We start from the raw sequence: 72089 nt of genomic DNA, 5'->3' as shown, positions 1-72089 counted from the left end.
CCATGAATCTTTCTTTTTATCCCCTCCTCTCCTCACCAATGATTAGCTCCTCTTACTTGAAATGCCTTGGCAATCCACCAATAACAAAAGCGCAGCGATCGTAATGAACCAAGTGACTGTAGATGAACGTCCCTTTAAATAGTTCTTCCAGTCATGTCTGTCAGTTTCTAAGGCCAATCCCGCAAGTTTTACTGTGCAGGTTGGTCCAGTTGAAATAGGTCTCGTGGGTTCTCAACGACATCATGGGACCCTGATTTGAATATATTCATCAGGCATCCATTGGTTTCCGACCTCAGTCAATGGCACCGTTAAAATTGCGATCAGGGAGTTTCTGGAGGGAACGGGGCGATAATTGGATTTCCGCAATTTTAATTGCTCACCTGGCTTGTTCTGACTGGGCGAGTAGGGTTAAAATCGGGGCCACGGTATCTGCTCTAATTACAGAACTTAATAAATTGCAGCGTATTGTACAAACTTTACCTTTAAGAAAATGCAAAGAGAAACTGAATGTGCATCAGCTTCATTGATCGAACAAACGGATTTCGAATCTTGAAAAGTTCTGCCTGCTGTGTTGGGGAAATCCTTGCCACCTTGCTTAATAAATCAGTTAAATAATACGAAATGCGTTTCATCTCCAGTGCTGGCTCTGCCCATCATTGTGGACCACTCTGTGTGTGTGTGTGTGTGTTAGCAATTATTCACAGAAGGGCTAAGAGAAGAATCGGGCAAAGAACAATCCCCATAAGAGCTTAATTTACCAGGAATTCCAAAGGCAAATATTTCAGCAAATGGAAGTGGAGAGGACTGAAATCTGTACTTTATTGGAGAGAGTTGGCCAAAACAAGATTTAAAAACACAACTCTGTCTCATAAAATTTATTCTCTCCACAGAACCTTGTGATTCATTAAACACTGCACCAGATATTGATCAGGAACAGAAGCCATCGAACCTGGCTCCCAGTATTGTGATAATCAGCATATTTTCAGAATATTTGATTTCCAGTGCTGGCACTGTGGCCTCATCTCAGTTTAGAAGGTTTCATTTTAGGAGAATGCCAACCAGGGCCCAGCTCAATTTGGAAAGATGACATCCAGGGCTTGATGCAGTTAGGAATAATGTCAGCCACTCTCCAGCTCAGTGCAATCATCTAGTGAGAGTCAGGCTTAGTCTGGGAATTTACCACCTGGGCTTGGCTTAATTTGCGAGTTGTCTATTTTTTGTTCAGTGATGCCTAGACTCTGAGGGGCTAATTTTAACCTAACTCACTGGGTGGGAAACCCATGGGATCAGGTGGAAAGCCAGTATTTATATCTTGCACAATAAAACCGCACTGGCTGTAAAACCAGCGTTACACCCGGTCTCGTCAATTTTCCGACGGGCGGGTTAAGTTAAAATTGCCCCCTAGTCTCTGTCCTTGGGGAACAGCTTTTAATTTTTCTCTGTAGCAAATCATCACAAGGATGAGCTGCGCAAACCAGGCCTGGCATCACTAAATATATTTTTGTTTCCCCGGTAGTTGGGTTGGATGGCAGATTTTCCACCAGCACTAATGACATTGGAAGGAGAGCATTGTGGGAGCCTCTACAGGCTCAGCGATAGGAGTACACAGGTTTTACAGGGACAAATCGCTCCATATACACAACAGACACATTGTCCACTCATGCAAAGAACACGGTGATTTTAATAAATCATCATCTTTGCCTCTGGCTCCTTTGTTACCAGGACTCCAGATTAGGGGCGTTCTGGTTATGGGAAGGGTGGTTGGTGTAACAATAAGAGACAGACGAGCTGTCCTATGGCAGCTGATTTATAGTATCTTCCAGTTGTTACATATAAGAGTGTGTAATGTTTCACGTCGAGTATAAGGTTGATATGATGGATCTGTATGTGTGTCTGTGGTGTTAATCCGATTGAGGCTCACCTTGGCATTGGAGATTGCCCTATCCAAAATGGTTGCCAATTATAATGTCCCTATACTCCTACACCAAAGCTACCACATCCTTTCATAGCTCAAGCAATTGGAGTCATTCGCTTCCGTTGCCTTCCTCATTCAATTGCACCCTTGACTAAAACACATTGACATCACCTGAAGGAGCTTGGAAAGCACAAAAAGTCTGCGATTTTAGATGTTCCCTTTCTCCTGCCCTTTCCCCCCTCCTCACCTGAAGGTGTTAATTCATGTGGGGAAACAGTTCCACAGGTGGAGGGCACCCTTTGGTGTCTTGTCCAAGTGTCTACTCCTCATGTGTGGATCTAGACCATGAATGACAACAAGATACTCAACCTTGGGCATGTCACAGCTGAGCCCATTCTATCTTCACCAAATGCTGACACACACTCACTTACCAGTAGGGGATTCACAAGGTAAGGAGCAGAAGTGGGAAATATAGAAGCTTAGAAGTTTACAGTAGAGATGGTGGCCATTCAGCCCATCATACCTGTGATGGCTTTTTGCTAGACCCAGCACAAACATACTGACTGATATTCCCCCTCCTTAGCCAAGGGCAAGCATGGCACACTACTGCTGCCCTGACTGAAATCAGCTAACTCAAAACAGATAGGATCAAACCTGGGACCTACCTGCAATGTGGCTTATATACAATACCACTCGGTGCATTGACCTATTGAGTCAACTGATGTTTGACTGTTGAGTTTTAGAAATGAAAGAAGGGTTTGAAAAGAGTGAGGTCAGTTTCCAAAGGGTTAATCTGTAAGTATTCATTTTTGCCCCCGTTAATCTCTTCAAAAAATCCAGGAAATGAGTCATTAGGGGGAGTTTGGATCCCTGTCTCTGTGTACTTGCTGTAGGAGCTGCCTGGAATTTAGCCTAATAATATTTCATCCTACTGTTGCAGAAACTACAGCCAGAAGCAACTGGTTGCCAATCGGATACGGGCACATCCTGCATCCAACAAAATGTCCCCAAGCTTCAGACGCCCCCTGAATTAAAGAATCAGGCCTGAATTTTCCTTGGCATAACAAAAACATGGCAGGGTGGGACATCCACCTGCTCACATGATCCCACAGGCACCCAACTGCAATTTCCTGGGCTGGGGGTGTGGGTGGTGGGAGGTGGGAGTTGTACATTTGAAATGCAAGGCAGATTAAAGCTAGGAACCCCACTGCTGAATGCTTCTCTGCTGCTCAGAGCAAGGAAACCTGATTTAGCCGCAGCAGTTAAATGGTTGCTGCAGCTTAAAGGGCCAGAAGGCAATCCTATTGTTAAGGAGGTAGAGACAGAGCAAGAACACAGTAAGAGGAGAATGGCAGAAGATGAACAGGAATAGTATAGCCATTAGCAAGGCTATGCTCATGGTAGAAACAAGCTGAAGGGCTGGTGCCAACACTTGTTTCTGAAGGAAACTGCGACCTTCTAACATACTGCCTTTGGGAGAAATCCATGTACAACCCCATTGGTCTGTGGGGCCTGCGCATGGGTACATACATGCCAGGTGATGCCTACCTACATGATGTTGGATTCTTTGTGTTTCCCTTCTCTCTTCCTCCCTGTCTTCATCATCCTCTTCTTCAAAGTATGGATGATGTGGAGATGCCGGTGATGGACTGGGGTTGACAATTGTAAACAATTTTACAACACCAAGTTATAGTCCAGCAATTTTATTTTAAATTCACAAGCTTTCGGAGATTTTCTCCTTCCTCAGGCAAATGTTTCAGGATCTCCTTGAAGCCTACGCATTTATACATATTGAACAATACAGTATGGAAGCAACGGATTTCCAAGAGAGAAATCCATTATTTATTTACAGTGCTATAGTCCCTTTAAATCCATGGAAATAGCAGCAACTACCTTTAAATCCTGATAACTCACCTAGTCTTCACAGTCCTGTGGGAACTCAGTGTCTTCTGGTCTTCACCCTGCTTTCCCACCTCTGGGACACTGCATTGGGCTCAGCACTGCCACTTCCTGGGGGCAGAAATTTGGTGCAAATGCAGGAATATTGTGGACTACCAAGCCACGTTCCTAATCCGTACCTTCATCTGCATGCAACAGGGTGGGCTCAGGGCTGGTCAATCCAAGTTACGATGGGGTCAGCAGAGAAAAATCGAAACATTTTATCAGTGGAAAGCTTTTGTCCTTCATATTCCTTGCTAGACTACCACTGTACCACCCAAATTCAGGCTAGTTTATCCAGGAAATTCCAGGCTGGAATCTCTAAAAATGTGATTCTGCAGGCCGGAAGGTATGTGCTTTATTTGACATATCCCAAATCCTTTCAAAAATGGCCCTATGGTCAGTAGCGGAGTAGCCAGTCCTGTTATAGACATATTTCTGACTGGGTCAGTAATGGGATAGTCAGTCCTGTTATTGACACTTTTCTATCTGGTTTAATACTGAGTTAGTCAGACCTGTTACTGACTTGTTCCTTACAGGGCCAGTTCAGAGGTAGCCAGTCTCGCGATAGACATGTTCCCACCAGGTCAATACTGGGATATCTAGTTCTGTTATAGACTTGTCCTAACTGGGTAATGCCTGGAGATGACATGGTTGTGTGTGTGCAGTTCACCCCTGAATGCTGTGCCAGGTGAGGGGGTGTTATGAATTTTGTTTTCTTATTCAAATTCTCACCACTGCCCACGGCCTGAAATTAACTAATATTAACAGTGAGGGCGTGGGTATATCAGAGAGTGTTCATAGAATCCTGGAATCATACAGCACAGGAGGAGGCCATTCAGCCCAACGTACCTGTGGCAGCTCTTTGAAAAAACTATCCAATTAGTCCCACTCCCATGCTCTTTCCACACAGCCCTGTAAGTTTTTCCTTTTCAAGTATATATCCAATTCCCTTTTGAAAGTTACTATTAGATCTGCCTCCACTACCCTTTCAGGCAGTGCATTCCAGATCATAACAACTCACTGAATAAAAAAATTGCTCCCCATCTCCCCCTGTTTCTCTTGCTAATTATCTTAAATCTGTATCCTCTGATTACCGACCCTCCTGCCAGTCGAAACGGTTTTTCCCTATCTCCTCTATCAAAACCCTTCTTAATCTTGAACAACTCTAATAAATCTTCTCTTAACCTTCTCTGCTCTAAGGAGAACAATCCCAGCTTCTCTAGTCTCTCCACATATCTGAAGTCCCTCATCCTTGGTACCATTCTAGTAGATCTCTTCTGTACCCTCTCCAAGGCTTTGATATCCTTCCTAAAGTGTGCTGCCCAGAGTTGGACACAATACACCAGCTGAGGCCTAACCAGCGTCCTTGCTTTTATACTCTATGGGGTAGGAGTTAAGGGAGGTTTCTCCAACTGGCAGGATGTGGGAAGTGGTGTTCCGCAGGGATCTGCACTGGGACCATTGTTGGATTCAGGAATTGGAGGTATGGTGTCAAACTTTGCAGACGATATCAAATTGGAGTTAGAACTAATAATGTGTAAGACTGCACCAAAATACTGGAAGACAGAAACAGAGGTGCAGAGAGGGCGGATGAATGGCAAATGAAATTCAATATAGCAAAGTGTGAGGTAGTTCATTTTGGTAGGAGGAAAAAGGAAGTCACTTATTCCTTGGAAGGTATAAAATGAAATGGGAAAAAAAGCAAAGGGATCTGGGAATACAGATACATAAATCACTAAAAGTTGCAACACAAGTTGGTGAGGTCATAGAGAGTGTGGGGTTCATTTTTAGAGGAATAAAATACAAAAGCAGGGTGATAATGTTAAATTCATATAGAACCTTAGTCCACACTTGGAGTACTGTGTGCAGTTCTGGTCTCCGTGCGACAAAAAGGATATTGAAGCACTGGAGAAGCTGCAGAAAATATTTACAAGGAGAATTGAGAGGATGCAACTATCAGGAAAGATTAAGCAGGCTGGGGATCTTTTCTCTAGAAAAGGGAAGACTAAGAGGAGACCTGATAAGAGGTCTTTAAAAATTATGAAGGGGTTCGATAGGGTTAATGTTGCCAAATTGTTTCTACTGGTGAGTGAGTTCAGAACAAGGAGGCATCTCAGAGGAGGCTTTATGTATACAAGAGGGAGAAGGGAATAAAGAGTTAGAGGGGCAGAGTGGGATGAGGTAATTAGAATAGGGGGAGGCTCGTGTGGAGTATAAACAATAGCATCGACTATTTGGGCCGAATGCCCTGTTCTTGTGCTGTAGGTAATATATATCAAAGTGTGCTACATTGAGGATATGGGCATATCAGTGTGCATATGAGCTATAGCAGAGACTGTTACTGGGAGGGGTGTGAGGCATAATCAGAAAGCTTTAAGGGAGAGTGTGGGGAGTAACAGAGAGTGTTACAGGGAAAGGTGTGGGGTATATTAGAGTTACGGGGAGGGGTGTGGGGTATATCAGAGAGACTTATAGGGAGGGGTGTGCGGCATTTTTTAAAATTCATTTGTGGGATGTGGGCATCATGGCAAGGCCAGCATTTATTGCCCATCCCTAATTGCCCTTGAGAAGGTGGTGGTGAGCCGCCTTCTTGAACTGCTGTGGTGAATGTACTCCCACAACTTTCCAGTGGCTGGAGTCATACCCAGCACAAAGGAAGATGGTAGTGGTTGTTGGATGCCAATCTTCTCAGCCCCAGGACATCGCTGCAGGAGTTCCTCAGGGCAGTGTCCTAGGCCCAGCCATCGTGTGGTGAATGTACTCCCACAGTGCTGTTAGGAAGGGAGATCCAGGATTTTGACCCAGCGATGATGAAGGAACGGCGATATATTTCCAAGTCAGGATGGTGTGTGACTTGGACGGGAACATGCAGGTGGTGGTGTTCCCATGCGCCTGTTGCCCTTGTCTTTCTAGGTGGTAGAGGTCGCAGGTTTGGGAGGTGCTGTTGAAGAAGCCTTGGCAAGTTGTTGCAGTGCATCTTGTGGATGGTACACACTGCAGCCGCAGTGTGCCGGTGGTGGAGGGAATGAATGTTTAAGACGGTGGATGGGGTGCTAATCAAGTGGGCTGCTTTGTCCTGGATGGTGTCGAGCTTCTTGAGTGTTATTGGAACTGCACTTATCCAAGCAAGTGGAGAGTATTCCATCACACTCCTGACTTATGCCTTGTAGATGGTGGAAAGGCTTTGGGGAGTCAGGAGGTGAGTCACTCGCTGCAGAATAACCAGCCTCTGACCTGCTCTTGTAGCCACAGTATTTATGTGGCTGGTCCAGTTAAGTTTCTGGTCAATGGTGACCCCCAGAATGTTGATGGTGGGGGATTCAGCGACGGTAATGCTGTTGAATATCAAGGGGAGGTGGTTAGACTCTCTCTTGTTGGAGATGGTCATTGCCTGACACTTGTCTGGCGCGAATGTTATTTGCCACTTATCAGCCCAAGCCTGGATGTTGTCCAGGTCTTGCTGCACGTGGGCACGGACTGCTTCCTTATCTGAGGGGTTGCAAATGGAACTGAACACTATGCAATCATCAGCGAACATCCCCATTTCTGATCTTATGGTGGATGGAAGGTCATTGATGAAGCAGCTGAAGATGGCTGGGCCTAGGACACTGCCCTGAGGAACTCCTGCAGCAATGTCCTGGAGCTGAGAAGATTGGCATCCAACAACCACTACCATCTTCCTTTGTGCTGGGTATGACTCCAGCCACTGGAAAGTTTTCCCACGAATCACATTGACTTCAATTTTACTAGGGCTCCTTGGTGCCACACTCGGTCAAATGCTGCCTTGATCTCAAGGGCAGTCACTCTCATCTCACCTCTGGAATGCAGCTCTTTTGTCCATGTTTGGACCAAGGCTGTAATGAGGTCTGGAGGCCTGGCGGAACCCAAACTGAGCATCGGTGAGCAGATTAGTGGTGAGTAAGTGGCGCTTGATAGCACTATTGACGACACCTTCCATCAATTTGCTGATGATTGAGAGTAGACTGATGGGGCGGTAATTGGTCGGATTGGATTTGTCCTGCTTTTTGTGGACAGGACATACCTGGCAATTTTCCACTTTGTTGGGTAGATGCCCGTGTTGTAGCTGTACTGGAACAGCTTGGCTAGTTCTGGAGCACAAGTTCTTCAGCACTACAGTTGGGATGTTGTCGGGGCCGATAGCCTTTGCTGTATCCAGTGCACTCAGCCGTTTCTTGATATCACGTGGAGTGAATCAAATTGGCTGAAGATTGGCATATCGGGAGGAGGCTGAGATGGATCATCCACTCGGCACTTCTGGTTGAAGAAGGTTGACGAACGCTTCAGCCTTGTCTTTTGCACTCACGTGCTGGACTCCGCCATCATTGCTGATGGGGATGTTCACCGAGCCTCCTCCTCCCGTTAGTTGTTTAATTGTCCACCACCATTCACGACTCGAAGTTGCAGGACTGCAGAGCTTTGATCTGATCCGTTGGTTGTGGGATTGATTAGCTTTGTCTATAGCATGCTGGTTCCACTGTTTAGCATGCATGTCGTCCTGTGTTGTAGTTTCACCAGGTTTGCACCTCATTTTAGGTATGCCTTGTGCTGCTCCTGGCATGCTCTTCTACAATCCTCATTGAACCAGGGTTGATCCCCTGGCTTGTTGGTAATGGTAGATTGAGGTTACTGATTGTGCTGGAATATAATTCTGCTGCTGGCCCACAGCACCTCATGGATGCCGAGTTTGAGCTGCTAGATCTGTTCTGAATCTATCCCATTTCAGCGCGGTGGTCGTGCCACAACAACACGATGAACGGTGTCGGTGTCCTCAGTGTGAGAGCAAGGGACTGTGCGGTGGTCGCTCCATACTTATACTGTTATGGACAGATGCATCTGCAGCAGGTAGATTGGAGAGGACAAGGTCAAGTAGGTTTTTCCCTCATGCTGGTTCTCTCGCCACCTGCACACAGGCCCAGTCTGGCAGCTATGTCCTTCAGAACTTGGCCAGCTCAGTCAGTAGTGGTGCTACCGAGCCACTTCTGGTGATGGACATTGAAGGCCCCCACCCAGAGTATATTCTGTGCCCTTGCTACCCTCAGTGCTTCTCAACATGGAGGAGTATGGATTCACCAGCTGAGGAAGGGTAGTAGGTGGTAATCAGCAGGAAGTTTCCTTGCCCACGTTTGGTGCGCCCTGTACCCTCTGGTGGGACAGGACGTATAGTTCTGTGGTGGTGAAGGAGGAGTCTGGGACATTGCCTGAAAGGTATGATCCTTTGAGTACGGCTATATCAGGCTGTTGCTTGACCAGTCTGTGGGACAGCTCTCCCAATTTTGGCCACAAGTTCCCAAATGTTAGTGAGGAGAACATTGGAGGGTCAACTGGGCTTGGTTTGCCTATGGCACATCCAGTGCCTAGTGGTCTGTCCAGTTTTATTCTTATTATGAATTGCTAGGCCATTTAAGAATCACCCACATTGCTGTGGGTCTGGAGTCACATATAGGCCAGACCAGGTTCCTTCCCTAAAGGGCATTAGTGAACCAGATGGGTTTTTATATCAATCTGGTAGTTTTGTGGTCACTATTACTGATACTAGCTTTTTATTTCAGATTTCATTTAATAAACTGAATTTATATTCCCCAGCTTATATTTTTATAGGGAGCTGCAGGATTTGAACGCATGTCTTCGGATTACTAGTCCAGTAACATAACCACTATGCTACCATATCTGAGCATATCAGGGAATGTTAGTGGGAAGGGTGTGGGGTATATTGGACAGAGTTACAGGGAGGGGTATGGTGTACATCAGAGAGTGTTAAAGGGAGGTGTGGGGTATATTAGAGAATGTTACAGTGAGGGGTGTGGGGTATATCAGAGTGTTACAGGGAGGGATATGGGGTATATCAGATAAAGTTACAAGGAGAGGTGTGGGGTATATCAGAAAAAGTTACAGGGAGGAGTGTGGAGTATAGCAGAGAATGTTACAGGGAGGGATGAATATATCGGAGATTGTCGTAGTGAGGGGAGATATCAGAAAGTGTTACAGGGAGGGGTTTGGGGTATATCAGAGTTACAGAGAGGATTGTGGAATATATTAGAGAGTGTTACAGGGACAGTGTAGGGCGTATCTATGAGTCTTACAATGAGGGATCTAGGGTATATCAGAGAGTTTTACAGGGAGAAATGTGGAGTATATCAGAGTGGGTTACAGGAAGGGGTGTGGGGTATATCAGAGAGTGTTGGGGGTGTGAGTATATCAGAGAGGTACAGTGAGGGGTGTGGTGTATATCAGAAAGTGTTACGGGGAGAGGTGTGCGGTCGATCAGAAAGAGTTAAAGGGATGAGTGTGGGGTATATCAAAGGGAGTTGCAGGTTGAAGTTTGGATTGTAGCAGAGAGTGTTTCAGGGAGGGATGAGTATATCGGAGAGTGTTACAGGGAGGGATGAGTATATCGGAGAGTGTTACAGGGAGGGATGAGTATATCAGAGAGTGTTACAGGGAGGGATGAGTGTATCGGAGAGTGTTACAGGGAGGGATGAGTATATCAGAGAGTGTTACAGGGAGGGATGAGTATATCGGAGAGTGTTACAGGGAGGGATGAGTATATCGGAGAGTGTTACAGGGAGGGATGAGTATATCGGAGAGTGTTTCAGGGAGGGATGAGTATATCGGAGAGTGTTACAGGGAGGGATGAGTATATCGGAGAGTGTTACAGGGAGGGATGAGTATATCGGAGAGTGTTACAGGGAGGGATGAGTATATCGGAGAGTGTTACAGGGAGGGATGAGTATATCGGAGAGTGTTACAGGGAGGGATGAGTATATCGGAGAATGTTACAGGGAGGGATGAGTATATCGGAGAGTGTTACAGGGAGGGATGAGTATGTCGGAGAGTATTACAGGGAGGGATGAGTATGTCGGAGAGTGTTACTGGGAGGGATGGGTATATCAGAGAGTATTTCAGGGAGGGATGAGTATATCGGAGCGCGTTACAGGGGGAGATGAGTATATCAGAGAGTATTACAGGGAGGGATGAGTATGTTGGAGAGCGTTACAGGGAGAGATGAGTATATCAGAGAGTATTACAGGGAGGGATGAGTATATCGGAGAGTGTTACAGGGAGGGATGAGTATATCGGAGAGTGTTACAGGGAGGGATGAGTATATCGGAGAGTGTTACAGGGAGGGATGAGTATATCGGAGAGTGTTTCAGGGAGGGATGAGTTTATCGGAGAGTGTTACAGGGAGGGATGAGTATATCGGAGAGTGTTTCAGGGAGGGATGAGTATATCGGAGAGTGTTTCAGGGAGGGATGAGTTTATCGGAGAGTGTTACAGGGAGGGGTGAGTATATCGGAGAGTGTTACAGGGAGGGATGAGTATATCGGAGAGTGTTACAGGGAGGGATGAGTATATCGGAGAGTGTTACAGGGAGGGATGAGTATATCGGAGAGTGTTACAGGGAGGGATGAGTATATCGGAGAGTGTTACAGGGAGGGATGAGTATATCGGAGAGTGTTACAGGGAGGGATGAGTATATCGGAGAGTGTTACAGGGAGGGATGAGTATATCGGAGAGTGTTACAGGGAGGGATGAGTATATCGGAGAGTGTTACAGGGAGGGATGAGTATATCGGAGAGTGTTACAGGGAGGGATGAGTATATCGGAGAGTGTTACAGGGAGGGATGAGTATATCGGAGAATGTTACAGGGAGGGATGAGTATATCGGAGAGTGTTACAGGGAGGGATGAGTATGTCGGAGAGTATTACAGGGAGGGATGAGTATGTCGGAGAGTGTTACTGGGAGGGATGGGTATATCAGAGAGTATTTCAGGGAGGGATGAGTATATCGGAGCGCGTTACAGGGGGAGATGAGTATATCAGAGAGTATTACAGGGAGGGATGAGTATGTTGGAGAGCGTTACAGGGAGAGATGAGTATATCAGAGAGTATTACAGGGAGGGATGAGTATGTCGGAGAGTGTTACAGGGAATAGTGTGTGGTTTATCCAATTATCAGAGTGATTGGAGTGGTGTATATAGGAGAGAGTTACAGGGAGAGGTGTGGGGTATATCAAAGAGAGTTACAGGGAGGAGTGTAGAGTATAGCAGAGAGTTACAGGGAGGGGTGTGGTGTATATCAGAGAGTGTTACAGGGAGGAGCAAGAGTTACAGGGAGGGATGTGGGGTATATCAGTTGCAGGGGGCAGTATGGGGTATATCAGAGAGAGTTACAGGTAGCGGCGTGGGGTATATCAAAGAGAGTTACAGGGAGCGGTGTGGGGTATATCAGAGAGAGTTACGGGGAGCGGTGTGGGGTATATCAGAGAGAGTTACGGGGAGCGGTGTGGGGTATATCAGAGAGAGTTACGGGGAGCGGTGTGGGGTATATCAGAGAGAGTTAAGGGGAGCGGTGTGGGGTATATCAGAGAGAGTTACGGGGAGCGGTGTGGGATATATCAGAGTGTTACAGTGAGGGTGTGGTGTATACCAGAGAGTGGTACATGGAGGGGTGTGGGGTATATCAGCTATCGTTACAGAGAGGGGTGTGGGATATATCGGAGAGTATTTCAGGGAGGCGTGTGGGTTATATCAGAGAGGGTTTGAGGGAGAGGTGTGAATATATCAGCTATTGTTACAGGGCGGGGTGTGGAGTATATCGGAGATTGTTACAGGGAGGGATGTAGGATAGATCAGAGATTGTTACAGGGAGGGGTGTGGGATATATCAGAGATTGTTACAGGGAGGGGTGTGATGTATATCAGAGAGTGGCACAGGGAGGGGTGTGGGGTATATCAGATATTGTTACAGAGAAGGGTGTGGGGTATATCAAAGAGTGTTATGGGGAGGGATGTGTGGCATTTCAGAGTGCGTTAAGGGGAGGGGTATGGGATATATCAAAGAGCATTACAATGAGGGGTGTGGTGTATATCAGAGAGAGTTACAGGGAGGGTTGTGAGTATATAGTTAATAAAGGAAGGTCTTCGGAGTTTGGTTGTTGTGGGGCCCACAATACTGTTCATTAATGAAATGTGGAGGAACAGTTCCATTTGAAGTGCTGACTGCAACTACCTTCCCTGTGCTGAGCATTCCTGTACTATTCACCACTTCCCCTCCTCATAAATTTCCTGTTTCTCGATAACTACCAGATGTGGGTGACGTGTGCTGCTCAGCTCCCTGGGAAGCTCATGATCCAGTGTGTTGTCATGGGCCCCGCTCCTGGCTCAGTGACAATTTTATGTAAACGCTGCTTTTATTTGAGGCCTGGCACTGGGCTGGGAGCAGAGGCTTCTGAACTGTTTCGCTTGGCAGGGTTGAGGCAATTATCATTTTTTCTTTTTTTTTACTGTTTCTATAAGACTCTCCTCTCTTGTTTTTTTTGTAATATTTCATTTTATAAGTGGCATCAGATGAACTTCACCCCAACTACAACCTCACCTGCCACACAAAAGAATAGAAAGGAAATTTATCCATTAAGGGAAATCTGAAACCAGAGCCTAAAGTATGTCATGGCCAGAATCTAATTGAGGGGGTTTGGATGGTTGATATATAGAATAACAGAACGTAGAATATATACAATAGCCAGGAATGAGTTACAGACTGGAATTTAATTGAAAAATTTATATGAAGAATAACAGACACCTCGAAGTGAGTTACAGGCTGCAATGTACTTGAGGGGTTTGGATGGTTTTTATACAGAATGAATGATACCTAGTCATGAGTTACACGCTGGAATTTAATTGAAAGGTTTGGATGGTTTATATGTAGAATCACCACCTTCGACTGTTGCTGTGCTGCTCGACTAACATTAAATTGTGGATAAGCCCAAACCTTTTCCTGCTTAACACTGGCAAGACCAAAGACATCCTGTTCAGCTCCAAACAAATACTCCACACTTTAGCCCCTGATTCTATTCCCCTCCCCTGACATTGTAAAGTGAATTTGAGTGAATCTCCTATTATTTACCATCAGCTGAAGCTCTCCATTAGAACGCAGTCTGATAGTGCACAGTATCAGTTACAGTGCATACATACTGGATGGATGCAGTCACACTACCAGCCTGGAAAAAACAGTCCGCTTGATTGACACCCCTGCCACTGAATGCAACATTCATCCCCTCCATTGCCAATACAATGTGCAGTATGTACTATTTGCGGCATGCACTACAGCAACTCAAGAAACTTACTTCAACTTCATCTCCCAACACCACGACCTCTATCATCGAGAAAGGCAAGAGCAGCAATGTCATGGGAACACCATCACTTACAAGTTCCAATCCAAGTCACACAGTATCGTAACTTGGACATTATCATTCCTTTATCGTTGCTGGGTCAAAATCCTGAAACTCCATGGCTGACCCCATCATAGGCGCACCATCACCACAAGGCCTACACCAGTTCAAGGAGAAGCCCCACCACCACCATCTCAGGGCAACTAGGGATAAGCAATAAGCATGGACTTTCCTGATCCATCCACATCCTGAGGTCAAATATTTTTTTAAAACATACTCCAGCTGAATTTACTGTTGTTAAGTAAAAGCCATTTAACCCGAGCTGGTTGAGGGAGGCTGAAGAGAAACGGGTGATGGGCATCTTTCCCTTTTCCCCTCAGTCCTGTACGATTTGTATGATTGAACTGAGGTAAATATTTATTCCAGATTTTGATGAAGAGTCCAATTGTCTATATTTCAAATCTAAATTTTGTATTTTTTCTTTTTAACCTCTACAAACACATTTTCCTTTGCCCTTCTTTCTTGAAAGCAAGCACCTAATTTCCTGTCAGTCCTCTGTCGACACCTAGCACCTTAACACTGCCGACCACTTCTCCTGTGGTCCCGGTTTTTTGATGTCCACCTAAAGGGCCTGGCACAGAAAATTGTCAGTCTGAATGACAGACAGCTCTGGGGTTGACCTTGTGAATTCTATCCCGTTGTTGTCAAGCGTTGCCCCATCAGGCTGGCATCCCCAGCGGGTCAGTCCCACAGATTCTGTGCATTTTATTTCCTAATTGTCAGGAGTGCAGAGCAGTCACCTTAACTTGCCAACACTGAGAAAAACTCTTCACAGTTTTACAGCAGCCATGAACTCCGTCGATACCCCTGTGTATTTTTACACGCTCCAGAGCAGTGCTGGGCATGTCATGCTGGCTCTTTATCCAAACACTGACTCTAACCAGCAGAGAAATTGGAGTTGAAGACGCAATACTGCTGTCAGACCGAGACAAGAGGCTCATTCAAGGCCTAACAGTCAGGGCTCTGTGAGTGGGGCCTCAGGAAAATACATCAGCAGAGAGAAAGGAAGCTGAGAATGGGGATCATGTGGTTTATAATTGATACCATGCGTGCTGAAAACATGCCTGCATTGCATAGCTACCACTGGGAGCCAGAGCAGGCACCTTGATGCTGCTGTAACCACAGCTGATTGATAGCCCTGTGGGCTGGGTGTACACACACACATATAAAATATATCAGAGGATGCAGTGTGAGCAAGAGTCTACACTGAAGCTGTTGTGCAGGCTGCTGGGGTCCGAACTTTCACTTTCTCCCTATAGCCAATGTCAGTCTGCACAATAATGGGACTGTCTGAATTTCGTGCTCATCAGGTGCGGGGTGCTGATATTGGAAATAGGATAGAATGTTCTTCCACACTTTGCCCACCCTGTGTTTACCTCGAGCACACTGAGGTCACATACAGCACAGGTAAGATGCAGAGTTAGCTCGCTATATTTCCCTATCATGCAAACTCAGATCAGGTACAGCATCATCTAGAGGCAGAGTGTGGCTCCCTCTGCATAGCCCCATCAACATGTCTTACCCCCAGCTTTAGAAGATCACCCCTTATTACACCAGTGTAAATTCTTCTACTTCCCAACATTAGCCATCCTCGTGACCTCTCTGAGTGACGACTCAATGTCAAATAAAGAGCAGGTTTGTGCTGAGGGCGTGCACTCGGATCTGGGATGCGATTGCCCAAAGTCATTTCATGTAAGATCTGAACAGCCACCTGAGAGTAGGAGCTGTTTTCATATCAGTCTGGTGTGGATTCAATCCCTCTGGGGTAGATTTCTCTCCCCCCACCCCACACCGTCCGAATTTTGGGCGGTTGACCAGCGGAGCGCGCCCACTGGCTGCCCGATAGTCCCAGTGCGAGGGGCCAGTCCATTTTCAGGGCCGATCCTCATTAGCATTGAGCCGGTGCATTGCCGACTGTAAATGAGCTCCAGGCTGGCCTCCAGACCAGAATATGTGGCGATAGGTCCGATCTCTGTGGAGTGGACCTGGGACCAGGAGCAGCCCGGCCCAGGTTTGTTTTGTGCGGCCTGGAGGAGCATATCTGCTCCTCCCAACCCTATTAAAATACAGTAAAACTTACCTTTGGGTTTCTCTTTGGCTGGACTGCCAGCTGATACAGGGTGAAGCATGCATGACCGCTATGGGTGGTTAAAATGGGAAGGTGTTCATTTCCCAGTGCTAATATCCCTCACATTCAGCGCAACATTGGTTAAGGTGAAGCTCGATAAGTACATGAGGGAGAGAGGAATAGGAGGGTATGCTGATAGGGTGAGATGAAGTAGGGTGGAAGGACGCTCGTGTGGAGCATAAACATCGGCACGGACCACTTGAGCCAAATGTTCTGTTTCTGTGTTGTACATTCTATGTAATTCCATGCAACCCCCCATCAAAAAAAATTGTTGCTTTTTCACTGTTTTGCCACTAAATATCAGATTATACACATCAGAAAGCATACAAGGACATCTGTGGTGAAACAGCAATGCTACAGCAACTATAACAACTTTGGAGGTGACACCACATTGTGTGATATTAGCAAAGTGTAATATCAGTTTATGAGAATCCAATATTGCATTTCTGAAAACTGCGGTGAGAGTCTGACTGACTCCAGGTGCTCAGGACCTGAGCAGAAGCTGAGACCAGCCTGGAGGAATTGGTGAGTTCCTGTGGAAAATAAGCCTTTCTAAATGCTGCTTATTTTAAACTGCGGTGATGTCACGAAATGACATTTCCATTGATTTTTGTAGCCCTCCTGAGTGCTGTAAACTGGCAGATTAAAAGAGCAACACATTTCCCTCATCCTGAGCCCACTCCAACAGTAAAGCATTTATCAGCCGATGTTCAGCTAAAGATGTTTATATCATGAGAGAGGAAGAGCACATAACGTAAGTGCTTCGCAGTAATGATGAGTGTGACAAATTTGATGCCAGGCCCAAATTTTCCGAATCCCTCATCATCAGTTCAAACCCTTTCAAGCTCTCTGAGTAAACTCCTGACTTAAAAAATAGCACCTTACTTAAGTGGCTTAATACAGCAGAATTGGAGCCAGTGCAACGGACAGTGATGTACCGGGGGTCATTCCTCACCTCCACTCGCTGAGGAGATGCCATTACTGTTCCTTTCCCCCCCTACCCCCTTCCAAATCCCTCACATTCCTGGACCCTTTCAGTCCTGCCGTTGACATTTCCACACTGAGTAGAATAACTTCCACCCGACAACTAGTCAAGAGAGAGGGGAAAAAAAACAACCAGGAGATATCTGAAGAAAGAAAACTTTTTATTCTTTTTGCTTGAAATTTTTAATAAAACTTGAAATAAAAAAATATTTTTAAAAAAACGATTGTATACGGAAAGCAGCTGGGACACATTGCGTCAGGAGTCCCAGTGTGCTGGCAGCAGCACAGTAATCCGAGCCAGTTAAAGCTCTTCCCTGACCGTTATTGAAATATGGCGAAATGGCAGCATGTTACTGAGTGTCGCGCACACTCACACATAGTATGCAACACTGTAAAATACATGAAAAAAGTATTTCAGAGACTAAAACTATGTTTGCAAGCTGCCACAGAATGCTAATACACTTGTACTGTGGCTGCTGACTATCTCACTGTAGACTCCGGTCTCTGTGCTCCAGTGTTACAATTAACTCTATAAACTAAACTGACCCCTTCTGCGACAACCAACTCTGCTCCCTGGGCTTTGCTATCCGGGGCTTTTTTGCCCACTCCAAATTAGTTCAAACATCACATCCCGCCAAAATTGGGTCCTTCCCCTGCCACGATAGTTTATTGTTAAGAACCCTTCTCCTCCTGCTGCTGCTGCTCTCTTGCCACGTTTCACAGGCAGAGTTGCCTGAGTAGGAATTACTGCAGTGACTGCAGCACTCAACTAGTTACACACATTTAATGAGGCATGAAGGCAGCCTTCAGCTCTCATCTTTGGTCTTTGAGCATTTTTCTTTTGGTCATGAAGTCTTCAAGAGAACTGAAAAAGAATAATAAAATACAAAAGCCAGCAGTCCATTACTGAATAAGATAACAGAAAACGACAAGGAATTGATGTTTTCTTTTTAGAGAAAGCTTTGCTTATGCAAGTTTTACAGAAATACAATAAAATGTCACAAAAATTCGGATTCTTCTGTCCATAGAAAGAAGCCTATCTCTAAAAATAGCGGAAATGCCAGAGGCTCTCTGTACCATTACTGATCATCAGTCACAGGCAGTCGCAGGGTCAAGGGAAAGAAGGCATCGCCTTTGGTCATCTATCAAGGCGGTACCAATCCAACATTTAATTCACTTAGGCACTTTTGGTCAGGTCGAACCATCAGGGAGGGATAAGTGAAGGTAAGACACATGCACGTATATATTGCATTAAAAAGTCAATCATTTTTCTTTTGCTCCATGTTTGGTGGAAGAACTGCAGCTCTGAGGCACAACAATGGCTCTGCTGCTCCTTGGTTTTAGACGCGGTTTACAAGAACCTTTCTGCCCTGCTTTTCTGTGAAGGTTATTGAGGTGAACACAAGAAGTGGAAAACATTTTTTGGTTATGACTCCTTAACGGCCATCACCTGAGGCGGCATCACAGCTGTTTTAGGATGTGATTCCAATGTTGCTTCCTTGCTGCGCTTCCTTGGTGGTTTTTTGATTGGTGTCCTTTTGGGTGTCTGGTCACCTGTTTCCTGTTTGGCCTGAGTAAAGTTCATTCCATCTTGCTCCTGGTATTTATAGCTTTGCCTGTCATCCAGGGTTGAGCTTCTGCCATTGCCTGCCGTCGTTTCCTGGTGTTCTGGAGAAGGGTTTATCATTTTTTGAAGATTGGTTGATGTTGGAATGACGGCTTTATTTAGCTTCTGGTTGTTTGCACCGAATGAGCGCTTTGCTTTCTGCGGAGGTGTGGGCTTTTCCCTCTGGTGCTGAGGTGAAATCAGCCCATTTTGCCTCATGCTAGCCTCTGACTTATTCAGGCTCTGAGTCTTTTCTTTGAGTTGTGCAGCCAACATAGTAGCTGTCTCTGAGGATAGGTGGGGGTGAACAACCTCTGGCCTACCCTTCGCATGTGGTGGACTTCTTGGTGATTCTTTTCCTTCCGCTCCCTTCTTATCGTCGGGCAGAGTCCCAATTCTTTTCAAAGCATTTTGAACGGCGCCATTAAGATTTTGCATCTGTTCAGGGCTTGCTTTATGTTTCTGCATTTTACTTCCATAACTTGTGTCATTTGGAGCTTGTTCCCTTGCCCGGTTGAGATTTTTGTCTTTGTGTCTCAGTTTTACTTCTGTGGAGCTTCTCTTCTCATCTTGTCTACCATAAAGCCCAGCAGAGGACTCACTCAGGTTCCTCCTTCTATTGTTGGCTGTCCCCTGATGGCCCTCTATTTGATTAGCTGCTTTATCCAGCGATGGTGATCTTGTAGCTGACGAAGCGTTTGATTGACTGGTGTTGAATTTGCCATGAATCCAAGATAATTTGGGCTTGGTTGAAGGGTCAGGTGGGGGAGGTTTGGTCCTCTCGGGTGAGGGGTGCTTGCCACTCGTGTACGTGTTTTTGCTGCTGTTGGTGTTTACACTGATATCACTATCTTTGGACTGCTTCGACAGTCGTGCTACTTTTGCATACACAGCTCTGCTGGTTGAGCCTGAGCCGTTACTAGAGGCTTCACTGTCTGATAATTTAAGTAAGAGAGTATCGTTGGGATCACCTTTCAGACACGTGTACTCCCCGGCATCCTCTTCACTGATTGGAGGAGCTAGCTTTTCCACCAGGTTCACCTTCTCCCGAGCACTGTGCTCCAGAATACTCTCTGTAAAATCAAAAGCTTAATGTGAGAATGTTTGAACCGCACAGTGGAATTCCGTACACTGCACACCAAAAACCCCAGAGAAGCTGTGTTAATGTCAGCAACAATCAGAGAAGGAGGATTTCTGAACAAAGACTAACAGTCCTCATACCCCCCCACCCCCCTCAAAATGTTTATATAAATTCCTCATCGTGCAAAGGACACATGAGATACTTTTACCTCCGTCTGATGAGAGAGAAGCACTGCTACTATCCAGTTAGTTGGCAATAAGGATGCCTAATTGCTACTCAGTCTGTAACAAGGACTCCTACCATGAATGCGAATGGCAGTAAGGATCCTTACTCTCCATGACTGGTAACAAGAACCCCTACTCTTCACTCAATTGTTAACAAGGATCTTTACTCTCCCATTTCGTTCAAGTGCACAACTGGTTACCTCAGAAATGGAGGAGGGTAACTATAAACTGGAGTTGTACGACGGTATGAAACCATTGACTGCTCTGTACTCACCCTCATGAGGTACGCAGTATACGGGGCCATCGTCTGCTGTATCGAAAGAGGAAAAAGAGCCGTGGGAAGACCAAGATGGAGATGGCTGATCCATCATAGATGAGGGCTCAATGAAGCTACAGTTTAAAGTGTTTTCCATGTCATGATGGGCCACTAAAAGAAAAATCACAGATTTAGTAAAGGGAGTGGTGAATCCAGCCTTAAAAACACCTGCACATCACAGTCACCCACTCACCATTCAATGACATGACAGTAACATGACAGCCTAGAGAATATAGCATTGACTCATGTAATAACACCCAAAACCAAACCCTACCCCATTGTAAACATCCCTAACATTTTAGCCTCTAATACCCCGCCTAGCAGATTATTCCAAACATTTAGCACACTTTCCGTAAAGTTCCTCCTAAGATCTGTTTTAAATTTATACTCTTTGGTCCTAATTTTCTGGCTTAGTTTCCAGGTTTACCCTATCTATCTATGTTAATTAATATTTTGCACACTTTGATGATCATCATTCCCATGGAACACTGTGCAGCCTCACAGAATATTATCCAGCATTTCAACAGACCAGTCAGTGAAACAGTGACAGACTGCATTATTATGGGGTCAGTTAGTGCAGACCTATTGCTCTGTGACTATCAGGTGGGACTTCTACCTCCTGCTCTGATTTTGCTATGTCTGTGCCTGCCATTCTTGATCCTTTCCTCCTGTGATGGATAATGGCTGTAGGCTGAGGGTAAAATATTGTCGACATGTGACCTGCCGTCAGTACCAGGTTTAATGAGCATTCCTGTTTCATATAAAAACCACTTGAAAATGATCTCTCTGACAGCATGAACATGTGATCAGGACGAAATCCACCCCACAACCGCCCCCATTTTCAGTCTTTAGTTCCTGCAGAGCCTCATGTACTTTGTGCCATCCTCATGCTGACTAACTAAAGGGCGCCTCGCATTGCGAAGTAGCGGGACGCTAACTAAACTGTTTACTAACATGGATGTAATACCATGGCGATTGCTCAGGAACATGTGAAGAATTCCTAACCTTTGGAGTTTTAGTGGAGTTCAGCTTTGATGTGGTTATTTCATTAGCTGCAGTAGCAGCTGTGGGTGATTATGGTTGATCTGTGCTAATCGTGGCCTCCACATCTACCTCTTTAATACACACCAACTGGTGCAGGAAAGAAAATAATATTTCAGGCAAGCTGCCAGGCTGCTGAGATGAAGCCAAGCACTGACTCTCAGTTAGCACAGAGACTAACAGGAGCTTCAGAGCTACTAATGATGGGGCAGACACAGCAATAAAGTTATTGGTGGGGAAACAGCTCCCTAATAGGCCTGATGATTGGTAACTAAGTTGGTGATGGCCAATTCCTGGGTTAAATTGGTGCTGGCCAATTCCTGGGTTATGTTGGTGATGACCAGTCCTGTTTGGGTTACTCTGCTACTCCATCACCCTCTTCTCCTTTAACACCATCCTGAAAACTACGTCTTTGACCAAACTTTAGGTCACCCTTCCGAGTATCTTCTTCTTTGGCCTAGCATCCATTTATTTCTGGTTACGCCTCTGAAGAGTGCCTTGAAACATTTTTCTATGTTAAAGTCACTATATAAATACAAATCTCTGTTTGTCTGTGACAAAAATGGAGTCATTTTGTCCATTGTTTATGGGTCTTCTCTGCGCACTACAATACGTGGCTTGAAAAACATGTTCTTTTAAGAGACATACCGCTCTTAAAATAGCTACTGCATTCTAGGAAATTGACTGTCTTTCTGGTCTTGCCTAAAGCATAGGAAAAGAAACCGATCGAGCTGTCGATTACAAACAGATACAGCTGTGACAAATATTACAGTATTGGTTTCTTTTCTCTCTGTCACCTTCACAGAACGTAGCCTAGCTTATTTTGATGCATAAACAGACATTATTCTCTGGCTCAAGTGTCTGAGGGAGGACCAAACCATTTAATTCAAATACAAACATCTTGTGGGTCTATTTTTATATACATGTTTGATTGACAATCCTTTTTGAGATTATGAAATACATATTTCAATTTGTTTTGTCCCAATTATCTTTTTAAAAGTATTTTTCAGCCTTTCTTGTTCAAAGTTGGGAGCAATCCATTGAAACTATCAGAGAAACAAATTGTCACATAAAAGTTAATAATCATGGAACTTGTAATTACTGCAAATTAAATGTGTCATTGCACAGTGTTTTATTGTTCCTGTTCACTTATCCATTTGCTATTAAATAGATCTATTTGGCAGTTATTGCCTAAGCCATGATGTAGTTAAGTATTTATTCTAACACAACAACCAAACAGCTTTCTTTTATATAATGCCTTTAAATGTAACACTTCCAAACACCTCACAGGGGCAAAAATGGCTGAAAGCCGATAAATGGAGGAAGAAGATTTAGAGGCAGTGATTGAAAGTGGAATCAAAGAGCTAGGTTTTCAGGAGACTTATGATGGAGGGGAGAGAGGTCACAAGGAGGGGAGGCTTTGACAGAATGTTCCAGAGTGCCAGGCCAAAGCAGCTGCCGTCTCTACAGCCAAAAGTAGAGGGTGGATTGTAAAGGACGCCAGAATCAGAAGAGTAGAGGGCACGAATAGAAACATGAAGTAAGGAAAGGGTGAGGCCATTGAAGGATTTGTAAATGAGGAAAAGGATTTTGAAACTGATGGCATAGGTGGGGAGACAATGCAGAAGGGATTGGAATTAATGTGGAATAGGACACAGGTGACAAAGTTTAGGAAATGTTGCAATCTATAAAAGACAGAACTGAGGAGCCCAGCAAGAAGAATATTGGAGTAATTTAATCTGGACGTGACAAAGGAGTAGATACGCATTTCAGCATCAGTGGTAGTGAGGCAGGAGCTAAGGTGGGTGATGTTGCCGAGGTAGCGATATGTAATCTTCATAGTGGCAAAGATATGGGGTTTGAAGGTCATCACAGAGTCAAACAGAACACTGAGCTGGAGTTAGGGTCCAATGTGCATAGTTTTAAGTGAGAGACAAACACAGTGGCTTCAGTCTTGCCGATGTTGAGTTGAAGGAAATTCCATCAGGTAGCAAGGAGTAAGAGCAAAGTCCTGCAGGGGAAATTTATAAAGGAGCAGTAAGACAGCACACCATCCCAAGGCACAGGACTGGAAGACCCACTCCGACATCTAGTGAGCAGAGTATAGTACAGGGCTGGCAGAACTTATTGGGGTAGAAATTAGTATTTTGGGCATTAAGTGGGTGCAAATCATTCCAATTGAGCAGTTGGACGGCCAACCTGCGCTGGCGTTGGTCCCACTGTTAAATTCGTGGGAGTCATATTTTAGGTGTCCCGGTTGGATGCCTAAAACAGGCATTGGGCTCCTTGAACATGTAAATGAGGAGCCTAATGCCAGTTGAGGATCCATTTTAGAAATTTGACTCTGATGAGCAGGGGAGGGGTTGAAGCCTGCCCTGCTCAGGAATCGTCAGCGGCCCGAAAAAGGGTCCGGACTCATTTCTACCCCATCATGTCTAAATGACACTGAACGATACTGTGGCAAGTGAATACTCTCTGAGAAGTGGCTTGGGATGTTTTTCAACATTAAGGGCACTATAAAAATGGACGTTGTTGTTGTTGGGAACACTCCCGGCTAATGCAAGCAGAGTTTACATGCAGGGTCAGTACTTACACCGGGATGATGCCGACAGTTATTACATTTTTCAAGGATTGATTTGATTTACATAATATGCAGTTTTGAATGTTTACAGAAAGCTGTCGGAATATTTAATTTAAATTCAGTTCCCAAGAGGGTTTAGGTTTAAAATATTTAACACGGCAGTTTCCAATAAAATAACCTTGTGTTATGTAACAGAAAGCAGGCTGCTTAGAATTGGAACAGATTCTAAGCAGCCTGAATCTGCTGCGTTTGAAAAATGTAAGGGAAGTAGAGCCAATCTCTGGTTTGTCCATTAATAGGGCAGCTCTTGGTCCAAATGCAATACCATTGGTTAAAGTGATTGCAATGGGAATAAAACTTAGAGATGGGAATAACAATACAGGTGTGGAGGTTTAGACAACACAACACCAGGCATCAGAATATGTGAGGCAAGTGAATCAGCCAAAAGAAAAAGATCTCAGGACCAGAATATTCCTTCGGAGTGATATAAGAGCCTCTGGAAAGAATGAAAGAGGAACGGCACCCCCACTGTTTGTTAAGAGAAAAATCTCACTCTTCTGAGAACTTTCTTTACTGAAATAACAAACGGAGAAGAGTTCCTGTGTGTGTGTAGTGAAATTGTAAACCTGTTCTTTATAAATGTTATGTAAAGGGAACCTTCCTCCACAATGTTTTAAGAAAACATAAACTATACAGCAGGTTAGCCAGCATCTGAAAGAGAAGACAGATGAACATTGTGGATACAGACCCTTCATCAGGCCTCAAAGAAATGTCCATCCTTTTCACTTTAATCTATTTTTTCTTCTACGTACCCCGAAGATTTTCTGTTCAACTTTCCAGAATTTCTAGTTTTTTTTGCCTCTAATAAAATATCCATTTGTGCAAATTAAACATTTTTAATTTTGCAAAGAATTTCTACTCACCCACAACCTTTGGGAATTTCTGGCGCTTGATGGGAATTCTGGGCAGCTTGGTGCTGATCTGGCTGAAGGTGCCACGCAAGCGTCTCCGTGCCTGCTTGCCTCTGACAGCGATGACTTGATTGGAACTGGCATGAGATAAAGCAAAGAATGTTAGATGGATGGCACTTCTAGTCTGCAAACCTCCTACAAGGTCCTAGTGACAGATGTCCCAAAGGTTCATCTCAAATTATACTCCGGACGACGCTTGTTTTATGAATCTGCTGCTGCTAATAACATTCAATAAAGATAACTCTTAAGTGGCATTGGAAATATTGGGCCTTCACAAACATAGAAACAGAAAATAGGAGCAGGAGTAGGCCATTCGGCCCCTCGAGCCTGCTCTGCCATTCAATATGATCATGGCTGATCCTCTATTTCAATACCATATTCCCGCTCTCTCCCTATACCTCTTGATGCCTTTTGTGTCTAGAAATCTATCCAGCTCCTTCTAAAATATATTCAGTGACTTGGCCTCCACAGCCTTCTGTGGTAGAGAATTCCACAGGTTCACCACTCTCTGAATGAAGAAATTTCTCCTCATCTCAGTCCTAAATGTCCTACCCCATATCCTGAGACTGTGACCTCTCGTTCTGTACCCCTCAGCCAGAGGAAACATCCTCCCTGCATCCAGTCTGTCAACAGAAGGAACAATAACAGACAGGAAGGCAATGGAAATAAAAATCGTGAGAGATGCAAAATGGGCTGCCAATTTGTCATCACCTGTTTTACAGGTAATGGCGAATTTGTCAAAGTCAAAATCCACCCACAGTGTCTTCACTTGGAAACTTAGCTTCTTTCTCTGAGAAATGACACAATGCCTCGCTGTTTATTTATGAGAGCAACTAGTCAAATTCACCTGTTCTAGAGAAGATGGAGTTGGATTGTTGTCAGGTATTACCGACTGAGACAGGACTGCACTATAGTGACATGGCAAAATAACATGACGGGACATTACAAATTGCATGGAGACCCTTAAATATAAGAGAGGGTGATAGTAATTGCCCATGGTGCCTGATTAGATGCTGCATGGGAGGGAATATTAGAAACTTGACATGTGTTCATTCAAAACGTGTAAACCAAACACGTGTAAACTCAACACGTTCAATAGTATGCCTGCTCTTGCTTTTTCTTGTTAAACGTCTTCTGATGCCTTGCACGAATGCGTTTGACCAGTGACTCCATACTGAAAGTCACTTCCAACATGCCACAATATATCTAATTATCAAAAATGCTCCATCGTAAACTGGACAGTATCACGTTCCTGTACGGATCTATGGACTCACTCCCTGAAGAAGTATTCATTGAGAACCATACCCACGTCTTCCGTCTCCATGCGTGGATTACCTTTTTGGTCTCCAATAGGCCCTACTCTTTCCTTAGATATCCTCTTGCTCTTTATGTATTTATAAAACATCTTTGGGTTGACATACTGGATGGGCTAAAAATTGATCAAGAGGAGGTACTAGAAAGGCTAGCTGTACTTAAAGTAGATAAGTCACCCGGTCCGGATGGAATGCAAACTAGGTTGCTGAAGAAAGTAAGGGTGGAAATTGCAGAGGTGCTGCCCATAATCTTCCAAACATCCTTAGATATGGGGGTGGTGCCAGAGGACTGGAGAATTGCAAATGTTACACCCTTGTTCATAAAGGGTTGCAAGAATAAACCCGGTAACTACAGGCCAGTCAGTTTAACCTTGGTGGTGGAGAAGCTTTTAGAAACGCTAACCCGGGACAGATGTGAAGGCCTTAGATAGGATGCAGAAGAGATTTACTGGAATGATTTCAGGGATGAGGGACTTTAGCTGCGTGGATAGACAGGAGAAGCTGGGGTTGTTCTCCTTGGAACAGAGGAGATTTGATAGAGGTATTCAAAATCATGAAGGGTCGAGACAGAGTAGATAAAGAGAAACTGTTCCCATTAGTGGCAGGGTCAAGCACCAGAGGACATAGATTTAAAGTGATTGGCAAAAGATCCAAAGGTGACATGAGGAAAAGCTTTTTTACACAGTGAGTGGTTAGGATCTGGAATGCACTGCTTGAGGGGGTGGTGGAGGCAGATTCAATCGCGGCCTTCAAAAGGGAACTGGATAAGTACTTAAAAAGAAAAAATTTGCAAGGCCCAGGGGAATAGGGTGGGGGAGTGGAACTAGCTGGATTGCTCTTGCATGCAGCCGGCGCAAACTCGATGGGCCAAATGGCCTCCTTCCATGCTGTAACCTTTCTACCTTTCTAAGTCCCACAGAGTTGAGACAAATTTGAATTCTAATGTCTCGGTTCAAAAATAGTTTGTAAATAAAATTCCACCTTTAGACAAGAGGAGGGGAGCCAAAAGAGGAGCATTAAGTTAGTCATATCAGCTCGGCATGAAACAGAATAACTCAGCTTACAGTTCATGTGTCCTTGGCATGGAGACAGCTTACTGTCTGGGGTGCATCTGATATGATTTACATAACAACATGGAATAGTACGGGACTGGAAGAACGATTGTGGTCAGTTTGAAAAATATCGCACCCCACTCTGCCGTGAATTGGGGAAGGAGGTTCTGGGGCCTTTTTGGAAAGGTGAGCTAAGTTGGACTAAATCAACTTCCTCATCTGTATTTATCATTCAGGAGCAGTGCTGAGTGAGTTAACCCACTCTCACATATAGGGAGCAGTCCTGCGTGACTTAACTTGCTCAGACCCACAGGGGCAGTCCTGAGTGAGTCAACTCATTGACATGTGCAGGGAGCAGTTCTGTGTGAGTTCACCCACAACATACTGATGTGAGGCAGTTCTGTGTGAGTTAACCTGTTCACTCCCGCAGGGGACAATGTTGAATGAGTTAACCTCGCCATACCCACAGGGAGCTGTGCTGATTGAGTTAACCCAGTTTTACCTATAAGGGGCAGCATTGAGTCAGTCGCTCGCAAGAGGTAATGCTGAGTAAGTTAACCCAATTATACCTGCAGGGAGCAGTTAGTTAGTTAACATATTCCCATTCACAAATTTGATATGAACCAATGCGATGTCACATGACTCAGTCCCCAGGGCAAGTGTTCCTGACTGTGTATCAGAGTGAGTGACCCTGGGGCAGAGAGGGAAATGGGAGTTCACTTCAAAAGCAACAAACTAGAAGCTGACTGCCTACGCCATTTCTCATAGGACCCTTTGAGGCGGCAGACGGAGAAGATATTCATCGCATCAGTCTGCGCTGGTTTCTAACCCCAGAATAGAGGCGGCAAGCCAGAACTGTCTGATCCACAGCATTACTCATATCTCCTTTTGAAAAATGTTGATTGAAATCAGTTGTGAGTTCTCAGTCATACAAAGTATGTTTGGCTGAGAATCTATCCCTGTGTAGTGGAATACTCACTCGTTCTCCAGATTCTTCTTGTGACAGAGACAGTAACAGCACAAGAACAGCAGGAGCAGGAGCAGCAGGAACAAAACCAGAGCCCCAGCCGCGATCACACCTACTCGCCCGTTGGAACCTGTGTATAGAGGGGAAACAAGCGTGAGCAGCCTGGTACCAACCAAAACCCACACACCGTAGACTAAGCAGGATATATCAGCATATTGCTGGGGGAATATTGGAGTGTTACAGAGTGGGACATATTGGAATGTTACAGTGAGGGATATATTGGAGTGTCACAGAGATGGAGTGTTACAGTGAGGGATATATTGGAATGTTACAGTGAGGGATATATTGGAATGTTACAGTGAGGGATATATTGGAGTGTCACAGAAAGGGATATATTGGAGTGTCACAGAAAGGGATATATTGGAGTGTTACAGTGAGGGATATATTGGAATGTTACAGTGAGGGATATATTGGAGTGTCACAGAGATGGAGTGTTACAGTGAGGGATATATTGGAGTGTTACAGTGAGGGATATATTGGAATGTTACAGTGAGGGATATATTGGAATGTTACAGTGAGGGATATATTGGAGTGTCACAGAAAGGGATATATTGGAGTGTTACAGAAAGGGATATATTGGAGTGTTACAGTGAGGGATATATTGGAATGTTACAGTGAGGGATATATTGGAGTGTTACAGTGAGGGATATATTGGAGTGTCACAGAAAGGGATATATTGGAGTGTTACAGAAAGGGATATATTGGAGTGTTACAGTGAGGGATATATTGGAATGTTACAGTGAGGGATATATTGGAGTGTCACAGAGATGGAGTGTTACAGTGAGGGATATATTGGAGTGTCACAGAAATGGAGTGTTACAGTGAGGGATATATTGGAATGTTACAGAAAAGGATATATTGGAGCATTACAGTGAGGAATATATTGGAGTGTTACAGTGATAGGTATATTGGAATGTTACAGTGAGGGATATAGTGGAGTGTTACAGTGAGGGATATATTGGAGTGTCACAGAAATGGAGTGTTACAGTGAGGGATATATTGGACTGTTACAGTGAGGGATATATTGGAATGTTACAGTGAGGGATATATTGGAGTGTAAGAGTGAGGGATATATTGGAGTGTAAGAGTGAGGGATATATTGGAGTGTAAGAGTGAGGGATATATTGGAGTGTAAGAGTGAGGGATATATTGGAGTGTTACAGTGATGGATATATTGGAATGTTACAGAAAGGGATAAATTGGAGTGTTACAGTGAGGAATATATTGGAGTGTTACATTGAGGGATATATTGGAGTGTTACAGTGAGGAATATATTAGAGAGTTACATTGAGGGATATATTGGAGTGTTACAGTGAGGAATATGTTGGAGTGCTACGGTGAGGGATGTATTGGAGTGTTACAGTGAGGGATGTATTGGAGTGTTACAGTGAGGGTTATATTGAAGTGTTACAATGAGGGATATATTGGAGTGTTACAGTGAGGGACATATTGAAGTGTTAAAGTGAGGGATATATTGGAATATTACAGAAAGGGATAAATTGGAATGTTACAGTGAGGGATATATTGGAGTGTTACAGTGAGGAATATATTAGTGTTACAGTGAAGGATATATTGGAGTGTCACAGAAATGGAGTGTTACAGTGAGGGATATATTGGAGTGTTACAGTGAGGGATATATTGGAATGTTACAGTGAGGGATATATTGGAGTGTAAGAGTGAGGGACATATTGGAGTGTTACAGTGAGGGATATATTGGAATGTTACAGAAAGGGATAAATTGGAGTGTTATAGTGAGGGATATATTGGAATATTACAGAAAGGGATATATTGGAGTGTTACAGTGAGGGATATATTGGAATGTTACAGTGAGGGATATATTGGAGTGTTACAGTGAGGGATATATTGGAATGTTACAGAAAAGGATATATTGGAGCATTGCAGTGTGGAATATATTGGAGTGTTACAGTGAGGGATATATTGGAATGTGACAGTGAGGGATATATTGGAGTGTAAGAGTGAGGGATATATTGGAGTGTAAGAGTGAGGGATATATTGGAGTGTTACAGTGATGGATATATTGGAATGTTACAGAAAGGGATAAATTGGAGTGTTACAGTGAGGAATATATTGGAGTGTTACATTGAGGGATATATTGGAGTGTTACAGTGAGGAATATATTAGAGAGTTACATTGAGGGATATATTGGAGTGTTACAGTGAGGAATATGTTGGAGTGCTACGGTGAGGGATGTATTGGAGTGTTACAGTGAGGGATGTATTGGAGTGTTACAGTGAGGGTTATATTGAAGTGTTACAATGAGGGATATATTGGAGTGTTACAGTGAGGGACATATTGAAGTGTTAAAGTGAGGGATATATTGGAATATTACAGAAAGGGATAAATTGGAATGTTACAGTGAGGGATATATTGGAGTGTTACAGTGAGGAATATATTAGTGTTACAGTGAAGGATATATTGGAGTGTCACAGAAATGGAGTGTTACAGTGAGGGATATATTGGAGTGTTACAGTGAGGGATATATTGGAATGTTACAGTGAGGGATATATTGGAGTGTAAGAGTGAGGGACATATTGGAGTGTTACAGTGAGGGATATATTGGAATGTTACAGAAAGGGATAAATTGGAGTGTTATAGTGAGGGATATATTGGAATATTACAGAAAGGGATATATTGGAGTGTTACAGTGAGGGATATATTGGAATGTTACAGTGAGGGATATATTGGAGTGTTACAGTGAGGGATATATTGGAATGTTACAGAAAAGGATATATTGGAGCATTGCAGTGTGGAATATATTGGAGTGTTACAGTGAGGGATATATTGGAATGTGACAGTGAGGGATATATTGGAGTGTAAGAGTGAGGGATATATTGGAGTGTAAGAGTGAGGGATATATTGGAGTGTTACAGTGATGGATATATTGAAATGTTACAGAAAGGGATAAATTGGAGTGTTGCAGTGAGGAATATATTGGAGTGTTACATTGAGGGATATATTGGAGTGTTACAGTGAGGAATATATTGGAGTGTTACATTGAGGGATATATTGGAGTGTTACAGTGAGGAATATGTTGGAGTGCTACAGTGAGGGATGTATTGGAGTGTAAGAGTGAGGGATGTATTGGAGTGTTACAGTGAGGGTTATATTGAAGTGTTACAATGAGGGATATATTGGAGTATTACAGTGAGGGATATATTGGAATGTTACAGTGAGGGATATATTGGAGTGTAAGAGTGAGGAATATATTGGAGTGTTACAGTGAGGGATATATTGGAATGTGACAGAAAGGGATAAATTGGAGTGTTAGAGTGAGGAATATATTGGAATGTTACAGTGAGGGATATATTGGAGTGTTACAGTGAGGGATGTATTGGAGTGTTACAGTGAGGGTTATATTGAAGTGTTACAATGAGGGATATAGTGGAGTGTTACAGTGAGGGATATATTGGAGTGTCACAGAAATGGAGTGTTACAGTGAGGGATATATTGGACTGTTACAGTGAGGGATATATTGGAATGTTACAGTGAGGGATATATTGGAGTGTAAGAGTGAGGGATATATTGGAGTGTAAGAGTGAGGGATATATTGGAGTGTAAGAGTGAGGGATATATTGGAGTGTAAGAGTGAGGGATATATTGGAGTGTTACAGTGATGGATATATTGGAATGTTACAGAAAGGGATAAATTGGAGTGTTACAGTGAGGAATATATTGGAGTGTTACATTGAGGGATATATTGGAGTGTTACAGTGAGGAATATATTAGAGAGTTACATTGAGGGATATATTGGAGTGTTACAGTGAGGAATATGTTGGAGTGCTACGGTGAGGGATGTATTGGAGTGTTACAGTGAGGGATGTATTGGAGTGTTACAGTGAGGGTTATATTGAAGTGTTACAATGAGGGATATATTGGAGTGTTACAGTGAGGGACATATTGAAGTGTTAAAGTGAGGGATATATTGGAATATTACAGAAAGGGATAAATTGGAATGTTACAGTGAGGGATATATTGGAGTGTTACAGTGAGGAATATATTAGTGTTACAGTGAAGGATATATTGGAGTGTCACAGAAATGGAGTGTTACAGTGAGGGATATATTGGAGTGTTACAGTGAGGGATATATTGGAATGTTACAGTGAGGGATATATTGGAGTGTAAGAGTGAGGGACATATTGGAGTGTTACAGTGAGGGATATATTGGAATGTTACAGAAAGGGATAAATTGGAGTGTTATAGTGAGGGATATATTGGAATATTACAGAAAGGGATATATTGGAGTGTTACAGTGAGGGATATATTGGAATGTTACAGTGAGGGATATATTGGAGTGTTACAGTGAGGGATATATTGGAATGTTACAGAAAAGGATATATTGGAGCATTGCAGTGTGGAATATATTGGAGTGTTACAGTGAGGGATATATTGGAATGTGACAGTGAGGGATATATTGGAGTGTAAGAGTGAGGGATATATTGGAGTGTAAGAGTGAGGGATATATTGGAGTGTTACAGTGATGGATATATTGAAATGTTACAGAAAGGGATAAATTGGAGTGTTGCAGTGAGGAATATATTGGAGTGTTACATTGAGGGATATATTGGAGTGTTACAGTGAGGAATATATTGGAGTGTTACATTGAGGGATATATTGGAGTGTTACAGTGAGGAATATGTTGGAGTGCTACAGTGAGGGATGTATTGGAGTGTAAGAGTAAGGGATGTATTGGAGTGTTACAGTGAGGGTTATATTGAAGTGTTACAATGAGGGATATATTGGAATATTACAGTGAGGGATATATTGGAATGTTACAGTGAGGGATATATTGGAGTGTAAGAGTGAGGAATATATTGGAGTGTTACAGTGAGGGATATATTGGAATGTGACAGAAAGGGATAAATTGGAGTGTTAGAGTGAGGAATATATTGGAGTGTTACAGTGAGGGATATATTGGAGTGTTACAGTGAGGGATATATTGGAGTGTTACAGTGAGGGATATATTGGAGTGTTACATTGAGGGATATATTGGAGTGTTACAGTGAGTAATATGTTGGAGTGTTACAGTGATGGATATATTGGATAGTTACAGTGAGGGATATATTGGAATGTTACAGTGAGGGATATATTGGAGTGTAAGAGTGAGGAATATATTGGAGTGTTACAGTGAGGGATATATTGGAATGTGACAGAAAGGGATAAATTGGAGTGTTAGAGTGAGGAATATATTGGAGTGTTACAGTGAGGGATATATTGGAGTGTTACAGTGAGGGATATATTGGAGTGTTACAGTGAGGGATATATTGGAGTGTTACATTGAGGGATATATTGGAGTGTTACAGTGAGGAATATGTTGGAGTGTTACAGTGAGGAATATGTTGGAGTGTTACAGTGATGGATATATTGGATAGTTACAGTGAGGGATATATTGGAATGTTACAGTGAGGGATATATTGGAGTGTAAGAGTGAGGGATATATTGGAATGTTACAGTGAGGGATATATTGGAGTGTTACAGTGAGGGATATATTGGAGTGTTACAGTGAGGGATATATTGGAGTGTTACATTGAGGGATATATTGGAGTGTTACATTGAGGGATATATTGGAGTGTTACAGTGAGGGACATATTGAAGTGTTAAAGTGAAGGGTGCGAGGTATACTGGAGTGTTACAGTGAATGGTGCAAGGTATATTGGAGCGTTACAGTGAAGGGTGTGAGGTATAATGGAGTGTTACCGTGAAGGGTGCGAGGTACTTTGGAGTGATACAGTGAGGGATATATTGATTATGGTGAAGGGTGCGAGGTATATTGGAGTGTTGCAGTGAAGGGTGTGAGGTATATTGGAATGTTACAGTGAGGGATATATTGGATTATTAAATTGAAGGATGTGAGGTATGTTGGATTGTTACAGCGAAGGGTGCGAGGTATATTGGGGTGTTACAGTGAAGGGCGCGAGGTATATTGGGGTGTTACAGTGAAGGGTGCGAGGTATATTGCAGTGTTACGGTGAAGGGTGCGAGGTATATTGGAGTGTTACAGTGAGGGGTGTATTGATTACAGTGAAGGGTGCGAGGTATATTGGAATGTTAAAGTGGGGGTTATATTGAAGTGTTACAATGAGGGATAAATTGGAGTGTTACAGTGAGGGACATATTGAAGTGTTAAAGTGAGGGATATATTGGAATATTACAGAAAGGGATATATTGGAGTGTTACAGTGAGGGATATATTGGAGTGTCACAGAAATGGACTGTTACAGTGAGGGATATATTGGAATGTTACAGTGAGGGATATATTGGAGTGTAAGAGTGAGGGATATATTGGAGTGTTACAGTGAGGGATATATTGGAATGTTACAGAAAGGGATAAATTGGAGTGTTATAGTGAGGGATATATTGGAGTGTTACAGTGAGGGATATGTTGGAGTGTTACAGTGAGGGATATATTGGATAGTTACAGCGAGGGATATATTGGAATGTTACAGTGAGGGATATATTGGAGTGTAAGAGTGAGGGATATATTGGAGTGTTACATTGAGGGATATATTGGAGTGTTACAGTGAGGAATATGTTGGAGTGTTACAGTGAGGGATATATTGGATAGTTACAGTGAGGGACATATTGAAGTGTTAAAGTGAGGGGTGCGAGGTATACTGGAGTGTTACAGTGAATGGTGCAAGGTGTATTGGAGCGTTACAGTGAGGGATATATTGATTATAGTGAAGGGTGCGAGATATATTGGAGCGTTACAGTGAAGGGTGTGAGGTATATTGGAATGTTACAGTGAGGGATATATTGGATTATTAAATTGAAGGATGTGAGGTATATTGGATTGTTACAGCAAAGGGTGCGAGGTATATTGGGGTGTTACAGTGAAGGGTGCGAGGTATATTGGAGTGTTCCAGTGAAGGGTGCGAGGTATATTGGGGTGTTACAGTGAAGGGTGCGAGGTATATTGGGGTGTTACAGTGAAGGGTGCGAGGTATATTGGGGTGTTACAGTGAAGGGTGCGAGGTATATTGGGGTGTTACAGTGAAGGGTGCGAGGTATATTGGGGTGTTACAGTGAAGGGTGCGAGGTATATTGGGGTGTTACAGTGAAGGGTGCGAGGTATATTGGGGTGTTACAGTGAAGGGTGCGAGGTATATTGGGGTGTTACAGTGAAGGGCGCGAGGTATATTGGAGTGTTACAGTGAAGGGCGCGAGGTATATTGGAGTGTTCCAGTGAAGGGTGCGAGGTATATTGGAGTGTTACAGTGAAAGATGCGAGGTATATTGGAGTGTTACAGTGAGGAATATATTGGAATATTACAGTGAGGGGTGCGACGTATACTTGAGTGTTACAGTGAGAGGTGTGGGGTGTATGAGCGTGTTACAGTGAGAGATGCGGGTATATCGGAATGTTACACTGAGGAGTGCGGGACGTTACAGAGAGTGGTGTGGCATATGTCAGAGTGTTACACTGAGGGATACATGGTATATCAGAGTTTCACAGTGAGAAGTCCAAGGTTTATCAGAATGCTACAATGAGGAGTGCAGGGGATATCAGAATGTTATTTTCAGGTTGTGAGATAGATCTGAGTGTTCCAGTAAAGGGTGTGGAATATATCTGAATACTACAGTGAGAGAGTGTGGGGTAGATCATAGATTGTTGCACTGAGAGGTTTAGGCTTTATCAGAGTATATTACTGTGAGTGGTGTTTAGGCATCTCTTGTGATTCGCAACTTACTCTCCCTATACTAATCTCGTCCTAGCTTGATGAACACTGACAGTGGAGTGCTGGCGTCAAACAGCAGCAAATTGGTCTGATTAAGGAATAAAATTATATAATCTTTCCAAGAAAACTCAGTACAAAAAGACAACATATCAGGAGCGCGCAAAACTTCTCCAGCAATCTCCTCACAATCATAAGAGACTCGCAGTCTTGTCATCTGTGAGTTATTCGACTTGGTCATCTGGTCAGATAAATATAGAGTCTGGCAGGACTCCAATATGATTTCCTCTCTCATACACAGATTCCACTACTTCCAAACTGGGTAAACCTTAGACAAAAGCTTCATTCACAAAAAACCCTTAATCTGTTGTGATGCAGGAGTTCCTCAGGGCAGCATCCTTGGCTCAACCATTTTCAGTTGCTTCATCAATGGCCCTCTCTCTGTCGTAAGATCAGGAGTAGGACTGTTCACTGATTGTTCCACAATGTTCAGCTCCATTTGCAATTCCTCCAATAATGCTGTGGAGATGCCGGTGATGGACTGGGGTTGACAATTGTAAACAATTTTACAACACCAAGTTATAGTCCAGCAATTTTATTTTAAATTCACAAGCTTTCGGAGGCTTCCCCTGACGAAGGGGGAAGCCTCCGAAAGCTTGTGAATTTAAAATAAAATTGCTGGACTATAACTTGGTGTTGTAAAATTGTTTACAATTGTCAACCCCAGTCCATCACCGGCATCTCCAATAATGCGACAGCCCTTCCTCTTGAATTCTCAGTAGAGATTCCATGTTGGGAGAGTTGAGTGTGGAAAGCTCTTAACTTATTTGTCTGCCACTGTTTGTTTTGTTCTGGGTGATTGGTCTATAAGATGTTCCATTCAACAAAAGCCTTGACTGCCATGCAATACAGTAGCACTTGGTTCACTGCAACTCGGCCACAATGTTCAGAGCTTTGTCCAGTGCCAGCTGGCACAATACAAGCTTCTTGCTGTCTGGTTTAAAGTGGCCCTTCTCCCTCCTGTCAGATTGAGAATTAAAATGAATAGAAGAGCCCCCACCAGGGGTCAGCAAGTTTATCCAATGCGTACCTAAGCCATACAGACCAGGAATGTCCCAGGTGCTGAGTTAGATGATCTCAGCCAGGGGAGCAGTTACGGTGCTACAACTCGACTAAGTACCCCTGGACTAGGGATAAAAAAAATCAACCAGAGTCCATGCTCCTGATCACTGTTCACTGACTCCTGCTGGAAAGTGCATATGTGTGAATAGGATGAGCCTCAACTGTGATAATCTCCATGATCAAATATCCTGCCAATACTCACTGTCTAGGTTCTTGGCCATTTGGGGTACTGGACAAAGACCTTTGGAACTGGATGCCGAGATGTGTAATGGGAGAAAACATTTATGAATACATTCTTTTCTGAAATTAGTAAACTGAAATGAGCAGAGCGAGAGACTCAGTGATGAGCTCAACCTCTCACCCAGGTTTGTAAGAAAACCATAAACCTCGTGCCAGATGGCCCTCTTAGAATAGTGCCATTCCCATTAGGTTGGCATAGCTCAGGAGGACCAGGCACTGAGTGACCGTGTACTGACCGTCTCAGGAGGACCAGGCACTGAGTGATAGTGTACTGACTGTCTCGGGAGGCCCAGCACTGAGTGACAGTGTACTGACCATCTCAGGAGGACCAGGCACTGAGTGACATTGTACTGACCGTCTCAGGAGGACCAGGCACTGAGTGACAGTGTACTGACTGTCTCGGGAGGCCCAGCACTGAGTGACAGTGTACTGACTGTCTCGGGAGGCCCAGCACTGAGTGACAGTGTACTGACTGTCTCGGGAGGCCCAGCACTGAGTGACAGTGTACTGACCGTCTCAGGAGGACCAGGCACTGAGTGACATTGTACTGACCGTCTCAGGAGGACCAGGCACTGAGTGACAGTGTACTGACCATCTCAGGAGGACCAGGCACTGAGTGGTAGTGTACAGACTGTCTCGGGAGGCTCAGCACTGAGTGACTGTACTGACCGTCTCCCGAGGACTAGGCACTGAGTGAGTTCCCTGGGATGTAAAGTATATTTTTGTTTTCGCTTTGCTCTGCAGCACATGAATATCTAAGCACACTGTGTGCATTTGCCTCGTAAATGGTTTAAGTCTTGTTTGGAGCCTCAGTATGTGAATACGAGGTCTGGTTACAATAGAAGAGTAAAATGTTGACTTTGACTTTCTTCAATAATAACAGCAATGATGATTTTTAAACAATGAGGTAAGACTGTGGCTTTCAAACTCTTCCAAACACACTTCATTACAAAAAAAATCTCATCACAAGTTTGATCAATTAATAGTTAAAATGTCTAACTGACATTGCAGTCCCTCTCCACCCCATCCCACCGCCCCCCCCTCCACCTCGCCCTGTGCAGAGGTGCAACATTGCTGAGTCTTTGCTGAAACACAAGCAATTTTCCCAAAAGCTTTCCTGAACCTGGCCATGGCTGGACTCACTTACCCAGAATACAGGTGCCGTAGACAGGATCACAGTCAGCCTCGATGCAGGGGCAGGGGTGGGCACAGTTGGCTCCGTAGTGTCCCGAGGGACAGGTCACGTTGCAGCTAGCAAAGGGGGTGGGGGAAATAGATTGGAGAAACATAACAATTGTTAAAATCTTCAAGCAGCAGCCTTTCAGCACCAACACAGCTCACACCGGCAGGTCAAACTTACTTAAACATTCATTTTTTGTTCTGTCAATGTCTCAATTGTTCCCACAGAACCTCCATCAGCTTTTCTTCACTCTCCCAGAATTGCTTTGTTCTCATCCTTGTTTTCAAATCCCTCCATGGCCTCGCCCCTCCCTATTTCTGTGTCCTCCTCCAGCCCTGCAACCCTCCGAGATCTCTGCGCTCCTCCAATTCTGGCCTCTTGTGCATCCCCTATTTCCTTTGCCTCGCCATTGGCGGTCATGCCTTCAGCTGCCAAGGCCCTAAGCTCTGGAATTCCCTCTCTAAATCTCTCCGCCTCTCTACCTCTCTCTCTTCCTTTAAGATGCTCCTTAAAACCTGACTCTTTGACCAAGCTTTTGGTCACCTGTCCTAAAATCTCCTTATGTGAATCGGTGTTAAATTTTGTTTGATAATTGCTCCTGTGAAGCGCCTTGGAACATTTTACTACTTTAAAGGCGCCATATAAATGTAAGTTGTTGTTGCTTGACGTTTTTTTTTTGCTGATTCAATAGATTATTTTGTTCTATATCAAAGTTTGCTTCTTATTTCAAACACTACAGTTACAGCCCACCAATCGTGGAACGGTGAGGAGATGGTGAAAGTTCTGGATAGTTTCAATGCCCTTGGGTTTACAGCAATAAGCTGCATGGCATTGGTAACTCTGAGTGCTGAGTGCTGTGTGCAGCATGTTCTCAGACACACTGGGGGGTAGATTTTGACTTTATGCGATAGTGTGAAACAGGTGATAGTAAGTCAGCAGCCCATTTTACATCTCTCCTGAAATAAAAATCGGGAGAGATGCAAAACAGGCGACCGATTCGTTCTCACCCATTTTACACTATCTCACAAAGTCAAATCTACATAGAATTACACAGAATTTACAGTAGAGAAACAGGCCATTCGGCCCAACTGGTCTGTGCCGGTGTTTATGCGACAAATGAGCCTCCTCCCTCCCCTCTTCATTTAACCCTATCAGCATATCCTTCTAAAAAGGTTTAAGGGGGGAGACCTCCTGGGCTCTTCTTTGAAACAGTGCCATGGCATCTTTTACGTCCACCTGAGCGGGCAGACAGGGCCTCCCTTTAACGTCTTATCCAAAAGATGGAAGTTACCCTCACTGTCCAGTAACAGCTCTAAACTAAATCCCTAATTCACCTTTTCAGAAAGCAACTCTCCAGTTGGTATTGCAAACTCCGCCTCCCTTTCCTTCCCTGACTTTCCCACTTTTGCCTGGTGCCTCTGACATGCGTCGACACGGCCTGCACATGGCACACTCTGAGGCATGATCACGCCAATAGTCCCATTCCCATCCCAGGCCCCTCAAAAGGCCCTGCAGCACATTCCGTTAACACAAATAAAATTCACAAGCGGCAATCGTTTTTCAGGGCACCGCTGAGGGGACAGGGTGATCTGTCGTTAGCTGGGGTTACGCACGCTGTCTGGCAAGACCAAAGGCAACAAGGCCACTCTCCACGAACTCTCCGAATAACTCTCCACTCTGTGCCCAACAGCAGCTGCTCACCGTGGACACTTCACAATCATTCAATTGTAGCCAATTGTTATATGAAAGGCTTCAGTGGGATCATTCCATCTATCAGGCTGGAAGGCAAATTTCCTCAGAAGCCAAGGAATGTTGCAGGCCTCCAGGATGTGGCTGAGGGAGGAGAGAGGCAGGGGGGAGTGATCGAAAACAGCAGAACCATTTAATGTTAAAAGTGTCAAAACAAATTCCTATCAAGATGGTTTTTTCTCTGGAGTCTAGAAAATGTTTCCATTTTGCATTTCGCAAATCCCCACATAACTGGCCCTTGACCATAAGGCCCTGTCATGGAATTTGTACTTTAGTCTGTGACTGAGAAACATATAATCCTTCCCCCCCACCAAATAAAATCACAACTCAGGCTGTAGGAGCAGAGCAGGAAGTGGCCGGATTCAGGCAGCACTCCAGCTGGATTGTACAGCGCAACATCCGGACGAAATCTCTTTGAACACTCAGACAGTTCTCTTATGCCAAAGCTAAATTAGACATGTGAGCACAGCGTTTACCCTGCCCCCACTCCCCCCACCTCCCCCCAGCACCACCCTCCAGAGACACAGAGCAGAACAATGTGCTGGCACGGTAACTCCACGCTGCAGCACTTTCAGATATACCTACAAGCCAGCTCTAACATAGCAGGCACTGCTTGTGGCTCCTTCTCTAAGCAAAACCACATGAAACACTAATTCTCCAGCATTAAACTATGTCTAATTCAGCACTAAACTGTCAGTCTCACTCGGAGGAATGGCTGGTGTGGGTTAAGGAAAAATGTCACTCTGATGCATTCAGGCCTGCTCATCTGACATGAAGGTTAAGTGTCAGCTTAGCTCTCGCCTCTGACCCAGAAGGTCATGGGTTCAACCTCACTCGAGGACTTCAACACATAATCTAGGTCGACATTTCAGTGATGGTACAGTGCAGCTACTTACCATGGCTAACAAACTCACAGTCAGATGCATGTATGGTCCAGATAGCCACACGCCCATCACCCAGAGATTATCTATATGCACGCAAAGTTCAACTCCAAGCACGAGTTCATTATGGGTGAGGGGAGGAGGCAAAGGATCCACTGAGACATTATACAGATCAGGACCACGTGCTTTGTCGCAGGGTGTAAGGCCAGTGAAAGCAGATGATGCTCACACTGGACTGAGATGGGAAAAGCTAAATTTAAATAAAATTACCTGACTGTCCAGCAGCAATGAATAGCTCATGACTAACATCAACAGGAAGAGCATCCCCTGCTCTTTCTCTCAAATAAAGACTTATATTCACATGCATACCCACCCAAACTCACACACATCAAGCAGTAAGATGACCACCTGTCTGGCTTTGAACACAACACTCCAGTATCAGGGATGGTTGCTGATTATTTTTGAGCATTGAAAATTGGACAGAAACATTTGTTTTGTGACTGCTACACTAACATTAATGCTTTGTGCAGGTGCGGGCTGGATCTTTTTGTATATACTTACAACATCTTTTTAAATGTCAAGCATCTGTACAGTTTTGGACTGGGCAAAAATTGGCAACATATTGAGCCTTCAGCAAGTCTCTATCTAAAGCTTTGGTAGGTATAGTGTCTGATAGACTGGGCTGCTGAGAAATGAGCCCTTCTGTGTATTCTGTCCAATTGTAACAACTAAAGATTTTATTCCTGTTCCGTATTGAGACTGAGGAGATCGCCTACAGCAAAGAGGGCCTTGAGCAAGAAAATATAGGTTTTGGGCATAAAGCAGTGAACTGCTGGCTTAGGAGCTGCATTACCAGGGCTGGACAGCAGATTCACTGCTGCCATTTCTTGAAAGTGGCAGTGCACAAGGCAGGGAGAACATTAAATTAAATAAATCACGTACCGAAGAAAGAATAAACAAAATAAAAGGAAAGAACACCAGAAAATCCAACAGATTTCTGTACAGGAGATGAGGGAAACAATGGGAGAGGAGCAGACACCAGCTTTGCTGCTTCAATCTGGCCATAAACCCTATACAGCACGGGGATGCAGTAAAGAAAATGGGCTATATACTAGCCCCACTCTAACCATTTTGATCCTTGTCCTGCTCCTATGCTGAGCATCTATCTTGTATGAAGGTGTTACTCATGATGTCAGGTTCAAGTGTCAGCTCCAGGGCATCATAGCCTAGGCTGATTCTCCAGTGTAGTACTGAGGGAGTACAGTATTGTTAGAGGCGCTTGCCCTTGAAATGAGACATGAAACTGATGGCCCATTTGCATTTTTAGATGGATGATCAAGATCCCATGGTACTATTTGAGGAGCAGCAGGGAGTTCTCCTGGTCTCCTGGACAAAATTCGTCCCTCATTCAATACCACTAAAAACAGATTAACTGTCACATTGTTGTGCTCAAAATGGGTGCTGTGCTTGATTACACTTACTGCACTTCAATGTATGTAAAACAAAAAAAGAACATATTGGAAGTACACAGCAAGTCAGTCAGCATCTACAAAGAGGAAAGATAGGATAGAGTTTGAAGTGTAATTTCCTTCATCAGGCTACACCCAAAACATTAACCCGTCTTTTCACAGATGTTGAGTTTTTTAAAAATGAATTCCCGTTGTCAAGGCCCGGCCTTTATTGCCCATTCCTAGTTGTCCTGAAAAGGTGGAGGTGGGCCTTCCTCTTGAACCGCTAGCAATTTGATACAACTGAGTGGCTTGCTAGGCCACATCAGAGGGCAGTTAAGAGTCAACCACGTCGGAACTGCAGTCACATATAGGCCAGACCTGGTATGGACTGCAAGTTTTCTTCCCTAAAGGACATTAGTGAACCAGTTGGGTTTTTAAGACAATCCGACAGCTTCATGGTTTACTGTATTTCCTGCACTTTCTGTTTTGTTTTAGATTTCCACCATTTGCTGTTTCTTTCTTTTTCTTTTTTCCACTGTATATGAAGCACTTTGAGAATTTGAGAAATGTGCTGAGGCGATGTAGAAATGTAAGCCTTTCTTTATTCTTGCCAGCACGTATTAACTCATTCCTGCCTGTCCAACAACAGTAACTTGCATTTATAGAACGTCCTTAACATAAATGAAATGTCCTGAGGTATTTCACAAATACACATTGAGCCAGAAAGGGAGAGACTACGAGGAATGACTGAATGCTTGGTTGAAGGATTTAAAATTTATTGCATTAGGGGATGGGATCCTGGAGTTTATCAGTGAGGAGGGGGTAATGCGAGACCAGGATTTACTGCAGGACAGGATATAAGTGGCAGAATTATGGACTAATTGGAGTTTATGGACAGTGCAAGATGGAAGGTCAGCAAAGAGAGCATTGGAGTAGAGTCTGGAGGTGACAAAAGCATGCCTAAGGATTTCTGCATTGGAGAGGTTGAGGTATGGGTGAAGGCAGGAGATATTGGAGAGGTAGAAGTAAGTAGTCTTGGTGATGGACGAGGTGTGAGGTTTAAAGCTCAAGGACACTGATATTGCAAATGGCCTGTTTAAGCCTTCGAATGTCACCAGGGAGGGAAACAAATTTGATGTCAATGGAGTAAGGTTTGTAGCAGGGCAGAAGGTAATGGTTTCAGTCTTCCCAATGTTGAGTTGCAGGAAGTTGCGATTCTTCCATGACTTAGATAAACAGTCTGACAAAACAGAGGTAGTCAAAGGTCCAAGAGAAGTGGTGGAGAGGTAGATCTGGGTATCAGTGTAAATGTGGAAGCTGACCACCTGTCCATGGACAATGTCCCCGTGTAGGTAGCGTATAGAAAGGTAAAAAGGAGAGAGCTAAAGATGAACCCTCATGGGACCCTGGGGGTGACTGTGCATGGGAGGGGAGAGAAACCATTATGTGAGATGCTTTGGCTGCATGTGGATAGGTAGCAATGGAGCCAGAGAAGGGCAATCCCATGGAACTCAATGACAGAGGGGAGATATTGGAGGAGAATGGTGCGGTCAACCATATCAAAACATGCAGAAAGTTGGAGGAGGATACGAAGGGATAATGCACCATGGTCATGGTCACAGAGGGTGCCATTCATGAATTTGCTTAGGATTATTTTGGTGCTGTGAAAAAGACTGAAGCCAGACTGGAGGAAATCAAACAGAGAATTGTAGGAGAAATGGGCATATAGCTGGGAGGTGATGTCACATTCAGGGACCATAATGAGGAAAGGGAGGTTGAAAATAAGCAGTAGTTGGAGAGGACAGAAAGGTCAAGGGTGGGTTTTTCTGAGGCGGGTTGTGATGAAGCTAGCTTTAAAGGTGAGCAGGATGGTGCCTGAGGAAAGGGATCCATTGACAATGTCAGCTAGCCTTGTTGCCCTTATAATAGGAGGGGGGAACGAATCAGCCCAGGTTCCTCTCCTGTTTACTATCCAGCGATGCCTACAGGAGATTACTGCATAGATCTGGGATGAGGACAGCATCAGGTTTAGCTGTGGTGCCCTCCACTTTTAAATAGCCTACTGAAACTCATTGTCAAGGTTCGCAAGAAGAATGGGCAGTTGGGGGAGATACCAGTGGATGCTGTCACCCATATAACCAAACCCTGCAGGAGTGAACATCTTCAGATACTGTGGAGAAAGATGGAGCCATTTTCAAAAAGTAAAAAAAACAGGCCTGCTCCACCTCCTCCTTTATAGTTCGCAAGGACCTGGTGCAGTCAGTGCCCATCAGCAGGGGGGCTTGGTTTTGGCTGGCAAGCTCTGTGGCCCTAACAGGAGGCCTGTGCAAAAATTGTGGGGGGGAGGGGGGAGAAGAATCAGAAGGGGAGACAGAGTAACTGTTATTGTGCAGATCTACAGCTGCACTTCCTGCAAAAGAGAGAGAAAAATCACAGCGCTATAAATATCAGCCGACTCTGACCCCTGCAACCTCTGCTCACATCTGTCCCAGAGGCTCATGGGCAGGAAATGATCAGCAGCTACTTCCTCAGGCCGAACAGACTGGAGCTCTGAGCTAATCCTGAATCAGTGTAAAACGCTGATTGTTATTCTGTGGTTGTACTCAGTAGTCCCTTGTGTATCAGCCACTAAATAAGATTCTCATTTACTACAGGATGGGAACAGGTCCAGGCACTACCCCAGGAAAGACTTACTGCTCACTGAGACTTTTAATGCACAGGCTCTTCCTGTAGCTCTGAAGTGAACAACAAGTCACAACTGTGCAGACGGATCTAATGAACAAAGTCACCTCTGCCGAGGTCTACACCCCCTGATCAGAAAGCAGACAAATACTCCAAGAGTTCATGTAAGAGCAAAGCTCCTGAACCTTGTGCTAAATTAAGAGCTTCACTCCATTACCTTGCTAGCGGTGTCTTCAAAGCTGTTCACTGGGCGGTGCTACACTGTCTCAAACACACATTTTTCAGTGACTGGGGCTGAAAAGCTGAAGGCACTGATCTCTACACTTACACCAGGTTTGTACCCACAATAGATGTCAGTGGGTGAACTCACCTGGGTGAACTTTCCGGGGTCAGAGGGAGGCTCCTTAATTTGCATTCCTATGGAGGTTGCCCACATCACCAGGAGTGTAACTATGGTGCCCGCCATGCTAGGTAGGCTGGAAAGCCTAGCTGAAGACCGTGTTGCCAGGTAAGGGAGAAAGGGGGGTGGGGGTGGTGCTGGGTTCCTCCCTGGAAACACCCGTGCCACCTCCCACCTAAGATTCTTTTTTAAAACGGAACCTTCTCTTTGGGGTTCCAGGGGCCTGGACTCCCAAGGTGGGCCCCACATCAGCCACTCAGCGGCCTGGTACTGCTGGCTGCTAAGACTCTGCTGGGCCTCTGAGAGGCCAGGAATGTGGGAATGCATGATGTAGCAGCAGGTTTCACTGTGCTACACTGACATCTATTCTGCGTTATATACAGGCACAGAGGCAGATGAGGCCCATTTGAAAATGACCTCAGATCCCAGGAGAGGTTATACAAGTTAAGTAAAAGCACAGAAGCCAACGCCAGATACAAAGAGCCAAAAAAAGACGAGGTCTAAAAAACAATATGAGTCTTATCTGGAAAACCAGGACGAGTTATCGGGCCTCATATTGTGAAATTATTCAAATGGCTGTTGCTTTCGACTTGCTGCTGTTTCAACTGTTAGTCCTCAGTAAACCTTTCATTTATGAAACTAGCAGGCCAACATCTGGAAATACTTTACTCCCAACCCCGTCATCTATAGCATGTGTACCCAGGCCACTTTAAGGCTAATATTATTCAGTGTGAACAAGTTTTGTCCAGCTTTCTCAAATATCTGCAAATCTGTGATTTACTCACCAACCAATTTAAGTGTTCAATGTCACATTAAGGCATGGACCAGCAACGATCTTATAGCATTGCTACGTCAATCTCAAAACTTTCATTTAAATTACTTTGTCTCTTCATCCTCTCTTGAAGATATTGAGTTAAATTTCTTCCGTTACCCCGGAGGGCCACTGGCCACATTTCACTACTGCAGGTGTCTGAGGCCTATAGCAGCAACATTCCTCCCTCCCACTAGGGTCGCCAACCCTCCAGATTGCCTTGGATTCTCCAGGAATTGAAGGCTAATCTCCTGGACACTGCCGTGAGCAACCCAGGAGAAAAATCATAGGGGCATTAAAAAAAATGAGGTTTTTTTTTTCATTTTCTTTGAACACTTTCCTTTATTAAGTATAAAAAAATATTGGAGATGGGGAAAATAGGCTGTTTGACAGGGTGAGGCGGTTGGAGGCAGGAGGTCATGTGATAAAACCTCCAGGAATACGTCCAACCAGAGTTGGTAACCCTACCTCTCACAAATACCACAGCCAGAAATCTTACTGGGAACCGCCCAGCATTGTTTCAATTAGGAAAATCCACCTAGGTCAGCAACAAGAACCAGTGGTGGGTGCAAATCTTGGCCACTGTCTCATCCAATGCCTCTCCACATGGCCATTTATCATTTCTGACTTTTAACAGTAAGCTGAGCTCCATCCTGTCCGCACCCAATATCTACATGCATGCACTTTCCAGCAGGTGCTATTAGATAGTGATCAAGATCAGGAACCTTGGTCAATTTTGCCTCTCGCTAACCCAGGGATGATGAGGCCAATTGTAGTGTCCTTACTAATGTCCAGCTGAGATCATCTAGCTCAATGCAGCCCAGGGACAGAATCCAGGATCGTCTTGGTCTGGAATGGTTTAGTACTACACTGGGTGGTACTAAATTTACCTTGAAGAAGCCTTAAACAAGCCTTTAATCAAGAATAGGTTCACAGAAAACAGAACCAAGGCAAGTAGATGGAGTTGAGGTACAGATCAGCCATGATCTAATTGAATAGGGGAACAGGCACAAGGGGCTGAATGGCCTACTCCGCTTCCTATGTTCCTAGAACAATCCTTTAATCTCCAGAAAGTTACAAACATAGCACAATCCCCATTTTTTAAGATATTAAGCTTTTTCCCTCCATAAAATAGAAGCTGTGATCATACGGTCTACAATCCGACAAGTAAGCCCTGGGACACCAATGTACAATATGCAATTGGTTAATGCCTCCACTAAAACAGAATTGAGCATTCGTATGTTGGTATCTCATGACGGAATGTCAATGTTTTGAATGTTTATAAGTATGTGTGAACCACATGTTTATATTTTGTGTGGTTACACATCACTGAGCTCACACTGCATCATTATGGAGTGTTGCCCTCTGCTCTCCAGTACTTACAAGAGGCCGTGGAAACCTTTGTTGCAGATACATTCTCCAGTTGCAAAATGGCAGATTCCATTGAAGCAATCTGTGCAGACTGAGTTGCAGTTCTCACCATAGGTACCATTTTGGCATTTCAAATCACACCTGTTAGACAAAGAAAGAAATGGTCATCGAGGAAAGAAACTACAATGAAAAGTACATAAAGTGCTCTCCGTGGTTGCTTTGTCAGTCACAATAGACAGCATCGTCCTCCAGAGTATACACAATCACCAAAAATATCAAACATCTCCTTTAATAACTATCTGATTTGCATTGCAGCTGATGGCATTGGCGTCTGTACTCCTGTAAGGATGCGACAATAACCCAGCAGGTAATGCAAACTTACATCTGCAGTAAGTCTACAGTTTTGAGTGAACAACTTGCACTTTTTTGGTGCCTTTATCATTGCGAAGCATCCTAAGACATTTTACATGGGGGAAGGGGAGATGGAAGTTACCAAGCAGGAGTGCGGAGAAGAGTAATGGGATGTGGCTGGACACATTGTCAAAGCAACAGGCTTTGAGGAAGCTCGTGAAGATGAGGAGACATCGAGAAAAGCGGACTGATTTAGGAAAAGAATTTCAGGACGCAGGGGCACGATGGCTGAAGGCCCTGCCACCAATGATGGAGTGAAGGGAGGCCATGACAGATGGTAGCCAAAGTCAGAGAAGTGTACAGTGTGGGCTGGGATACAGGGCTGGAGGAGGTTGATGAAGTGGGTAAAGCAAGGCCACAGAGGAATTAGTGAACAAGGAAGAGGATTTTGAAATTGAACTGAATTAAGGTACAGGGAGCTAGTGGGAACTGAGAACCGGTAGTGGACAGAGAACCAGTCAGGGACAGAGAGTCAATAGAACTTGGTGATGACAGGATAAATGAGAAGTTAATATGCAATAGGATACAGACAGCAGAGTTTTGGATGAGTATGGATATGAATGAAGAGTTTTACTAGAGTTTTCTGTAACTGTTGAAGTGATAAATCATGAAATCTAGCTCCTCAATTGCTCATTGAGTTTATCCATTGACTAGTTAAACCATGCAGAACGGAACGTTTCCAGATTTTATCCCCAGTCTGTGCTTAGTTAGTTGAGTTCAGTTGGCAGGCATGCTACAATTGGACTCAGTACTCTTGGGTTAGAGAGGGGAAACTGGCAAAGGTCTCCCGCTCATAATCACTGTCCAGTGGCCCCTGAGTATATGGATGTCGGGAAGGACAATATCAGGCTCGCTGTGATGCACCCATCTTTGAGTAGCGTGGGGACACTCACTGTTTTGATTCATTCCTGAAGAATGGCTACTCGTGTGAGGTACTGGAGAGTGATTGATCCCATGGAACCGTACTCCAGCACACAGTCAATGCCTTCAAGAGAAACAAACTGGCAGAGAAAACTGGTGAAACTTAAGGTTGGCTTTAATGACAAGTGATTCACTCTCAGCCCTCAGCTTGATAAAGCAATGAACAGCCAAAGCAGGTCCTTACCGAGCTCCAATCCATCCAGGATTGCAGTGCAGGCATTTCCCATTGATATGGTTACAAGTATGTCCATCTTTACAACGGGGACATTGTTCTCCACATCCTTCCCCGTAGAAGCCTGCAGAGCATATCTTATCACACCTGGTTCCATTCCACCCAGGCTCGCAGGCTAGACATCGACCATCAGCAATCGTACAGGGCTGGAGATTCTTACACTGGCCACACCTAAAGTTACAGAAAAGTCAAAGTCTAAATTGTTAAATAAAACATGGCATTTTTATCGTTCTAGCCTAGAAATGACTGTTGGTGTCATCAGTGGATGAAGGCTTAACTGTTCTTTTGACATTTCTTAGCCTGCTATTTTAACACAGACACTAGCCAGTTTATTTTAAATGGGCTAAGGCGTTTGCTAAAATAGTAATTTGTAGGCTGCTATTTTCAGCCCTTTTTCCTTCCATGTAGGAAATCTGTCATCCTTTCCTGGTAACGCCAATAAGGAGAACTATGTTATAAGATGGCCCTCCACCCGGTACTTTCAGTTTCCAGTCTTCTGCACATGACATTGTTTTATCACCTGGCCCCTGATTGTCTTAATTCATGCATTTGAAATGGGCCAGCTACAGCATTGCCAACACCAAACAGCAGTACCAGAGAGACCTGGGGTTTACATACAAAAATCTTTGAAGGTGGCAGGACAAGTAGATAAGGCTATTAAAAAAGCATACAGGATCCCCTTGGCTTTATAGCATAAAGTACAAAAGCAAGGAAGTTATGGTAAACCTTTGTAAATGACAGATTAGGCCTCAGCTGGAGTATTGTGTTCAACTCTGGGCCTCACACTTTAGGAAGGATGGCAAGGCCTTGGAGAGGGTGCAGTGGAGATTTACCAGAATGGTACCAGGGATGAGGGACTTCAGTTATGTGGAAACAATAGAGAATTTGGAATTGTTCTCCTTAGAGCAGAGAAGGTTAAGGGGGGGTTTGATAGAGGTGTTCAAAAATCTGATGGGTTTTGATAGGGTAGATTGGGAAAAACTATTTTCACTGGCAGGAGGGTCGGTGACCAGAGGATACAGGTTTAAGATAGTTGGCAAAAATCCAGGAGGAAATGAGGACAAATTTTTTATGCAGCACGTTGTTATGATCTGGAATGAATTGCCTGAAAGGGTGATGGAAGCAGATTCAATAGTACTTTTCAAAAGGAATTGGATAAATTGAAAAGGAAAAATTTGCAGGGTTATGGGGAAAGAGCAGGGGACCAATTGGAAAGCTCTTTCAAAGAGCCGGCACAGACACAATGGGCCGAATGCCCTCCTTCTGTCCTGTATGCTTCTATGATTCTATAAACACCAAACAGTAACACTAACATTAACATCAGCACCGGCAGCAAACATCAGCATCAACACCTACAGAAACACCAACACCAACAGAAACACCAACAACTACAGCAGCACAAGGCCAATATCAACAGTAGCATCAACTACAGTTACAGCACCAAACAGGTGCACCAGTGCTAAACATCTGCACCAGTACCATCAAACAAAAGTACCAGCAACAGCAGTAGCACCAACACCTACACCACCAGCCGATAGCAGCACCAACACCAAACTGCAGCACCAGCACCAAACAGAACACCAGAATCAATAGCAACCCCGGCACCATATAGAAGTGCCAACATTAACAGCAGCATCAGCACCAACAGCTACATCAACATCAGCATCAGCACCAACAGCTACATCAACATCAGCACCAACAGCTGCACCAGCAACAAACAGTAGTACCAGCACCAAACAGAAGGGCCAGCACCAAACAGAAGGACCAGCACCAAACAGAAGGACCAGCACCAAACAGAAGGACCAGCACCAAACAGAAGGACCAGCACCAAACAGAAGGACCAGCACCAAACAGAAGGACCAGCACCAAACAGAAGGACCAGCACCAAACAGAAGGACCAGCACCAAACAGAAGGACCAGCATCAATAGGGGCAACAGCACCAAATAGAAGTGCCCACAGCCACAGCAATACCAACAGCCGCATCAGCACCAACAAACATCAGCATCAACGGCAGTACCAACAAACATCAGCATCAACAGCTGCACAAATAAACATAAACATCAACAGCAGCACCAACAAACATCAGCATCAACAGCTCCAACAGCAGCATCAACAGCTGCACCATCAAACATCAGCATCAACATCAGCATCAACAGCTGCACCAACAAACATCAGTATCAACAGCAGCCCCAGCAAACATCAATAACAGCTGCACCAACGAACATCCAGCATCAACAGCTGCACCAACATCATGAACAGCTGCACCAACATCATGAACAGCTGCACCAACATCATGAACAGCAGCACCAACAAACATCAGCACCAACAGCTGCACCAACAAACACAGCATCAACAGCTGCACCAACAAACATCAGCATCAACAACTGCACCAACATCAGCATCAACAGCTGCACCAATAAACATAAACATCAACAGCAGCACCAACAAACATCAGCATCAACAGCTCCAACAGCAGCAACAGCTACACCAACAAACATCAGCATCAACAGATGCACCAACAAATGTCAGTATCAACAGCAGCCCCAACAAACATCAACAACAGCAGCACCAACAAACACCAGCATCAACAGCTGCACCAAGAAACATCAGCATCAACAGCTGCACCAACAAACAAAGAATTACCAACAACAGCTTCAGCACTAAGCAGCAGCACCAGCACCTACAGCAACACTAAGACCAAAAGCAGCACTAATAATAGCTACATCTGCACCAAACAGAAGCTCCAGATTCAACAGCAGCACGAGCACCAAACACTAAACAGCAGCACTAGCACCAAACACCAAAAAGCAGCACGAGCACCAAACACTAAATAGCAGCACTAGCACCAAACACCAAAAAGCAGCACTAGCACCAAACACCAAAAAGCAGCACTAGCACTAAACACCAAAAAGCAGCATTAGCACCAAACACCAAAAAGCAGCACTAGCACCAAACACCAAAAAGCAGCACTAGCACCAAACACCAAAAAGCAGCACTAGCACCAAACACCAAAAAGCAGCACTAGCACCAAACACCAAAAAGCAGCACTAGCACCAAACACTAAACAGCAGCACTAGCACCAGCACCAACTGCCGCACTTGCATCAAGAGCAGCAGGAGAAAAACAATCAAAAATCTCCAGAAATACAGGTGGCTTTGGAATCACTGACACCTTACTTTCTTTTTATCATTCTTCGGGATATGGGCGTCACTGGCAAGGCCAGCATTTATTGCTCATCCTACTTGCACTTAAGAAGGTGGTGGTGGGCCTTCTTCTTGAACTACTGCAGTCCATGTGGTGAAGGTATTCTCACAATACTGTTAAGTAGGAAGTGCTAGGATTTTGACCCAACGATAATGAAGGAATGGCGATATATGTCCAAGTCAGGGTGTTGTGTGATTTGGAAGAGATCTTGGAGGTGATGGTGTTCTGATGGTGTTCCTATGCACCTGCCGCCCTTGTCCTTCTAGATACTAGAAGCTACGGGTGTGGGAAGTGCTGCTGATGAAGCTTTGGTGACTTGCTGTAGAACATCCTGTAAACAGTACACACTGCAGCCACAGTACACCAGTGGTGGAGGGAGTGAATGTTTAAGGTGGTGGATAGGCTGCCGATCAAACAATCTGCTTTGTCCTGCATGTTGCTGAGTTTCTTGAGTGTTGTTGGAGCTGCACCCATCCAGGCAAGTGAAGAGTATTCCATCACACTCCTGACTTGTGCCTTGTAGGTGGTGGAGAGGCTTTGGGGAGTCAGGAGGTCAGCCACTCACCACAGAATACCCAGCCTCTGACCTGCTCTGGTAGACACAGCATTTATGTGGCTGGTCCAGTTGAGTTTCTGGTCAATGGTGGCCCCAGAATGTTGATAGTGGGGGATTCGGCGATGGTAATGCCATTGAACATCAAAGAGAGATGGTTAGGCTGTCTCTTGTTGGAGATGGTCATTGTCTGGCACTTGTGTGGCACAAATGTTGTTTGTCACGTATCAGCCCAAGCCTGGATGTTGTCCAAGTCTTGCTGCATGCGGGCACAGACAGCTTCATTATCTGAGGAATTGCGAATGGAACTGAACATTTTGCAATCTTCAGCGAACATCCCATTTCTGACCTTATTATGGAGGGAAAGTCACTGATGAAGCAGCTGAAGATGGTTGAGCATAGGACACTACCCTGATGAAATCCTGCAGCAATGTCCTGGGGCTGAGATGATTGGAGAGTTTTCCCCCTGATCCCCATTGACTTCAGTTCTACTAGGACTCCTTGATGAATTTGTCTGCTAATTACAAATATGTAGCCTGCTCACCAGGGCCCATCCTCCATTTGCTAACAGTTTCCCACACTTTCCAATTCCCATTCACCAATCACTAACAGCCTCTAACATTCACCATGGAATGAGAAAAGACCACTCAGACTTTAAGCTTACTCCTCCAGATAGAAAACCCTGTCGAGTGCTCTACCCATCCATTTAATATCCTTGAGGGAAAATCCTACGTATAAACTCTCTGTTTTGCCAAAGATAATCAAGCAAAACTTCAAAGAATCCATGTATCCTTCCATCTCCACCATTCAAGCCTCCAGATGTCCTCCACAGCCACCAACCCCTGAGCGCCCACCTGAGTCAAGTGGTAGGCTCATTTAAAATGTAAATCGGGGTCCTGTGACATACATAGGACAGCACTTGTCATTTTAGGAGAGTACTGGGTGGAGCGTATGCTATGCACGCTCCTCCCAGTATCAGCTGGAGGCCAAGCCAAAGAGGAGCCGACAGATAAGTTTGTGTTTGCTTTTGTGGGGCAGGAAGGAACAGGAGTCCTCCTCCGGGCTCCACAAAACCAGCCTGGGCAGCTGCCATTCTGGGTCGCCACTTTCCCAAGATCGCTATCTTCACCCCCCACTACTACCCCCCCCCACCCCACCCCGTCCCCCCACCACCAGACCTACCAACTTCTGCCCCACAGCTGGCTGGCTGGGCCGGGCCGCCCGATTCTGTGGCTGACTGGAGCTAGCGGGCCGCCCCGGGGCACAGCTGGCCTAACGCTAATGAAGCCCAACCCACAAAATGGACCAAGCCACTCGCCGAGACTACCAGATGGCCAGCTGCCACACTCTACCAGCCAACCGCCCGAAGTCCGCTCAGGGTGAACATCTACCCCACTGTGTCCCGCGGAGCATGTGATCATCTCATTCTACACCCACCCTATAACCTCTGATCTCATTCCCAACTCCTTTTTGAATGAGGTATTTGAAACAGGAATAACTGCTCTCAGCTGGGACTCTGATCCACATAGCCACTATGCTGTGAGGGAAAAAAAATCTTTCAACCTCCAGCTTTGCTTAAGGCTCGTTAATTTTAAATCTGCGTCCTCTAGTTCTGGGCTCACAGTTCAAATCATGACCTCGCTTAAACCTACATCAAGTATTCCTCTCAGAATGTTAAAGACCTTCCGTTTTCTTTTATTCCAATGTAAACAATTTCAGCCCCTTGAGTCTTTCCTCATATCTTAGAGCCCCGAGTTAATAACTGTAGTTCATGTTTATCTCTTGACTTCTACTAGCATGTGTAGCAGAAATGATAAAAGGAAAATGATTATGCGTTACACACGCACACTTTGGATCGCCAACTGTGAGTTAAACTAGTGTGAATTAGGAGGCTGGCATTGGATTTCTGCACTCTGCATTGAGTTCTCACCCAGTGTTTTCACGGAGGGATCAGAATCAGTTGCCATACACACTTGTATCAAACTGCCTACCTATGGCGGCTGCATGTACATAGTGTGGCAGGAACAGGAGTGTGGGGGAGGGGGTTTCACAAATCCCCAATAGCCTTGCCTCATCTGATTAATATTCTGTATGTCTGCCCACAAATTGCTGCTCACTGCGTGTTTTGATCCGGCTTTCCTGTTGTCTAGACTGTGTTCCAGATTGTTTTACATCTTTCTCTGCGTTATTCTGGGATCCTGTTTGAGAAGTTCCACATGTTTTTTAAAATGTTTACAGCTGTGTCATGTGAGTGGCCTTAGCCTGATCCCACCCTCACCCTAGGAACCCTGTCAGTCTTTTCTGGGAACTGTGCAGGATCATTTAAGTTTTAGTCTTTTATTTGGTAATCTTTACCCACAACGGAAATAGGCCACAGGTGCAGACTTACTTCTAGTACTAATCCATTAATAGTTTACCTAAACAAGGCTATTTTGATGATGTTGTTTTATTTTGCAATTTTCTCCCCTCCTCTGCTAAAGGACTCTTTCTGCGGTACATTTTCATAGGTACCGGCAACCCTCAACTGCCTTGCCTAAGGGGTCATGCGTGAGTCTGGACAGTGTTATTCAACTCATGTCTAACGAACCTCTCTGAATTTTTTAAGGAGGTAATAAATGTGGTAGAAAAGGGAGTGTCTATGGATGTTATTTATATGGACTTCCAGAAGGCATTCAACAAGGTTCCTTATAAGAGACTGTTAACAAAGCATGGAATTGGAGGCAACCTATTGGCTTGGATAGGGAATTGGTTAGGAGGTAGGAGACAGAGAGTGGGAATAACGGGTATGTACTCAAATTGGCAGGATGTGACTAGTGGTGTCCCCCAGGGATCTGTATGGGTGCCTCAGCTTTTCACTATATTTATAAGTGACTTGGATGAAGGAATAGAGAGCCATATATCTAAGCTTACTGACAACACTAAGTTAGGTGGAACAATAGATAGTGTAGATAGGAGCAGAAAGTTGCAAAGGGACACTGATAGATTAAGCGAGTGGGCAAAACTGTGGCAGATGGAGTTCAATATGGGGAAATGTGAGGTCATCCACTTTGGACCTAAGAAAGATAGATCAGAGTATTTACTAAATGGCGAGAAGCTAGGAACTGTGGACGAGCAGAGAGATTTAGGGGTCCAGGTACAGGAATCACCAAAAGCTAGTGGAGAGCTACAGAAAATAATTTAAAAGGCTAATGGAATGTTGGCTTTTATATCAAAAAGGGGGCTGGAATCCAAAGGAATGGAAGTTATGTTGCAGCTGTACAGAGCTCTGGTTAGGCCCCATCTGGAATACAGCATTCAGTTCTGGGCATCGCATCTCAAGAACAATATATTGCAGCGCAGATTCACCAGAATGATACCAGCGCTAAAAGGGTTAAATTATGAGGACGGGTTGCATAGACCAGGCTTGTATTCCCTTGAATATAGAAGATAATGTGATCTACTTGAGGTGTTTAAGATGATTAAAGGATCTGATAGGGTAGACAGAAACTATTTCCTCTGGAGGGGGAGTCCAGGACAAGGTGGCATCACCTTAAAATTAGAGCTAGTCCATTCAGGGATGATGTCAAAAAGCAGTTCTTCACACAAAGGTTAGTATAAATCTGGAACTCTCTCTCCCAAAAGCTGTTGAGGCTGGGCCAATTGAAAATTTTAAAACTGAGATTGATAGATTTTTGTTAGGCAGGGTATTAAGGTTTACAGAACCAAGGCGGGTAGATGGAGTTAAGGTACAGATTAGCCATGATCTAACTGAATGGCAGTACAGGTTTGAGGGGCTGAATGGCCTATTCCTGTTCCTATGGAGAGCATGACCATTAAGCCTAATTCTTAATCTTGATGCCCACACTAGTGCATTTTCTAGCAGGAGTCACTACATAATGATTAGAAGCAGGAATCCTGGCTCATGTTCCCTACACTAGTCCAGGGGTGTTGAGGCCAATTACATGCGCCCCAATTGCCACAACAGCCGTGATCAGCTAACCTAGCACAGGCTGGGGATGGAACCTGGTACCTCCCTAGTCTGTATAACATAGTACCATGCTGGGCCATTAGACGTACTTGTTTTTATTTTCTCATTATTTTAAATTATTTACTTGCTCCCTGTGCCATGTCCTATTTTCCATTCGAACAACCGGGATAATGGACCACTCCTGTGACTCCAACAACAGCCTGTTAAGACAGCAATGAAGATTAGCTCATCTCCAAATTTCTCTTCCCTTCAGGGAGTGTCCCAGCTCCAACAGCCCGGCAGAGATCAGCGACTCACTCCTGCCATAATGCGGCATAGCACATGGGTCAGTTCAACACCTCAGAGGGTATCTCTGACAATTAACTCACCTCAGGAAGATAACACTATAGAGGAGTTTCACAGTGAAGGTTTCATTGCTGGAACAGGGTCACATCAAGGTATCTTTTCTAGGGTCTTTGATCTGGTCCGAACCATCCTATTACCGTAAATATATTAAAATTCTTACTTGTGCACTTCCTGTCTGCAAAACCCTACTTCCCGTTGTCACGTCTTTGTCAACATTTTCCATTATAAGTGCCCATGTCCGAAGCTGGCTACCTAAACTTGTCACACTTTAATTACACTCTCTGACCAATAGTGGCACTGTAGCACCTTTGTTTTGTATCTCCCAGCTCCTCAGCTGATACTGCAGATAAACGCCTACACTCCAATCAACTCTACCTTTCTGCTTCGCACTGAAATATGTATGTGTGCACTGGTCCAATTATCCCCCATCCTCTAACCCCCCCGCTTCACCTGAAAACTACATTTAGCCTAGACCTTGCCTGTGCAGGAGATCGCCTGGTATGATACCATTTCTTTTCATAGTATCACAGGCAAGCATACAGAAGATGAATGACCATCACTTACACCTTTAGATGCATTTTATTGAGAAACAGCCCAATACAGCAATAAAGGGACTCAACTCCCACTTCGATGACATTGTAAACTTACTCTAAAGGAATGTGTTGATGATTTCACTAGATATACCAGAAGAAATCTTCACAAATGTATTTACGTCATGGCTCCACATAATGCTCAGAGAGGTTCTTATTCCATCGAGTTGGAGACACCGTTGGGCTTCACCACACCAATAGCACCAACAAACAACGGATCAAAGAGAAGGATATTGAAGCCTGCCGAATTATGTTATATTTTAGTGGACCTGGGCAGGGAGTTGAACCCCATCTTTATATTTTTAATTTCAGATACAGGGTGCTGGACTCTGACAAACAACAGCCCTCCAGAAATGATGTTCCTTTCATCTAACCTGCTTGTTAGAATTTGTTTGGGGAGTTGTGGCAGTATTCCCTGCCCGTTTAAGCTGTGGGGCACCAAAGGATGTATATTTTCTAGATACTTATGTGTCTGTATACCTGTACGTCTGATTGCAAGGAGGAAAATCAGATAAGGTGTAAAGGATTGCCTGGGTAGAACGCGTGGAGGAAAATCGGAGAAAATCCTCTCCTATCAATTTTCCTCCACGCGTTCTGCCCAGGCAATCCTTTACACCTTAGCATAATGAAAAGGCAGATTTGCTCCTACAAGTTTAGCGTTGGCGTGTAACTGTATCAGTTTCACCACAACACTAATCTTGTGGAGGGGAAATCAGGTGTCAAGGCCCTTCCGAGAGCCTTACTCTTTTTGGCTCCTGTCTCAGGTCTGGCCCTCACTCTGGACCCAAGCTGCAAGGTGAAACCGCTTCAGACTGATGCTACAGTTAGTGTGACCTTGCCCTTCATTTTCAGCCAGGCAGCCCATGTTCAACTTTTGATATGGGAATTATACTTCATCCAGAACGCTACTTCAAGTTAAATCATGGCAGTAGGACAAAGGAACACAGGTTCCAACTGATGAAAGACTAAGTTAGGATTGATATCAGGAAGAACTTATTTACACACATAGAATAGACTTTTGGGTACAGTAAAGGAGGTAAAAACACTGGAATCATTTAACAAATAGCAATGTGCTGTGATGAGAGGGAACTGTTCTGGATGAGTAAGGAAAATAAGCTTCCTCATCTGTATCTGTCTTGTGACTTTGTGAATTCCATTACATAATCACTCGTTTTTAAAACCATCATCAACTTTTCCAAGATGATCTCAGACATATTGTGGTCGATTTTGATGTGCTCACTTCCATTGGGCTGGAGTAGGGTGGATCGAGCTCACTACACGCCCAATGGAAGCAGTCGGAGGCCTGAACCATTTTCACAGTCGGGCCCTATTTGAATTCCATTGGTAAGCTGCTCACACACTCTGAGCAGCTCGTCAATCGAAGGGAGTGGGAAATCCAGCATCTCCTCAACAGAGCTCGGCCAGTCCAGGTAGCTTAAAGGGGGATGCAGACAATCCCAGCAGACAGCTGAAAAGGAATGGGATGGTGGGGGGGTAGGGGGAGTTCAATTTTTGTGGAGCAAGGAAGAGCATTAACGTTCCATCCATTGGTACTTCAAAATTTCATCAGCAACTTATTGACGTCGTAAGATCCTAATTTGCATGGGATAATGAGGCTCCAGACTGCGTCCGGCTGGAGCCTGGGCCCCCTATTTCAAAGCCCACATCAAAATGGCAGCGGGCCAGGACAGTAAGTTGTGCACTCCCATTTTCAGCGTACTACTGCCCCATTTCTACCCGAGAGCGGAGAGGAAAATCGCCCCATTATCTTTGCTTTAAGTTCCCTAAGACCTGATTCACAAATACAACAAAAATTGACAGATCTCCAACAATCTACATGACAAAAAAATCTGCTCGCAATTGATGGTTTTAGCAGAAACAATTCAGCCAAGGGTTTCTGAGTGGGTTCTCAAACCTAAGTGTGGACAATACTATCCATCCACTCTGAAGCTGTATCCTGCAGTCAACGTGGGTTATACCAGAATCATGTTACCTTAATTTCTAAAACGGGATGCATTGTTGAATTTTTTTCCACCAGACACTGCCGTGAGCTGTCATTTCAATGTAAAAACTTGCTGTTTTCACTGAATATTAAATACTGACAAAGTCAATTAGTGGCAGTTGTGAAAACATTTTTCTCAAAAGTGATGGACTTTGGTCGGGGGAGAGGGGACGTGATCAGTCTAACCAGTGTCTGTGTGATTGAGCCTGTCTGTCTCTATATGTCAATCGGGGTCATTTTAACTTTGGGTAATGGTGTGAAACGGCCAATATCAAATTGATGGACCAAATACACCTCGCCCAATTTTCCCTTCCACGGACTTCACCCGTTTTACACTATCGTCCAAAGTTAAAATTACCCCCAATGTATCTGTATCTGTGTGTTTGTGACTACGTGTCTGTGACTTTGTGCATATGTAAACTGATCTGTTGATGTGCACATCATTTGATGATGAGGTGAGCTGCTGTCCATGCTAATTGAGAGTTCCTGGTATCTGCCATCCATCTAGTAAGATTTAATCCTGCTTCTGTAACCGTCCAATGACCAACAGATGACTATATTCCAGGGAGGGGAGGGTGCAAAGTAGGCCTCTTTGTTTTGAGTTGGCACCAAGATGATGCACCTGATGATGGGAAATTAGAACTGAGTTGATCTTCTGTGTCAGACTTGTTAATCCGACACCTGGGCCACTTCTGTAGGGTGATGTTGATGACTGACTAATTAACCAGGGACCTGGAGGGGTAGTCCTTCAGTGGGGATGGGATTCTTCCCACTCTGCTCCAGATACTCCTGTAAGACAATGCCTGAGCAAGATAAGCAGTGCATAGCTTACCTGTGAGCTCAGCTTTATCTGGTTAACTCCAGCAGTACCGCTGCGCACTAGGGAGTCCTTAAGCTTTGGCTCTTGGCAACCTGTGCCTAAATTCTTTCTGATTAGGTAAGTGGGGTGTGGCCCTACAGGGAGAGTACGTGTACTGCATATTAGGCAAACAGAAACTACTTAAGTCACTCTCTCAGTAGCCCGTGTTGATACTCTTAACCATAAAGATAGGCTTCCACATCTGGTAGGCACCCAGGTGACCAAAGCAATAGAATCCACAGATAATTCTGTAAAGCATACCTCCTTCTACACCCGAGGCCAAAAAATCCAGCCGGACAGGGCTCCCTGCAGTACTTCCCTCTGTATCCAAAGTAGCACGCACATGATCCATCGACAGGGTTACATTTCCCGTGCACGCACTGGCAACGCTCACACCTCAGCCCCCAGAACTTCTCCTTGCACTGGCACCTCCCCATCTGCTGGTCGCATGGCGAGCTGTTACAGGAGCACTGATTGTAGCAGTTGTGTCCCCACCAGCCCGGCTGGCAGATGCACTTGCCCGTTTTTGGGTCACACTGAGAGTTGGAGCTGCAGTAGCAGGTGTTTGAACAGGTGGAGCCCCACCTATGTGGCTCGCATTTGCACTTCCCGGTATTCTGTTCACATTTCCCATAGTGGCACAGACAAAGTTTATCACAGGTTGGCCCCCAGCGGTTGGGGTTACAAGTACATTTACCAGTCGCGTCCGCGCAGCGCCCGTTCGGATGGCACAGGCACATCTCCTTGCAGTCCGGGCCCCAGAACCGTTCAGGACACTCTGAAAAGATAAAAGACCATAGTTTAGACAACTCTTAACAGATGATATCCCAGGTACGCTTCTGGAAAAATCCTGGGCACAAAAAGACCATTCAGCCCATTCAATTTCATACTCGAGCATGCTAATTCTCCCATTATAACGTCCAACTGTATTCTGAACATCTCAGACATTTTTGATTCCATTATCTTAGATGTTAGATTATTCCAAATGTTTATCACCCTTCAATAAAGGAATATTTTCTATGATGTGATTTAAATTTACTTTTCATTCATTTAAATATGTGTTCTCTACTCGGAATGGCCTGACTCATCTTCACATTACAATCTGAGTTCACCTTTTCTGTTCCAATCAATACGTTACATACCTTGATAAGATCTCTAGATTGTACAAAACTAATTCTCTATCGTTCCTCAAAGCACATCTCCTTTATACTTGGGATCAATCTTGCTGATCCTCTCTGCATCATTTTCACTATATGTATATACTCTTTGAAATTTGCCAACTATAGGAACATTAGGAATGGGAGTAGACTATTCAGCCCTTCGAGCCTACTCCACCATTCAATTAGATCATGGCTGATCTACATCTCAACTCCATTTATCTGCCTTTGTTCCATATCCCTTGACACCCTTACCTAACAAAAATATATCAATCTCAGTATTGAAAGCTATAATGATCCTAGCATCCAGTCATTTGGGGGAGACAGTTCAAGATTTCTACTACTCTTTGTGTGAAAAAGTGCTTCCTGATTTTGCTCCTGAATGGCCTCACTCTAATTTTAAGATTATGTCCTCTAGTGCTTGATTATGCTGAGGCTTTATAATGTACAAGCCTGGCCACGCTTGTTACACTGTATACAAATTTGATACTGTTTCTTCAAGTTTTAAGTCCAGATTATCTATGTATATAATAAATAACAGCAGCCTCAAAACAGACAGTGCAGCACCACTCATCACATCTTTCCAGTCTGAGAAACTTCCTTTTGCTCCCACTCTACTATTCTGGCAATACATCCCAACATACTATTTGCTCCTTTAATTGCATCTCCACATTGAAGGTGATGAATCTACTGGAACTCCCAGGTCACTTTCCACTTCTCCCTACACTAACTCTATTCCCTGAATTGGACAACTAATTTTTCTTCCAACATGCAATACTTTGCTTTTGTTGGTATTAAATTTCAGTTATGATTTATCTATCCAATTCCATAATAGATATAAATCCTCCTGAAAAACATTGGCTGCATCCTCCATCCCTAATGCATTTCCTATTTTACTGCTATCTGAAGACCACAGTAAAATGCTAGTATCGGTCTTTATTTATTCAGCAGGGTAAGGGTAACTCACTGTGTAACTGTACAAAATTACAGATGTGTAAGTGTACAGACTCCTCTACCATCAATACTGGTGTCCCTCCAACATGACTTAAATGGGGATCTGAGCATATTGGCTCTAGTATAACAGTTGTACCTGATGCAATGTGAATGGAGTGTGGTCAAACTCATTTTTAGGGTGAATCTAACCTTGTGGACCACCAGAATGGCACTGGTAGCAAGGTTGATGCACACACAGCTGGGAGAAGCTGGGCAGTCATGCTGACTGCTCTTGTTTTGGATGAGATGCATACTGGCTTAAGTACACGGGGTACAAATGAACTGGTAAATGAAAACCACAGGGGTGGTGTTGAACATTGGAGCTGAACCATACTAAGCTGGGAAATAATAGGTGCCGGTTTGCATCCCTTTACTACACGGTGAGCTCCTGATTTCAACCATGCTGCCATTTTGCTGCCAAAGGGGCAAGCTAGGTAATGGTATCATACCTAGATCACATCAATCAAAAGGAGCAGTCAACTCACATTACCAATCTCTGAGCTACACACAAAATTATATAGTCTTTATTTATTCAGCAGGATAAGGATCACTCACTGTGTAACTGAACAAAAATACTGTTTATTCAGCAGGGTAAGGGGAACTCGCTGTGTAACTGTACAAAATTACAGTTTATTCAACAGGGTATGGGGAACTCGCTGTGTAATTGTACAAAGTTACTGTTTATTCAGCAGGGTAAGGGTTACTCACTATGTAAATGTACACAATAACAGTTTATTCAGCAGGTTAAGGACTACATACTGTGTAACTACGAAAAAACAGTTTATTCAGCAGGGTAAGGGTAAGTCACTGTCTAACTGTATGGAGTGTTTATTTATTCAGCAAGGTAAGGATCACTCACTGTGTAACTGTACAAAATTACTGTTTATTCAGCAGGGTAATGGTAAATCACTGTGTAACTGTATGGAGTGTTTATTTATTCAGCAAGGTAAGGATCACTCACTGTGTAACTGTACAAAATTACTGTTTATTCAGCAGGGTAAAGGTAAATCACTGTGTAACTGTTCAAAATTACTGTTTATTCAGTGGGGTAAGGGTAAATCACTGTGTATCTGTAGACAATTACAGCTTATTCAACAGGGTAAAGGTAACTCACTGTGTAACTGTACAAAATTACAGTTTATTCAGCAGGGTAAGGATAATTCACTATGGAACTGTATAGAGTATTTTTTTAATCAGCAGGGTTAGGATCTCTCACTGTGTAACAGTACAAATTTACAGTTTATTCAGCAAGGTAAGGATCACTCACTGTGTAACTGTACATAATTACCGTGTATTCAGCAGGGTAAGGATCACTCACTGTGTAACTACAAAATTACTGTTTATTCATCAGGGTAAGGTTAATTCACTGTGTAACTGTATAAAATTACTGTTTATTGAGCAAGATAATGGTAACTCACTGTGTAACTGTAAAAAATTACAGTTTACTCTGAAGAGTAAGAGTAACTCACTGTGTAACTGTACAAAATTATAGTTTATTCAGCAGGGTAAGGGTAACTCACTGTGTAACTGTGTGGAGTGTTTATTTATTCAGTAGGGTAAGGATCATTCACTCACTTTATAACTGTACAAAATTACTGTTTATTTAGCAGGGTAAGGATCACTCACTGTGTAACTGTAGGGAGTTACCATTTTGTTCACAGTAATGGTTAAGATTTTACTCACTGGTCTCGCAGTTGGCTCCAAAGTATCCGTGCCTGCATCGGCATTCGTTGGGTCTGACACAGATTTCATTTGCTTTGCAGGTGAGGTTTCCCTGACAGAGAGCTGGACAGTGAGAGAGAAGCACAGGAAGGGGTCAGGGAACACTGGCTGGCACAGGTCATGCGGAATTATTAACAATCAAAGTAGCATTTGAAAAGTTACTGACCTATTGAACATTCATTGCCTTGCTGTTTCCACCCAGGACAACACACTACTCCAAGAGAGCTTTGGGGGGAGAGAAAGAGAGAAAAAGTCTTGTCATTATCCATAAATGTATTTATATATGTGTAAGGTGTGATTTTTAAAAAAAATCTTCTCATAAAGCCATTATAAAAATCCTTGCCCCAACAAAACTAACAATTCTTTGTCGCAAATAAAACAGGACCAGTATTATAACTGCTCTCCCATCGGTTGCTTTACCAGCTCTCCACCAGTATACAGACCACACCCCAATCCCCGTGGTTTCCAGCCATTGCAATAATTGGATTCTGTCTGAGATTAAATGTTGAGATTCAGATTCGTTTTATCCCAAGGCCAGGGGGAGAGGAGGGAGACTTTAGACCGAGACGGACCCGGGCTCCTGATCCCATTCCCCACTCTGCCTCTGATAAACTTTTTACAATTAAAGTTTGACGCCTTGGCTGGCGAAGGAGAAAATTAAAACAGAGAACAAAAATTCGGAAGAGACTGAAACTATCTGACTTCATCTCCAGTTGTGGGTTAGAGAGGTCTGGAGGTAAGGGTTTCGAGTGAGTTCAGATTTGGAGAGGAAGCACACGAACGTTAATAACGTTAATCGCAGCAAAATATTTAACCAAATTGATCAGAAAATATTTTGAGTTGTGGCTGCCCAGGTGACATTCTCAGTCAAAGATGCCCCTGAGAATTCCTCCTGAGCATCCCCAGTGAGCGCTATGGGGTACTCGGGGTCTCAGGATCCCCTCACCCCCCCCCCCTTTCCCAATTCCCAATTCACGACGTCTTACCCTTGTGTCCTGCACACATTCCTGCCGCTAGGATTAAGCTCCTGGCCCCGGCTTATAGCCGCCAGAGCGACCAGAGCAGCCCAGAAGCAGCAGCTTGTGCTCGGATCCATTGTACAGACAGCCCGCCTCAGCATCCCTCAGAGAAAGTCAGCCTTCACCCATCCATCAATCCATCTAGCACGTCCACCGGACAGTCCCGTGTCATCCCGGAATCAATGCGCACAATGTCCCGATCAGTGAAGTTCAGGCTGGGAGCATCCTTCAAACTTTAATCCCAGGGAAACAGATGAAAATCCACCAAAGTGAATGAATAACAAGGGGGCTGTGCCTTTCAGAGCGCCATCCCTTCCTCTCCGACCCAGATCCACTTCTCCATCCGTGAAAACTTAAAAAAAAACTTTCCCAACTTCAATCCCGTTATGACTATGATTTTTTTTTCTTTAAATTATTCTACTGCCGTCAGATCCCCAGAGCTCCCAGTAATCCTGATCCGAGATCGCTCCTTCATTATCTCGCAGTAAATTATTTTCATACACTCTTAGAGTTGGATGAAGTTGTCCACTTTTTCCTTGTCTCTGTCCTGGACGGAGAGCTTGGCACCGAAACAGCAGTCGGGGGGAGGGCAGCTGTTCTGCCACTGGGTGTTCCAGCAGGAGGAGCCCAAGGAGGGGAAATGCCTGATTCGTTACCGTATTTTTTGATCAGGGTTTCAGAACTTAAAGAGAGGCTGCAGATCAGTCGCGGGCGTGTGTGCAAAAAAAAAACACACAATCAGTTCAAGTATTTTTTTTAATCTAGAAGTTTTACAAATTCTCTCTCGTTGACGTGACCTCCCCAGTTCCTGATGTCAGGCCAGCTCCCAGAGGTGTTCAAGAATTGGTCTCCTCTTACACATAGCCCAGACCTATAAATGCAGTCTCTGAATAGAAAATATTACAGCTTCCAATCGAAGGGTACAATTTAAAGCAGCCCTGCTGTAAAACGCGGGGCAACAAAAAGCAAAAAATGTTGGAGTTCCGTCTGAGGGAGAAAACGGGATAACATCTGGGGGACTAACATGGAAACCAGTTCTGACAAACGATTGTAGAATACACCACCTAAAAAAAGTTAACCTGAAGTCTCTCTCAGCTACTTCTGGATCTGCTGCGCATCTCCAGCATTTTTTAATTTCAGATTTCCAGATTTTGTTTATAACAGGATCAGTTATCCCAGCACTATAGGATAGATTTTGATGTGTGCGATAGTGTAAAACAGGCGATGGCGAGTGGGCAGCCCGTTTGACATCTCTCCCGATTTTTATTTCCATTTTCAAGAGAGATGTAAAGCGGGCTGCCGTCTTGCTATCACTTGTTTTACACTATTGCACAAAGTCAAAATCTAACCCATGCACAACAGGACCAACTATCTGAGCACGGACTATACAACAGGACCAACTATCCCAGCACGGACTATACAACAGGACCAACTATCCCAGCACTGACTATACAACAGGACCAACTATCCCAGCACTGACTATACAACAGGACCAACTATCTGAGCACGGACTATACAACAGGACCAACTATCCCAGCACGGACTATACAACAGGACCAACTATCCCAGCACGGACTATACAACAGGACCAACTATCCCAGCACTGACTATACAACAGGACCAACTATCCCAGCACTGACTATACAACAGGACCAACTATCCGAGCACTGACTATACAACAGGACCAACTATCCCAGCACGGACTATACAACAGGACCAACTATCCCAGCACTGACTATACAACAGGACCAACTATCCCAGCACTGACTATACAACAGGACCAACTATCCCAGCACTGACTATACAACAGGACCAACTATCCCAGCACTGACTATACAACAGGACCAACTATCCCAGCACTGACTATACAACAGGACCAACTATCCCAGCACTGACTATACAACAGGACCAACTATCCGAGCAGTGACTGTGCAACAAAGAAAGAAAAAGTTTGCATTTATATAGTGCTTTTCACCACCTCAGGACATCCCAAAGCACTTTACAGCTAATGTGCATTTGAAGTGCAGTCAATGTTGTAATGTGGGAAACACCACAGCCAATTTGCACACAAGACCAACTATTCCAGCACTGACTGCGTACAACAGGGCAAACTATCCCAGCACTGACTATAAAACAGGACAAACTATCCCAGCATTGACTATACGACAGGACCAAATATCCCAGCACTAACTATACAACAGGACCAACTATCCCAGCACAAATGTGTACAACAGGACCAACTATCCCAGCACTAACTATACGACAGGACCAACTATCCCAGCACTGACTATACAACAGGACCAACTATCCCAGCACTGACTATACAACAGGACCAACTATCCCAGCACTGACTATACAACAGGACCAACTATCCCAGCACTGACTATACAACAGGACCAAATATCCCAGCACTGACTATACAACAGGACAAACTATCCCAGCATTGACTATACGACAGGACCAACTATCCCAGCACTGACTATACAACAGGACCAACTATCCCAGCACTGACTATACAACAGGACCAACTATCCCAGCACTAACTATACGACAGGACCAACTATCCCAGCACTGACTATACAATAGGACCAACTATCCCAGTACTGACTATACAATAGGACCAACTATCCCAGCACTGACTATACAACAGGACCAAATATCCCAGCACTAACTATACAACAGGACCAACTATCCCAGCACAAATGTGTACAACAGGACCAACTATCCCAGCACTAACTATACGACAGGACCAACTATCCCAGCACTGACTATACAACAGGACCAACTATCCCAGCACTAACTATACGACAGGACCAACTATCCCAGCACTGACTATACAACAGGACCAACTATCCCAGCACTGACTATACAACAGGACCAACTATCCCAGCACTGACTATACAACAGGACCAACTATCCCAGCACTGACTATACAACAGGACCAACTATCCCAGCACTGACTATACAACAGGACCAACTATCCCAGCACTGACTATACAACAGGACCAACTATCCCAGCACTGACTATACAACAGGACCAACTATCCCAGCACTGACTATACAACAGGACCAACTATCCCAGCACTGACTATACGACAGGACCAACTATCCCAGCACTGACTATACGACAGGACCAACTATCCCAGCACTGACTATACGACAGGACCAACTATCCCAGCACTGACTATACAACAGAACCAACTATCCCAGAACTAACTATGTACAACAGGACCAACTATCCCAGAACTAACTATACAACAGGACCAACTATCCGAGAACCAACTATACTACAGGATCAACTATCCCAGCAGTAACTATGCAACAGGATCAACTATTCCAGCAGTAACTATACAACAGGACCAACTATCCTTGCACTAACTGTTTGACTTTTGGAACAGGCCACATTAGACCACAATGATCTTTTCCCAGTCCCGAACATCCCTATGCTGCTATAATGCCCCTAGGTAAATTCTTACAATCCCTCCTACAGGTTGGTCTTCAGTGCAAGTCCTAAGGCGTTAAAGTTATCCCTCAGAGTTGCCTACAGCTTGTCTCCTTCGGTTCCATAGCTGCAGTGACTGTATGCGTACATGATGTACACATTGCTTATAGTTTTTCATGGAGGCTGCTACACCGTGTGTCACAACTTACTCCATTCAATGCATCTCAGGCCAGAAGTAGTGTGCCTGCCTAGATTTTCAAAAGTCTGTTGATAAAATATTGCATGAGAGACTCGTTTACAAACTAAAGTCAGTTAAGATTAAGGATAGTAATTGGCCAAAGAGGAAAAAGCAGAAATAATTGGCAAGGGGATAGGTCACAATGGGAGGGGGAGGCAGAGTTATTGAGTGGGGCGCCCCAAGTGTTGATGCTGGACCCAATCCTGTTCCTGCTATACATGGCCTGGAATTGCAATCTTGGGTTGATAAGTGACAAGTAACATTCGCGCCAGACAAGTGCCAGGCAATAACCATCTCCAACAAGAGAGAGTCTAACCACCTCCAATTGACATTCAATGGTATTACCATCGCCGAATCCCCCACCATCAACATCCTGGGGGTCACCATTGACCAGAAACTTAACTGGACCAGCCATATAAATACTGTGGCTACAAGAGCAGGTTAGAGGCTGGGTATTCTGTAGCGAGTGACTCACCTCCTGACTCCCCAAAGCCTTTCCATCATCTACAAGGCACAAGTCAGGAGTGTGATGGAATACTCTCCACTTGCCTGGATGAGTGCAGCTCCAACAACACTCAAGAAGCTCGACACCATCCAGGACAAAGCAGCCCGCTTGATTGGCACCCAATCCACCACCCTAAACATTCACTCCCTTCACCACCGGTGCACTGTGGCTGCAGTGTGTACCATCCACAGGATGCACTGCAGCAACTCGCCAAGGCTTCTTCAACAGTACCTTCCAAACCCACAACCTCTACTACCTAAAAGGACAAGGGCAGCAGGCACATGGGAACATGACCACCTGCACGTTCCCCTCCAAGTCACACACCATCCCAACTTGGAAATATATCGCCGTTCCTTCATCGTCGCTGGGTCAAAATCCTGGAACTCCCTACCTAACAGCACTGTGGGAGAACCTTCACCACACGGTCTGCAGCGGTTCAAGAAGGTAGCTCACCACCACCTTCTCAAGGGCAATTAGGGATGGGCAATAAATGCTGGCCTTGCCAGCGACGCCCACATCCCATGAACAAATAATTTTAAAAATGCAATGTAGTTAAATTTTGAGATGACGCCAAGCTGGTGGGTACGGGGGGCAATCGACTCAAGAGGAGGGAACCAAGGTGTTACAAAGATATCGCAACAGGTTTGCGCCTGGGCTAATCAGTGGCAAATGAAATTCAATATGGACAACTGCAAGTATACTGTTTATTGGCAATAAGAAAATGTACGTGTACTCCATAGGTGGGATAGAACTTGCAAAGGGCAAAGTTGTGTGAGAAAACTAGAGTCTAAAAAGTATGAGGCGGCAGCAATAAACAAAGCAAATAGGATTCTGGATTAAATTGTCAAAACAGTGGAGTTCAAATTCCCGGAGGCCATGCAGAAGCTGTACAGACCTCAGCTGGAGTACTGTGTGCAATTCATGTCACTATGACATCCAGGTCCTAAAGGCAATGCAGTGCAGAAGACCAGCAATGCCGATCCCAAGTGTCAGAAAGAAGAGCTATGAAGACCAACTTAATAAGCTAGGGATCTTCAGTCTCGAAAAGAGACAAGTGAGAGAGGACCTCCTTGATGTTTAAATCGAATACTTACTGGAAAGCGGAGGTAAACTGGAAACATTGCTTTCAGATATACCAGGGCAGCAGGACAAGTGTGAAAAGGTTCAGGGTGTGAAGGGCAAAAATAGGACAGATGCCAGGAAATACTTCTTTACACATTAGCTGGAATGGGTCACCAAGAAGAACAGTTGAAGTCAGGACATTTGACTCATTTACAACACTAGATAACAAAATGAGGAGGGTTGACTTTCTTAAAGGATGAGACCAAATCATCTAAAGGGCCTTCTTCATCTAAAGCTATGCCTTCCCTGATCACCTTATCTCTGTCATTCAGGCTGTCCAAGATCTAGGACAGACTATTACAGAGCATCCAGACTTTGCCTCAAAATGCACTTGAGTCAGTATCCTCTGCTCAAAGGGATTCACTGAGCGATCTACATTCTCAGGCAGTAAGATATAGTGCTATGCCATAGATTCTGCCAATCTCCATAGCTCTGTTTATCCATGCTGCTGCTACTTAAATTAGTTAAGTGGAAACTTGGGAGGTTTCATATGGAAGAATTTCAGCATTAATTAAATGAAAATAATGGTTATTATCCCTGAAAACTCTAGAAATGAAAAACATACCAACTTATGTTTTAAAGGAATTTGTACTAAAATGAAACCATAATTGTAATCAAAAATAGAATAGTCATCATTTTTCAGGAGCATTTCGTGTTCAGCCCAAATTTGCTACTCTGGGCAAATGTACATTCCACTAAAGGTCAATATCCTTCTGTTTAGTATTAAAGCAGTAATCTTATGATTGTTGGCAAGGAGGGGAGGGATGGGGGTATCAGAGGGTTAAAACCGACTCCATT

The 72089-nt window shown here is 44.3% G+C and overlaps 1 protein-coding gene and 1 long non-coding RNA gene across 2 annotated transcripts; one reads left to right on the top strand and one right to left on the bottom strand.

Moving 5' to 3' along the window:
- Window positions 1–17358: 17358 nt before the first annotated feature.
- On the bottom strand, window positions 17359–66631 carry scarf2 (scavenger receptor class F, member 2). The gene is made up of 11 exons (XM_068005919.1): window positions 65952–66631; window positions 65132–65190; window positions 64927–65028; window positions 61355–61871; window positions 49525–49743; window positions 48021–48149; window positions 38631–38734; window positions 28381–28498; window positions 24989–25113; window positions 20402–20554; window positions 17359–19895 (listed from the first exon to the last, which is right to left on the bottom strand). The coding sequence occupies exons 1-11, from the start codon at window positions 66083–66085 to the stop codon at window positions 18643–18645; spliced, it is 2913 nt and encodes a 970-aa protein (XP_067862020.1). The 5' UTR covers window positions 66086–66631; the 3' UTR covers window positions 17359–18642.
- On the top strand, window positions 27491–65331 carry LOC137342177 (uncharacterized). The gene is made up of 3 exons (XR_010967211.1): window positions 27491–27587; window positions 48324–48375; window positions 65007–65331. It is a non-coding gene; the product is annotated as an uncharacterized lncRNA (long non-coding RNA).
- Window positions 66632–72089: the final 5458 nt, after the last annotated feature.

The sequence above is a fragment of the Heptranchias perlo genome, chromosome 25, assembly GCF_035084215.1.
Source record: "Heptranchias perlo isolate sHepPer1 chromosome 25, sHepPer1.hap1, whole genome shotgun sequence".
In the NCBI taxonomy this organism is placed as follows: Eukaryota; Metazoa; Chordata; class Chondrichthyes; order Hexanchiformes; family Hexanchidae; genus Heptranchias; species Heptranchias perlo.
The sequence above is the reverse complement of the archived record's forward strand: the minus strand, read 5'-3'. Positions and strand labels throughout refer to the sequence as shown.

Excerpts from the sequence above, each read along its gene's own strand:
- scarf2 (XM_068005919.1), bottom strand. The coding sequence starts at position 66,085 with ATGCTGAGGCGGGCTGTCTGTACAATGGATCCGAGCACAAGCTGCTGC. Across the intron at positions 38,735-48,020 it reads AAAGGTTTCCACGGCCTCTT|CTGCAACGTGACCTGTCCCT; the intron begins GTAAGTACTGGA and ends CCCCTTTGCTAG. Across the intron at positions 19,896-20,401 it reads ATACTGCGTACCTCATGAGG|AGAGTATTCTGGAGCACAGT; the intron begins GTGAGTACAGAG and ends TTGATTTTACAG.